This window comes from Lynx canadensis, chromosome X, assembly GCF_007474595.2.
Source record: "Lynx canadensis isolate LIC74 chromosome X, mLynCan4.pri.v2, whole genome shotgun sequence".
In the NCBI taxonomy this organism is placed as follows: Eukaryota; Metazoa; Chordata; class Mammalia; order Carnivora; family Felidae; genus Lynx; species Lynx canadensis.
The window spans coordinates 73,382,428-73,454,516 of NC_044321.2; positions in this window are offsets into that span (position 1 = coordinate 73,382,428).

Below are 72,089 nucleotides of genomic sequence, written 5' to 3' on the forward strand. Positions count from 1 at the left end.
AACTAGAATAATTACCTTGAACCTTTTCACCAATGAAACCTATTAATTTGTTGAAAAAAAATATTTTCCCTGTAAAAGAAAATCTATCAAAATATTTTGAATAGTATCTGAAAGCCAAAATGGTATATATAATTTAGAACATGAGAAAGCTAAGCAGAGGTTACTAATGAAATGATTAGTCAATAGTAAGTGTTTCAAAAGGCATTTTGAGATGAATTTTTATAGAAATATTTCTTTATGAAACATTATTGGATACAAAAAACCTACAAAGATTGGAATAAAGATGAAATAATTTTTTAAAAAATAGCTGAATTTCCATCTTAGTCTTGATCAGAACAAAATAATTGTTTTCTGCTATGTAGCTTAATGAATCAGCCATACTAGCTGGATATTATAAGATTGAAGAGTTGACAAAATAGCAGAGATCTCTGCATCCCCAGTAAAGTATCTTTTCCACAAGTAAATTAGGAGCAAGAGAGTAATTTGGGGAAAATTATTATACTAAAAGGACAGTATTTGGAATAAATGAGCATGTATAAAATGGTGGGTCAGTTAAGAGTAACTTGTTAGAACTGATTCTATCCACAGGGACCAATTAAGCAAACAAAAAAATCAACACAACCTAAACAAGAATGAAATCCCACAAATATCATGTTTACCAATATATTCTAAATGAAGACAAAAGTGACACTAATTACCACAAATTGATATCTCAAAACTGCCTCTATAGTTCTCTCTCTTATTTTGAAAAGTGTAATGTGCAGAAGGTTTTTTAAAATTATTTATTTATTTATTTTTTAGAGAGAGAGAGAGAGTGATTGAGAGTGAGCCAGCACGAGTAGGGGAAGGGCAGAGAGAAAGGGAGACACAGAATCCGAAGCACACTGTAGGCTTTGAGCTGTCAGCACAGAGCTTGACGTGGGGCTGAACTTGTGAATTATGAGATCATGACCTGAGCTGAAGTCAGGCGCTTAGCCAACTGAGCCACCCAGGTGCCCCAAAGAAGGCGCTTTTTTTTTTTTAAATGAATGGACTCATTATTGTTTTCATTTAAAATATTTTATTTCGGAGAAAGCCACCCTTGAGTTGAGCTCCAGCTCATCCACGAGGTTCTTTGAGTCTGATCCCAAGTGCATCTGCAATTCAAAATGTCACACTTGTCCCCCAAACTAAGCCCTCCATCTCCAGTAATCCCTGAGTCTTCTTTGCATGGACATAAGGGAGTGAGTTGGTCAAATTGTCTTAGAATTATTTCCAGATATCACTCCAAACTGAAGAAAATTTTCCTGCATTGGGTAGAGGAGAAAAAAAATCACGGACCCACCACTGGGAAACCTCTCCCTTTCAAAGCATGACCTACGTTTCCATGAAATTTTTAAGAAAGTTATGATTCAGGGTGGAGACTTCTCAAATCAAAATGGGACAGGTGGGAAAAGTATTTATGGTGAAAATTTTGAAGATGGAAATTTCTATTATAAGCATGATCAAGAAGGTTACTTTTTGTTTTTATTTAAATTCCAATTAGTTAATATATAGAGTAATATTAGTTTCTGTAGTAGAATTTTGTGATTAATCACTTTCAACACTCAGTACTCGTCACAATTTCTCTCCTTAATACCCATCCCCCATATAACCCATTCCTCTACCCACCTCCCTTCCAGCAGCCCTGAGTTTGTTCTCTGTAGTTCAGTCTGTTTTATGGTTTGGATGTCTTTTTTACCCCAATGTTCATCTGTTTCATTTCTTAAATTCCACATATGAGTGAAATCATGCTATTTGTCTGTCTCTTACTGAATAATTTCTCTTAGCATATTACTCAGCCATAAAAAATGATGGAATCTTACCTTTTGTAAGGATTTGGATGTGGATAGATATAGATATAAATATAGATGTAGATATAGATACAGATATAGATATAGATATATAGATATATAGATAAATAGATATATATTCACATATTCTTTATTCCTCAGTTGATGGACTGGTGTGCTCTTTCCATAATTTGACTGTGATAATGCTGCTATAAACATCTGGGTGCATGCATCCCTTTCAATCAGTATTTGTGTATCCTTTGGGTAAATATCTACCCAATATGATCCAATGGCTGGATCATAGTGTTGTTCTATTTTTAACTTTCTGAGGAATTTCCATACTGTTTTCTAGAGTGCCTGTACCAGTTTACATTCCCACCAATAGTGTAAGAGGGTTCCTCTTTGTCTACATATTCACCAACACCTGCTGTTTCCTGTGTTGTGAATTGTAGCCATTTTGACAGGTGTGAGTTGATGTCTTATTGTAGTTTTGATTTGCATTTCCCTGATGATGAGTGATACTTAGCATCTTTTCAGGTGTCTCTTAGCTATCGGTAAGTCTTTGGAAAAATGTCTATTTGTGCATTCTGCCCATTTTCTAACTGTATTATTTGTTTCTTGAGTGTTGGGTTTAATAAGTTATTTATAGATTTAGATACTAATCCTTTATCAGATATGTCATTTTCAAAAACTTCTCACATTCCTTAGCTTGACTTTTAAAGCTTTTTTGATTGTTTCCTTCACTGCACAAAAGCATTTTATCTTGATGAAGTGCCAATAATTTATTTTTGCCTTTGTTTCCCTTGCCACAGGAGACATATCTAGTAAGAAGTTGCTATGGCCAATGTTAAAGAGGCTCCTGCTTGTGTTCTCCTCTACTATTTTGATGGTTTTCTATCTCCAGTTTAAGCCTTTCATCCATTTTGAATTTATTTTTGTGTATGGTGTAAAAAAAGTGGTCCATTTTAATTATTTTGCATGTTGTTGTCCAGTGTTCTCAACACTATTTCTTGAAAAGACTGTTTTTTCCATTGGGTATCCTTTCCTGCTTTGTCAAAGATTTGTTGACCATATAGTTGTGGGTTAATTTCTGGGTTTTTTATTCTGTTGCAATGATCTATGTGTCCGGCTCCAGCTATGCTTTTCTTTTTCAAGATTGCTTTGGAGTGTTAAAAGTCTGCAGGCTTGACTGGGGTAGAGTCTAAGGTGCACTGCGCTGCTCCAGGCAGACAAACAACCCAAAGGCAGACAACATGATAACAATGATCTGAAAAATGCCTAGGATAGATAAGGGGAAATTATTCCCTCTTTCTGGAAGTGCTTCCTTGAGACCAGTAAGCACTGAGTTCCCTCTCCAGGAACAAAGGTGCTAGCTGGTGTTAGTTCTCTCCCCTGCCTCTCAGCATAAACCAACTTCAGTAAACAGCACAGCACCAACACTAGATGCCTAACCTGCTTACACCAAGTACTACTCCCCTGTGCTCTGCTAGTACCAGCAGAAACCTCCACACACACTGTGTTTACTGACCATAGAGTTCTGCAAGGCTGCAGTTCTAGTGGAAGTAGCATCAGGTCTCATTTAACAACTGGCTAAAAGTTGCCACACTCTTGCCAAGTTCCAAATATTGTATTAGTTTAAGGTGTACAGCATAATGATTTGGTAGATCGATAGGTAGACAAATAGACAGAAAAATAAATACCGAAATAAGTTTAGTTAACATCCATCACCACACATAGTTAAAATATTTTTTTAATATATGAAAACTTTTGAGATTTACTCTCTTAGGATCTTTCAAATACAAAATATAGTAAACTGCAGTGTGCATGCTGTACATTACATTCCAAAACGATATCTTATAAGTGGAAGTTTGTACCATTAGACCACCTTCATCCATTTCACCCACCTCACCCTTTTCTCTCAATTTTTCATATGCAAACTTCAGAAATTTAAAATTAATACTTAGTAAAAGTGCAACTTATTAATTTGGAAGGATAAAATAAGAGGAAGTTATATTGTGTCTTCTCAATAAACAATGTTGGAAAAACCGGACAGCTACATAAAGATGAATGAAACTAGACCTCTCTCTTATACATACACAAAAATCAACAAAAAATCTATTAAAATACTTGCATGTAAGATCAGAAACCATAAAACTCTGAGAAGAAATAAAAAAAAGTTCCATGACATCAATCTTGGAAATGATTTTTTTTTTAATTGACACTAAAAACAAAGGCAACAAAAACAAAAATAAATAAGTGGGACTATATCAAACTAAACACCTTTATATGTAGGCAATCTACAGAATCAGACAAAATTTGCAAATATAAGGAGTCAATATCCAAAATATATAAAAAAAATCATATAACTTAATAGAAAAATCCATTCGGAATTAAATATGGGCAGAGGAACTGAAGATACACTTTTCCAAAGAAGAAATAAAAATGGCCAATAGGTACACATAAAAATGCTCAACATTACTAAACATCAGATAAATGCAAATCCAATTCACAATGAGATACCACCTCACATTTGTTAGAATGACTATTATCAAAATAACAAGAATTAGCAAATATTGGAGAGGATGTGGAGAAAAATGAACAATTTTTCACTGTTGGTGGAAATGTAAACTGGTATAGCCACTATGGAAAACTATGGAGGTTTCTCAAAATATTGAAAATAGAATTACTACATGATTCAGCATCTCTACTCTTGGGTACTTAGCTAGAGGAAATAAAACAACTATATTGAAAAAACAACTCTACCACCTTGTTTATTGTAACATTATTTACAATAACCAAGACATGGAAATAACCTGAGTATCCATCAACAGATGAGTGGATAAAGAAAATATTTATATATATATATATATATATATATATGCGTGTGTGTGTATATATATACTTACACTATATATACTCTAATATATATACACTTACACTATATATACTATTATATATATATATTTACACTATATATACTATAATATATATACATATTATGCACATATATTACAATATATACATATAAATATATATTACACATTACAATATATACATATAAATATAAATAAATACATATATATATATTACACAGCCTTAAAAAAGGATGAAATATTGACATTTGTGACAACATACATGGATCTGAAGTGTATTATGCTAAGTAAAACAAGTCAGATTAAGAAAAACAAATACTGTATGATTTTTCTCATATGTGGAAGCTAAAAAAATGAAATGAATAAACAAACACAAAGCAGAATCAGAACTATAAATACAGAGACCAAACTGATGATTGCCATAGAGGAGAAGCCTTGGGTAAGGGTAGGAAAAATGTGTGAAGGAGAGTGGAAGATACAGACTTCCATTATTAAATGATAAGTCAAGGAAATAAAAGGCACAGAATAAATACAGTCAATGTAAATTTTTAAAATATTTTTATTGTTTATTTTTGAGAGAGAGAGAGATTGAAAGACTGAGAGCAAGCAGGGAAGGGTCAGAGAGAGAGGGAGACACAGAATTGGAAGTAGGCTCCAGACTCTGAGCGCTCAGGACAGAGCCTGATGTGGGGCTAAAATTCACAGACCGCAAGATCATGACCTGAGCTGTAGTTGGCCGCCCAAGCGACTGAGCCACCCAGGCGCCCCAATGTAAGTTTAATAGTGTTGTATGGTGACAGATGGTGACTACATTCGGAGTGAGCATAGCATAACATGTAGAGTAGTTGAATCACTATGTTTTACACCTGAAACTAATGTAACATTGTGTCAGATATAACCAAATAAAAAATTTTAAAAGGGAAAATATGACACATATCATACATTATATATATTACATATACTATATATTCCATTGTATGCATTATTCAGTTGTATATTATGTATGATATGTATAACACATAATGTAGAAGGAATATTGTTCAACCACAATAAAGAAAGAAATCTCGCCATTTGCCACAACATAAATGGGCCTTGAGGCCACTATGCTAAGTGAAATAAGTCAAAGATAAATGCTGCATGATCTCACTTAAATATGGAATCTAAAACAAAAACAAAATTTCAAATTCATGGACACAGAGAATAAATTGGTGGTTGCCAGAGGTAAGCAGAGGAATAGGGGTGAAGGTGGTCAAAAAATAGAAACTTCAATTTTTAAGACAGATAAGTTCTGAGGATTTAATATGATGACAGTAAAAAAATTGTATTGTATATTTGAGAGTTTCTAAGAGAATATATCTTGAAAGTTCTCATCACAAAAAAAAAATGTAACTATGTGTGTTGATGGATATTAACTAAATTCATTGTGGTCATTATTTTGAAAAATATACATATATTAAATCATTACACTGCACACTTAAAGCTAATACAAATGTTATATGTCAATTATATCTCAATTTTTTTAAAAAAGTGAATCAGAGAGGAAAACATTTCTTTAGCACCCCTTTCATATGTTCACTAATTTTCATAGTGTTAAGAATAGAGTCTAATAGAGAGGTCCACAGGAAGATGGTGGCGTAGGAGGACGCTGGGCTCACCGCGTGTCCTGCTGATCACTTAGATTCCACCTACACCTGCCTAAATAACCCAGAAAACCGCCAGAGGATTAGCAGAATGGAGTCACCGGACCCAAGTGCAGACGAGAGGCCCACGGAAGAGGGTAGGAAGGGCGGTGAGGCGGTGCGAGCTCCACGGACTGGCGGGAGGGAGCCGGGGCAGAGGGGCGGCTCGCCAGCCAAGCAGAGCCCCCGAGTCCGGCTGGCAAAAGCGGAGGGGCCTGACGGACTGTGTTCCGACAGCAAGCGCGACTTAGCGTCTGGGAGGTCATAAGTTAACAGCTCTGCTCGGAAAGCGGGAAGGCTGGAGGACAAAGAGAGGGTGCTCTGCGGAGCCCCCGGACGACAGAGCTCAGTTTGGCGGGGAACAAAGGCGCTCGCCAGCGCCATCTCCCCCGCCCATCCCCCAACCAAAATCCCGAAGGGAACCGGTTCCTGCCAGGGAAATTGCTCGCTCCGCTCAAACACCCAACTCTGTGCTTCTGGGGAGCCAAACTTCCAGCAGCGGATCTGACTCCCACCTGCTGCCACAGGGCCCCTCCTGAAGTGGATCACCTAAGGAGAAGTGAGCTAAGCCTGCCCCCCCTGCCGCCATGCACCTTGCCTTCCCACCCCAGCTAATATGCCAGATCCCCAGCATCACAAGCCTGGCAGTGTGCAAGTAGCCCAGACGGGCCACGCCACCCCACAGTGAATCCCGCCCCTAGGAGAGGGGAAGAGGAGGCACACACCAGTCTGACTGTGGCCCCAGTGGTGGGCTGGGGGCAGACATCAGGACTGACTGCGGCCCCACCCACCAACTCCAGTTATACACCACAGCACAGGGGAAGTGCCCTGCAGGTCCTCACCACACCAGGGACTATCCAAAATGACCAAGCAGAAGAATTCCCCTCAGAAGAATCTCCAGGAAATAACAACAGCTAATGAGCTGATCAAAAAGGATTTAAATAATATAACAGAAAGTGAATTTAGAATAATAGTCATAAAATTAATCGCTGGGCTGGAAACAGTATTCAGGACAGCAGAGAATCTCTTGCTACAGAGATCAAGGGACTAAGGAACAGTCACGAGGAGCTGAAAAACGCTTTAAAGGAAATGCAAAACAAAATGCAAACCACCACAGCTCGGATGGAAGAGGCAGAGGAGAGAATAGGTGAACTAGAAGATAAAGTTATGGAAAAAGAGGAAGCTGAGAAAAAGAGAGATAAAAAATTCCAGGAGTATGAGGGGAAAATTAGAGAACTAAGTGATACACTAAAAAGAAATAATATACGCATAATTGGTATCCCAGAGGAGGAAGAGAGAGGGAAAGGTGCTGAAGGGGTACTTGAAGAAATAATAGCTGAGAACTTCCCTGAACTGGGGAAGGAAAAAGGCATTGAAATCCAAGAGGCACAGAGAACTCCCTTCAGACGTAACTTGAATCGATCTTCTGCACGACATATCATAGTGAAACTGGCAAAATACAAGGATAAAGAGAAAATTCTGAAAACAGCAAGGGGTAAACGTGCCCTCACATATAAAGGGAGACCTATAAGACTCGTGACTGATCTCTCTTTTGAAACTTGGCAGGCCAGAAAGAATTGGCACGAGATTTTCAGTGTGCTAGACAGAAAAAATATGCAGCCGAGAATCCTTTATCCAGCAAGTCTGTCATTTAGAATAGAAGGAGAGATAAAGGTCTTCCCAAACAAACAAAAACTGAAGGAATTTGTCACCACTAAACCAGCCCTACAAGAGATCCTAAGGGGGACCCTGTGAGACAAAGTACCAGAGACATCACTACAAGCATAAAACATACAGACATCACAATGACTCTAAACCCGTATCTTTCTATAATAACACTGAATGTAAATGGATTAAATGCGCCAACCAAAAGACATAGGGTATCAGAATGGATAAAAAAACAAGACCCATCTATTTGCTGTCTACAAGAGACTCATTTTAGACCTGAGGACACCTTTGGATTGAGAGTGAGGGGATGGAGAACTATTTATCATACTACTGGAAGCCAAAAGAAAGCTGAAGTAGCCATACTTATATCAGTCAAACTAGACTTTAAATTAAAGGCTGTAACAAGAGATGAAGAAGGACATTACATAATAGTTACAGGGTCTATCCATCAGGAAGAGCTAACAATTATAAATGTCTATGTGCCGAATACAGGAGCCCCCAAATATATAAAAGAATTACTCATAAACATAAGCAACCTTATTGATAAGAATGTGGTAATTGCTGGGGACTTTAACACCCCACTTACAGAAATGGATAGATCATCTAGACACACGGTCAATAAAGAAACAAGGGCCCTGAATGAGACATTGGATCAGATGGACTTGACAGATATATTTAGAACTCTGCATCCCAAAGCAACAGAATATACTTTCTTCTCGAGTGCACATGGAACATTCTCCAAGATAGATCATATACTGGGTCACAAAACAGCCCTTCATAAGTTTACAAGAATTGAAATTATACCATGCATACTTTCAGACCACAATGCTATGAAGCTTGAAATCAACCACAGGAAAAAGTCTGGAAAACCTCCAAAAGCATGGAGGTTAAAGAACACCCTACTAACGAATGAGTGGGTCAACCAGGCAATTAGAGAAGAAATCAAAAAATATATGGAAACAAACGAAAATGAAAATACAACAATCCAAATGCTTTGGGACGCAGCGAAGGCAGTCCTGAGAGGAAAATACATTGCCATCCAGGCCTATCTCAAGAAACAAGAAAAATCCCAAATACAAAATCTAACAGCACACCTAAAGGAAATAGAAGCAGAACAGCAAAGGCAGCCTAATCCCAGCAGAAGAAGAGAAATAATAAAGATCAGAGCAGAAATAAACAATATAGAATCTAAAAAAACTGTAGAGCAGATCAACGAAACCAAGAGTTGGTTTCTTGAAAAAATAAACAAAATTGACAAACCTCTAGCCAGGCTTCTCAAAAAGAAAAGGGAGATGACCCAAATAGATAAAATCATGAATGAAAATGGAATTATTACAACCAATCCCTCAGAGATACAAACAATTATCAGGGAATACTATGAAAAATTATATGCCAACAAATTTGACAACCTGGAAGAAATGGACAAATTCCTGAACACCCACACTCTTCCAAAACTCAATCAGGAGGAAAGAGAAAGCTTGAACAGACCCATAACCAGCGAAGAAATTGTATCGGTTATCAAAAATCTCCCAACACGGGGCGCCTGGGTGGCGCAGTCGGTTAAGCGTCCGACTTCAGCCAGGTCACGATCTCGCGGTCCGGGAGTTCGAGCCCCGCGTCAGGCTCTGGGCTGATGGCTCAGAGCCTGGAGCCTGTTTCCAATTCTGTGTCTCCCTCTCTCTCTGCCCCTCCCCCGTTCATGCTCTGTCTCTCTCTGTCCCAAAAAAAAAAAAAAAAAAAATCTCCCAACAAATAAGAGTCCAGGACCAGATGGCTTCCCAGGGGAGTTCTACCAGATGTTTAAAGCAGAGATAATACCTATCCTTCTCAAGCTATTCCAAGAAATAGAAAGGGAAGGAAAACTTCCAGACTCATTCTATGAAGCCAGTATTACTTTGAATCCAAAACCAGACAGAGACCCAGTAAAGAAAGAGAACTGCAGGCCAAAATCCCTGATGAATATGGAGGCAAAAATTCTCAATAAGATACTAGCAAATCGAATTCAACGGCATATAAAAAGCATTATTCACCATGATCAAGTGGGATTCATTCCTGGGATGCAGGGCTGGTTCAACATTCGCAAATCAATCAACGTGATACATCACATTAACAAAAAAAAAGAGAAGAACCATATATGATCCTGTCAATCGATACAGAAAAGGCCTTTGACAAAATCCAGCACCCTTTCTTAATAAAAACCCTTGAGAAAGTCGGGATAGAAGGAACATACTTAAAGATCATAAAAGCCATTTATGAAAAGCCCACAGCTAACATCATCCTCAACGGGGAAAAACTGAGAGCTTTCTCCCTGAGATCAGGAACACGACAGGGATGCCCACTCTCACCGCTGTTGTTTAACATAGTGCTGGAAGTTCTAGCATCAGCATTCAGACAACAAAAGGAAATCAAAGGCATCAAAATTGGCAAAGATGAAGTCAAGCTTTTGCTTTTTGCAGATGACATGATATTATACGTGGAAAATCCGATAGACTCCCCCAAAAGTCTGCTAGAACTGATACATGAATTCAGCAAAGTTGCAGGATACAAAATCAATGTACAGAAATCAGTTGCATTCTTATACACTAACAACGAAGCAACAGAAAGACAAATAAAGAAACTGATCCCATTCACAATTGCACCAAGAAGCATAAAATACCTAGGAATAAATCTAACCAAAGATGTAAAGGATCTGTATGCTGAAAGCTATAGAAAGCTTATGAAGGTAATTGAAGAAGATTTAAAGAAATGGAAAGACATTCCCTGCTCATGGATTGGAAAAATAAATATTGTCAAAATGTCAATACTACCCAAAGCTATCTACACATTCAATGCAATCCCAAGCAAAATTGCACCAGCATTCTTCTCGAAACTAGAACAAGCAATCCTAAAATTCATATGGAACCACAAAAGGCCCCGAATAGCCAAAGGAATTTTGAAGAAGAAGACCAAAGCAGGAGGCATCACAATCCCAGACTTTAGCCTCTACTACAAAGCTGTCATCATCAAGACAGCATGGTATTGGCACAAAAACAGACACACAGACCAATGGAATAGAATAGAAACCCCAGAACTAGACCCACAAACGTATGGCCAACTCATCTTTGACAAAGCAGGAAAGAATATCCAATGGAAAAAAGACAGCCTCTTTAACAAATGGTGCTGGGAGAACTGGACAGCAACATGCAGAAGGTTGAAACTAGACCACTTTCTCACACCATTTACAAAAATAAACTCAAAATGGATAAAGGACCTAAATGTGAGACAGGAAACCATCAGAACCTTAGAGGAGAAAGCAGGAAAAGACCTCTCTGACCTCAGCCGTAGCAATCTCTTACTTGACACATCCCCAAAGGCAAGGGAATTAAAAGCAAAAGTGAATTACTGGGACCTTATGAAAATAAAAAGCTTCTGCACAGCAAAGGAAACAACCAACAAAACTAAAAGGCAACCAACGGAATGGGAAAAGATATTTGCAAATGACATATCGGACAAAGCGCTAGTATCTAAGATCTATAAAGAGCTCACCAAACTCCACACCCGAAAAACAAAGAACCCAGTGAAGAAATGGGCAGAAAACATGAATAGACACTTCTCTAAAGAAGACATCCAGATGGCCAACAGGCACATGAAAAGATGTTCAGCGTCGCTCCTTATCAGGGAAATACAAATCAAAACCACACTCAGGTATCACCTCACGCCAGTCAGAGTGGACAAAATGAACAAATCCGGAGACTATAGATGCTGGAGAGGATGTGGAGAAACGGGAACCCTCTTGCACTGTTGGTGGGAATGCAAATTGGTGCAGCCGCTCTGGAAAGCAGTGTGGAGGTTCCTCAGAAAATTAAAAATAGACCTGCCCTATGACCCAGCAATAGCACTGCTAGGAATTTATCCAAGGGATACAGGAGTACTGATGCATAGGAGCACTTGTACCCCAATGTTCATAGCAGCACTCTCAACAATAGCCAAATGATGGAAAGAGCCTAAATGTCCATCAACTGATGAATGGATAAAGAAATTGTGGTATATATACACAATGGAATACTATGTGGCAATGAGAAAAAATGAAATATGGCCTTTTGTAGCAACGTGGATGGAACTAGAGAGTGTAATGCTAAGTGAAATAAGCCATACAGAGAAAGACAGATACCATATGGTTTCACTCTTATGTGGATCCTGAGAAACTTAACAGGAACCCATGGGGGAGGGGAAGGAAAAAAAAAAAAAGAGGTTAGATTGGGAGAGAGCCAAAGCATAAGAGACTGTTAAAAACTGAGAACAAACTGAGGGTTGATGGGGGGCGGGAGGGAGGGGAGGGTGGGTGATGGCTATTGAGGAGGGCACCTTTTGGGATGAGCACTGGGTGTTGTATGGAAACCAATTTGTCAATAAATTTCATAAAAAAAAAAAAAGAAATAAGCCATACAGAGAAAGACAGATACCATATGGTTTCACTCTTATGTGGATCCTGAGAAACTTAACAGGAACCCATGGGGGAGGGGAAGGAAAAAAAAAAAAAGAGGTTAGAGTGGGAGAGAGCCAAAGCATAAGAGACTATTAAAAACTGAGAACAAACTGAGGGTTGATGGGGGGTGGGAGGGAGGGGAGGGTGGGTGATGGGTATTGAGGAGGGCACCTTTTGGGATGAGCACTGGGTGTTGTATGGAAACCAATTTGTCAATAAATTTCATATATATAAAAAAAAACTAAAAAAAAAATAAAAGCCATTAGTATTGGTTAAGTATGTAAATAAAAAGGCATGAGTGAAATTATTAAAAGCAACTTAATAAGTATATAATTAAAAAAAATTTTTTTTCTAGAGTGGAGGGACTGGTAAAATGTCAACATGAAATACACCCAGATATCTTGATTAAATGTATATAAATAAAAATGTAATTAGTGAACTCATGCATAAACAAAAGTTCCTCTTTACTTCATCCAGAGATTCTTGACTTACAATTAATTATTTTTTGAATATCCCAATTCTGCTCATGCCAGTTGTATTCTTAGAAATTAGGAAGCACGGAGGTAAATTGAACTTTAGTCACTTGGTCTTTGTCTTTTTGGCCCATAATCTAAAGTTTACTTTCTAGAATGGTAGTTCTTGCATACCCTACTCTGAGAATCCAGTGCCAGATATAAGAATGAAATTCTTATAGGGAATATAAATGTTGACACTGTTTGCTGTTTTTGAAACCTGTAGTGTATTAACTTAAAATAATTTTGAGAAACTAAGTGTTGAAATCATGAAATACCATTTTTACTCTGATTTCTTTTCCTGACTCCTTATTTGCTCTTTTATCTGAGCTTCAAATGATGTGGGCAGCTTCTTCAGTCATTTGCAAATGCTTTTTGGTGAATTCCTCTTTATTGTCTTCAGGTTCAAAAGTTTAAGCCACATTTAACTTGGTAATATGTTCACCAATGCATACTATTTCATCAGCACTTTCCAAGGAAAAGGAAATATTTAAATATTCTCTGGTAATCTTGGCAGTGTGACTGACTTACATTTGGAATTAAATTAATTTATGAATCATTTTGGTTAAAGAGTGGTGAACCTGAAAATTATTGGCAATGCAAATGATCTTTGTTATTTTCAACTTGTTTCTGGCTATTACTACAATATACAATAAAATACTTTCTTATTAGAAATTATGAATGATCAGATTCTAATAGTTGAATAATTCAATATGTATATAATTTCCTGTCTTCTTTACTCATTTCTGAACTTTTGGTTATATAACTATACCTTAATGCATTATTTGATCAACATTTATAGGAACTAAAGGCCAAAATTGACACTTGCTCCTGTGTTCAATTCAGGCTGATATTAATGTGAATTCCCTTCATTCTTAAATGTAGCCAGGTCATATTATACAGATCATATTCATAATAAAGTAACATTTAACTTTCTTATTAATAATTAACATTTCATTTAAATTATCTATGGTAACTCTAATTCATATTCAATCATGAAATTCAGTAAGAATGCATTGCGAAGTAACGAAAATTGCTTTACACTCTTCTTCATTCCATTGACAAAAGCCTTCTTTTTTTAATTTTTTTAACATTTATTTATTTTTGAGACAGAGAGAGACAGAGCATGAATGGGGGAGGGTCAGAGAGAGAGAGAGAGAGACGGAATTTGAAACAGGCTCCAGGCTCTGAGCTGTCAGCACAGAGCCCGATATGGGGCTTGAACTCACAGACTGCGAGATCATGACCTGAGCTGAAGTCGGACGCTTAACCGACTGAGCCACCCAGGCGCCCCAACAAAAACCTTCTTAAGAACTATGGCAACCACGATTATTTCTTAAGGACTATATACTACAACACTCACTGTTTTACTTGAGAAGACGATTTTACACTTGTTGGGCTTAGCTTTCTAAGATGGTTTTATTTCATTCCTGAGTATATAAAGTGGAATTTTCTGTTAGTTAAAATATATATAAATGCTTGTAAGTATTAACATGTATGCATATTTGCAAGTGTTATACACAGAAATCTTGAATTATATAATCTTAGTGAAATTTGTATTTCAAAATTACTTTGCCTGGAGTTGTCAATTTAATTTGTATCCCTATAAATATAAACACTTGAAAAGTGATCAGTTTATAAATCTTTTATTGTAGTTACTCTAGTTTGGCCTCATAATGAAGATGATTTTTATACATTAAGTTTCCTCTGAAATTTAGCTGCATGCCTTTGGTAATCCATTATAAAGTATACTTCTCTATTATTAATCCTAACCAGTAATGAGTTATTTCTTTTTTTTTTAATTTTTTTAACATTTTAATTTATTTTTGAGACAGAGAGAGACAGAGCATGAACAGGGGAGGGTCAGAGAGAGGGAGACACAGAATCCGAAACAGGCTCCAGGCTCTGAGCTGTCAGCACAGAGCCCGACGCGGGGCTCGAACTCACGGACCGCGAGATCATGACCTGAGCCGAAGTTGGACGCTTAACCGACTGAGCCACCCAGGAGCCCCAGTAATGAGTTATTTCAAAGTCTATTTGCAGATTAGGAAAATGTATTATAGGTGTGAAATTATGATATTTACTATGCTTAGTGTTTTATAGATTCACAATAAGCATATATTCTCATCAGTTCAAGTTTATAGAAAAGTTGAGGTTAGAAGAAAAAAAAAACATTTTCATAGTCTAATATACCAGAAGGCAGAATTGAGTCCTTTGGTTTAATTAAAGCAATAATTAAGGCACAATAGATTTTCTATGCGACATTATTTGACTGGTCAGCTTAATTATGTAGGAGATTATATATTTTATGGTCACACAGTTTGGTTTTGCTTAAACAATGACATATTCTGTTTTTGAAAGGTTTATTTTCTTGTCTTGAATATTTTGGATTAAGACAACATGAGGCTGAATAATCTTGACTGAAATGTATACTATCCCTCCATTTTGTGTGTGGTTTCTTCTTGATGGCAGTGGAAAGAGCTCAGATTTTGAGTCCAACAAGCATAAGTTTGAATCCTATCTTTTTTTTAATTCATGCATTTATTTATTCAATGTGTATTATTGGAGCCAGGCATTGCCTTATGTATTCCAGAGAGAGTGAAGAGGAATAGAATCATGTCTTGTTTTCTTGGGTTTTGCAATTTATTGAGGTAGAAAAAAGCAATCAATTAAAATATTAAGGACTTAGATTATGTCATTCAAGACACTGTGCTGTTAATATGCATGCCAGATTTTTGGTGGGGGGTGGATTTTCTCAAGATGAGGGTGAAGGCAGTAAGTTTGGGCAAAGAAACGAGATAAAGTGTCAAGAAAGATCTCAGACAGTCCCTCTGAGCACTCTAGAGCTGAAACAACCTTGAAAGTTGTATTGTCTTGAGACAAGGACCCTGTGCCTTTATAAACTTGCATTTACCAGTCACTGGATGTGAAATACTTCCAGAAATGGAGTGTGGTCTTAATGTAAGGGCTCTTTCTCTGTTGGGTAATTCTGGAAAGACTCAGCTTAGAGCCACAAGATATCAATATTTTGAAGCAGCTAGAGGAATAAGTGTCTCAATTTTGAAGGAGAGCTAGGACATTCAGCACAACATCTGTGACCCATTGTGATAGGTGCTTTAGTAGGGGCTGTGCAAGTATACTCTGAGACCACACATTATTTAACCTAGACTGAGGAAAGTCAAGGAATTTTCCCAAAAAAACAATAACCTTTAAAATAAAATCTGTAGAATGAAGAGTTTAGTGAATGGATTTCAGGAGCTATGAATTCATTGGTAATTTCAAATGGAAATGGTGAAGATAAAAGAGAACACTGAGTACTGAGAAGAATAAAGAAAACATATGTTTGGATTTAGAATTAAGAAGAGAACTGCAATATATAAGGACAAACAGATGAATGGGCTAGACCATATCTTCTCTAATATCTTAAGAATTTGTTAAGAATTATGTAACCTTGAGCAAATTCCTTTACCTCACTGTGCCTTGCTTTCCTGATCTATATGATATATAGAAAATATTACTCACTTCAAGGATTATGCTGATGGTTGAATAATGTAACACAATAATCTTAGAAAGTAGTAAGTACTCACCTTTCCATATAGAAATATACAAGGTAGACTTTAGCCTTAAACAAAAGAATGATAACTTAGATATTGTAATTTAGGCATACATCAGAGAGGCCTTATATCAAATGGTCTCTCCCCCAGTGATGATAAGAAGTTTATCTTTGTTCCAAATTAGTGAAAAGACAAGTATAATGAGATAACTTGATTTATTCTGGTGGGAATGGGAGATGGAAATCTGAATGTAGAGGAAAGATAGCATAAAGAGAGATGATAGGATCATTAAAGACATATTTACCATGTTTTACAATTTAACATCTTGTTAGCTTTGGAAATGGATTATTTTTACAGTGTTTATATAGCTGTATAAATAAGAAAGTAATTTTATTTTTGGTTATCAGTTTTGCAGAAATGAAAATTATCATCTTATTCAAGGTACAGTATAGTGATATTGGCCCACTGCTTTTGGGCTGGCGGCAGTATAATCTGGGAGAACCTTCCTAGAGAGTTGTTTGGCAGTATACATAATGATCCAAAAGATGTACTCTTGGCCCATAAATCACATATAGAAATTCATTATCAGGAAATAATCTGTGATAGATACTCATGTTTATGTACAGGAATGTTAATCATGCTACTATTTACAGGAGGAATAAGTGAGGAAAAAGACTAATGCTAAATGGTAGGAAAATAGTTACATAAACTGAAATATGTTCATAAAGAAGACTATTAGCCAAATTTCAATTTCAGGTTTTTGAAAAATATTCTTATATGATAAAAATTTTCATTACACAAAATAAAAAACAATATACTAAACTTGTACAGAATAGCCACAATCTGTAATACATACACATACACATCTACAGATAGGATGGAAAATATTAGCCAAAATTTTAATAATGCTATTTATAGATGTGGAAAAATGAGTGATACTACTGTTTTTCACTATGCTTACCTGTTTGTTTCAAATTTTCTAGAATGTTCCTGTGATAATTATTATTCATAAGAAAAATTTTCTTTCTAAAATATCACTTTTTTTTCACCTAGCATATTGGCAAAATTGTTTCTTAACCAGCCTTCAAGTCAGTTTTCAATGTCTATAGCCAAAGAAAAAAAATTCCTCTGAATATACATACTGATATATCCCACTTCTCTATATTTTCTTTTATGTATTTATTTATTTTTTTTTCCTTTTTTTCTATTTTCTAAGAAATTAAATAATACTTAAGATGGACTTTGGCCTTTCTTGTGAAAGACTTTTTAAATGTCAAACATTAATTTTTACAATAGTAAAATTCTATAAATTTTCCTGTGGACAGTAATCACTAAATTGTACACTTTGTGACTATAGTATCTTTATATTTGGACACAGAATCCTTTTATATTTGCAATAATAAATACAAAACTAGAAACAAAAGAATTGACTGCCTTTCATATATGAGTACACTGCAAATTTTACACTTCATCTTGAAAAGCAGAGATAAGATATAATTGAAACTTATAAATTAGAATATCACATTGGTTTACACTTTGTGAAGGTTAAACTATATTAAAAGGCAATGGAAGAGAAGGGATGGATTAAAATGATATATAATAAACACAATGTTTTAAAGAATTATTTAAATTCATGGATATTTGATTTTTATGACTATTATGGGGAGATGGGTAAATTTAGAGCATATTCTCACATTTTAAGACAATAAGATCCATTGTAATAATTTGCATTTCTAACTTGTTTTATATTTATAAGCAATTGGCTCATTTACCACTATTGTAGTTTAAACTTTATAGGTACTATAATCATGCTTCTTTCCCTTACATGTGTTTCCAGTGATTTTTCTACTACAGTGTTTATTCTAATCTAAACACATATATTGAATTGTATTGAACTCCCAGGTGACAAACACTGAGAGAAATAATGGGCTCTTTGGACAATTGGTAGTTCCATAGAAGTGTGGTTCAATAAACAAGACAGTAACTTACTACTTGAACTCAAGATTTTCCACTAGCAATTAAGTACAAGGCTATATAATAATTATACACAGCAAAAGATAAGAATGAAAAGAACCATGAGAATATAGCTGTTTCTGCAATAAGGAATTTGCTAACACACAATTGAAGAAAGATTTAATCATTTTTTAACAAATGTTAATTATTTTGAGACAGAGAGAGAGAACAATCAGGGGAAGGACAGAGAGATGGAGAGAGAGAGAATCCCAAGAGGGTTCCACACTGCCAGTGTGAACCCGATGTGGGGCTCGAACTCATGAACAGTGAGATCACAGCCAGTGCCAAAACCAAGAGTTAGATGCTTAACCAACTGAGCCACTAAAGTGCCCCAAAACATGTAATCATTTTTGGTGAATGGAATTATGGGACTCTAGCCAAAATATTTTAAGAATAATTATGGGGGCGCCTGGGGGGCTCAGTCAGTTGAGCGTCTGGCTTTGGCTCAGGTCATGATCTCATGGTTTGTGAGTTCGAGCAACGTGACGGGCTCTGTACTGACAGCTCAGAGCCTGTAGCCTGTTTCGGATTCTGTGTCTCCCATTCTCTCTGCTCCTCCCCTGCTCGTGCTCTCTCTCTCTCTCTCAAAAATAAATAAACATTAAAAATTTTTTTAAAAACAATAATTATGATCACTGAACATAAAAGATATATCTATTTCTAAAGTAATTTTGAGTTGAATGGAATATATTCAAGAAATACTCTTTTCATACTATGTGTTCATGGGAATTGCACATAAATATCCAGATCCTTGAGTACATTCTGAGCAATTGAGGCAATTGGTTTAAATGTAAAGGTTTTAAGGTGAGTTTCTTTTTTAGGGGTAGATACATTGAGGGGAGTATATTATACTGGCTGCATTTCTAGACACATAGTATTAAACAGTAGAATTCCAGAATATAAAATATTATATATTTTATAATATATAAAAAGATATATATATCCAAAAGATATATATATATATATATATATATATATATATATATCTTTTTGAATTAGTGTTTTTGTTTTCTTTGAGTAAATACCCAGTATTAGAATCCAGAGGGCATAATGCCAAGTGAAATAACTAAGTCAGAGAAAAACAAATACCACATGATTTCATTCATAGGTGGAAGTTAAGAAACAAAACAAATAAATAAGGAAAAAAGAGTGAAGAAAAGACTCTTGAATATAGAGAACAAACTTGTGGTTGCCAGATGGGAGGTTGGCAGGGGGGAAAGATGGGTGAAGTACTTGAAGGGGATTAGGAGTACACTTATTGTGATAAATGCTGAGTAATGTATGAAATTGTTGAATCACTATATTGTATACATGAAACATATAACACTGTACATTAATTATACTGTAATTTATTTTTATTATTTAATTTATATTTTATTACCCCACACTACTTAATAATTTTAATTATTATTGTTATATATATATTTTTTAAATTAAGTCCAAATTAATTAACATATAGTATAATAATGATTTCAGGAATAGGATTTAGTGATTCATCACTTAGACATAACACCCAGTGCACATCCTAACAAGTGTCCTCCTTAATGCCCATCGTGCATTTATCCCTTCCCCCTCCCAAATCCCCTGGAGCAAATTTCAGTTTGTTCTCTGTATTTAAGAGTCTCTTATGGTTTGCCTCCCTCTCTGTTTTTCATGTGATTTTTGCTTCCCTTCCCTTATGTTCATCTGTTTTGTTTCTTAAATTCCACATATGAGTGAAATTATGTGATATTTGTCTTTCTCTGACTTATTTCACTTGGCATAATACACTCTAGTTCCATCCACATTGCTGCATATAACACGATTTCATTCTTTCTGATCACTGAGTAATATTCCATATATATATATATATACACCTATGTATATATACATATATGCATATATGTATATATATAAACTCTTTCCATACTTGGGCTATTGTAGATAGTGCTGCTATAAACATTGGGGTGCTTGTGCCCCTTCAAATCAACACTCTTGTATCCTTTGGATAAATTCCTAGTAGTGCAATTGCTGGATCATAGGGTAGTCCTATTTTTAAGTTTTTGAGGAACCTCAATACTGTTTTCCAGAGTGGCTGCACCAGTGTGCATTCCCACCAGCAGTGATAAAGGGTCCCTGTTTCTTCACCTTCTTTCCAACATTTGTTGTTGCCTGAGTTGTTAATTTTAGCCATTCTGACAGGTGTGAGGTGGTATCTCAATGTGGTTTTGATTAGTATCTACTGATGATGAGTGATTTTGAGCATCTTTTCATGTGTCTGTTAGTCATCTGAATGTCTTCTTTGGAAAGGTGTCTATTCATGTCTTTTGCCCATTTCTTCACTGGATTATTTGTTTTTCTGGGTGTTGAGTTTCTTTATAGATTTTGTGTACTAACACTGTATCTGATATGTGATTTGCAAATATCTTCTCCCATTCCATCGGTTGCCTTTCCGTTTTGCTGATTGTTTCCTTCACTATGTAGAAGCTTTTTATCTTGGTGAGGTCCTAACAGTTCATTTTTGTTTTTGTTTCCTTGTCTCTAGAGACATGTCAAGTAAGAAGTTGCTGCAGCTCAGATCAAAGAGTTTGTTGCCTGTTTTCTTCTCTAGGATTTTGAAGGCTTCCAGTCTTGTGTTTAGGTCTTTCATCCATTTTGAGTTTATTTTTGTGTATGGTATTAGAAAGTGGTCCAGTTTCATTCTTCTACATGTCACTCTACAGTTTTCCCAAAAACATTTGCTAAAGAACTTAATTTTTCCATTGGATATTCTTTCTTGCTTTGTCAAAGATTAGTTGGTCATATGTTTATGGATCCATTTCTAGGTTCTCTATTGTGTTCCACTGATCTATGTGTGTGTTTCTGTGCAGTAACATACTGTCTTCATGATTACATCTTTGTAATACAGCTAAAGTCTAGAATTGTGATGCTGCCAGCTTTGGTTTTCTTTTTCAAAATTAACTTGGCTATTTGGGGTCTTTTGTGGTTCCATACAAATTTTAGAATTGTTTGTTCTAGCTCTGTGAAGAATGCTGATGCTATTTTGATAAGGATTGCGTCGAATGTGCAGATTGCTTTGGTTAGCATTGACATTGTAACCATATTTGTTCTTCTAATCCATGAGGATAGAATGTTTTTCCATTTCTTTGTGTCTCCTTCAATTTCTTTCATAAGCTTTCTATAAGCTTTCATAAGCTTTCATAAGCTTTCTATAGTTGTCAGTGTTTTACCTCTCTGGTTAGGTTTATTCATAGGTATTTTGACGGTTTTGGTGCAATTGTAAATGGGGTAAATTCCTTGATTTCTCTTTCTACTGCTTCATCATTGGTGTACAGAAATGCAACCAATTTCCATACATTGATTTTATATCCTGTGACATTGCTTAATTCATTTATTAGTTCTAGAGAGTTTTTGGTGTTGTCTTTTGGATTTTCCACATAGAGTATCATGTCATCTTCAAAGAGTGAAAATATGATTTCTTCCTTGCTGATTTGTATGCCTTTTATTTCTTTGTGTTGTCTGATTGCTGAGGCAAGGACTTCCAACACTATGTTGAATAACAGTAGTGAGAGTGGACATGCATGTCATTTTCCTGACATTAGGGGGAAAGTCCTCACTTTTCCCCATTGAGGATGATATTATCTGTGGGTCTTATATATATGTCCTTTATGATCTTGAGATATATTTCTTCTATCCCTAATTTCTTGGTGATTTTTATCAAGAATGAATGCTATATTGTGTCAAATGCTTTTTCTGCATCTATTGAGAGGATCATGTGATTCTTATCCTTTCTTTTATTAATGTGATGTATCACAGTGATTTATTTGTGGATATGGAGTCAGTTCTGCATCCGAGGAATAAAAACCACTTGATTGTGGTGAATAATTGTTTTCTTAAAAAAATTTAATGTTTATTTGAGAGAGAAAGAGAGAGAGAGAGCGCACATTAGTAAGGAGGGGCAGAGAGAGACACACAGAATCCAAAGCAGGCTCCAGGCTTCAAGCTATCAGCACAAAGCCCAATGCAGGGCTTGAACCCATGAAACATGAGATCATGATCTGAGCCAAAGCCAGATGCTTATCTGACTCAGCTACCCAGGCACCCCATGAATAATTATTTTAATGTATTCCATGTTCATCATGACAATTGGTCTGTACTTCTCCTTTTTAGTAGTCTTTGGTTTTGAAATCAAGGTAATGCTGGCCTTATAGAATGAGTTTGGAAGTTATCCTTCCATTTCTATATTTGTGAATATCATCAAAAGAATAGGTTTTAACTCTTCATTAAATGTTTCATAGAATTCCCCTGGAAATCCATCCAGCCCTGAAATCTTGTTGGTTGGGAGATTTGGGATTACTGATTCAATTTCTTTACTGGTTATGAGAGTGTTCAAATTTTCTATTTCTTTCTGTTTCAGTTTTGGTAGTTTATATGTTCCTATTAATGTATCCCTTTCTTCCAGATTGCCCAATTTGTTGACATATAATTGCTCATAATATTACTTTTTTATTATTTGTATTTCCATGGTGTTGGTTGTGTTCTCTCCTCTTTCATTTGTGATTTTATTTTTTTGGTTCCTTTCCCTTTTCTTTTTGATCAATATGGCTAGGTGTTTATCCCTTTTTAAAAAATTCTTTCAAAGAACCAGCTCCTGGTTTTATTGATCTCTTCTACAGTTTTTTTGTCAATATCATTGATTTCTGCTCAAATCTTTATTATTTCCCTTCTCTGCTTATTTCAGGCTTTATTTGCTGTCATTTTTCCAGCTATTTTAGGTGTGAGGTGAGATTGTATTTTTGATACCTTTATTCCTTCTTTAGGAAAGTCTGGATTACTATATACTTCCCTCTTATGACCCCCTTTCCTGCATCCCAGGGGTTTTGAACTGTAATGTTTTCATTATCATTGGCTTCCATGTAGTTTTTAATTTCCTCTTTAATTTTTTGTTTAACCCATTCATTCTTTTGTAAAATGTTCTTTAATCTCCAAGTATTTATGGTCTTTCTTATTTTTTTTCTTGTGGTTGATTTTGAGTTTCTTTGCATTGTGGTCTGAAAATATGGAAGGTAGATCTTGATCTTTTTACATTCGTTGAGGACTGATTTGTGACCCGGTATGTGATCTATTCCTGAAAGTGTTCCATGTGCACTCAATAAGAATGTGTGTTCTGGTCTTTAGGATGAAATGTCCTGAAATAAATCTGTTAAGTCTATCCAGTCCGGTATGTCATTCAAAGCCATTGTTTCCTTATTAATTTTCTGCTTAGATGATCTGTCTATTGTTGTAAGTGGGGTGTTAAAGTCTCCTACAATTATGGCATTATTATAAATGAGTTGCTTTATGCGTGTGATTAATTGATTTATTTATTTGGGTTTTCCAAGTAGGGGGCATAAATATTTACAATTATTGATCTTCTTGTTGGATAGACCCCTTAAGTATGATATAATATATTTTCTCTCTATTTACAGTCTTTATTTTAGAATCTAGTTTGTCTGATATAAGTATGGCTACTCTAGCTTTCTTTTGATGACCATAAGCATGATAGATGGTTCTCCATCCCCTGTCAATCTGCAGGTGTCTTTAAGCACTAAAATGAGTATCTTGTAAGCTGCATATAGATGGGTCTTGTTTTCTTATCCATTCTGACACCCTGTGTCTCAATTTTAGCAATTCATCCATTTACATTTAGAATGAGTAGGGGCGCCTGGGTGGCGCAGTCGGTTGGGCGTCCGACTTCAGCCAGGTCACGATCTCGCGGTCCGTGAGTTCGAGCCCCGCGTCAGGCTCTGGGCTGATGGCTCAGAGCCTGGAGCCTGTTTCCCATTCTGTGTCTCCCTCTCTCTCTGCCCCTCCCCCGTTCATGCTCTGTTTCTCTCTGTCCCAAAAATAAATAAACGTTGAAAAAAAAATAGAATGAGTACTGAATGATATGAATTTTGTGCCATTGTAGGGCCTGTCGAGTGTTTTTTTTTTGTTTGTTTGTTTTTTTTATGTTGTTCTCTTGTCATTTCTATTCTTTGTTGCTTTTGGTCTTTTTTGTGTTGTTTTGTCTTTTCTTCACTCAAAGAGTCCCTCTTAAAATTTATTGAAGGGATGGTTTAGTGGTCATGAACTCCTTTAGTGTTTCTCTGGAAAACTGTTTATCCCTCCTTGTACTTTGAATGACAGCTTTACTGGATAAAGAATTCTTGGCTTCATATTTTTTCAATTGAGCACGTTCAATATATCCTGCAACTCCTTTCTGGCCTGCCAAGTTTCTGTGGATAGGTCTGCTGCAAACCTGACCTGTCTTTCCTTATAGTGTAAGAACTTTTTTTTTCCCCTCACAGCTTCCATAATTCTTTCCTTATCTGTGTATTTTGTGAATTTGTCTATGATATGATTTGGTGATGGTCTTTTTTGTTGTTGTTGAATCTAATGGCAGTTCTCTGTGCTCCTTGGATTTTGATGTCTGTGTCTTTCCCCAGATTAGGAAAGTTTTCCACTATAATTTGCTCACATAAACCTTCTGCCCCTTTCTCTCTCTCTTCGCCTTCTGGGACTCCTATGATTCAGATATTATTTCTTCTTAATAAGCCACTGAGTTCTCTAAGTCTTGAATAGTGATCTTTTTCCTTTGTTTCCCTTATTTTTTCTGCTTCACTATTCTCCATAATTTTATCTTATACATTGCTGATTTGCTGCTCTGTTTCATCCATCCTTGCCATGGTGGCAATCATTTGAGATTATGTCTTGGTTTTAGCATTTTTAATTTGAGCCTGACTGGATTTTGTTTCTTTTACACCACAAAAAGGGATTCTATGGTGTCTTCTATAGTCTTTCAAACCCCAGCTAGTATTCTTATTATTGTGGTTCTAAATTTTAGTTTAGACATCTTACCTATAAATTTGTTGATGAAGTCACTGGCTGTCATTTCTTCCTGTTCTTTCTTTTGGGGTGAATTACTTCATTTTTCCATTTTGGAGGAAGAAAAAATTGAGTAAATAAAGAATAAATATTAAAAAATTAAAACAAAACAAAAAATCAAATATAGGAAGTTAGATCCTAGGTGTGTTTTAGTCTGTTTTTTTAGTAAAGATTGATAGAATAGAGAAACAAGGGAAAGGAAAGAAAAAAAATAAGAAATTTTTTTAAAATTAAGAAGTTATATCATAAAATAGAATAAAATAAAAATAAAGTAAATGAAATAGAATACAAATTATTAAAAGTTAAAAATAACGTAAAAAATAAAAATAAATTTTTCTCTTTCTCTATCCAGGAAAGAAAAAAAATGAAAGAAAGAAAAAAGAAAACAATTCAGGCAAAAACAGGAGTGAAGGAAATGAACAAATAAATGAACCAGCAACCAGAATGATACCCGAATGAAGTTACATCCAGTTTTCCCTAGAATGATACCCAAATTAAGTTACATCCAGTTTTCCCTAGAACTGAGAGTATAAAGCCCTTGATAGTCCATATACTAAGCAGGTGGAATGACTTGTGCTGGTCTTTTGGGCAATGTACTTGGAGGGTGTAGTTGGTGGGGCTTTGTGTAATGGCTCCATTGTCCACTAATTGGCACTACTTACCTTACTGGAGTAGATCATTGTGTGTGGAGAGGTGGAAATGACTTCACCCAGATCCCTAGTCTCTTGATAGGAACTTCGCACTCTCACAGACCTGCAATCAAGCACCCCTCCTTTGTCTCAGGCCTCTGTCCACTCCATGCTTCTACAATGTCCATGTCCAAGCTGTCCACCTGCCAGGAAACACCTCCCTGGAGAGTTTTGTTTCAGATGGGGTTGTGTTTCAAAATCTTACACTTCAGAGACCCCTGCAACTGGATCTGCAGTGATTCTTTGGGGGAGAGTCTCGCTGAGCAATGGCTGAGTGCCACCTTGTCCCAGGAAACATTCATGAAATCACACAGCAGCAGAAGTTTAGAGATTATGGCAAATTACATCACATAGCCAGAGCCAGGTTTCACCACACTCTGGCATCTTTGTCCCAATACCAGCAAACACGGCTGTTCTCTGGGGTCTGTTGGGACCTTTGCTCATGGGGAGGCTGTATGGCCTCTACCAAATGCACTCCATGCAGGGAAACCACGTTTCCCCCTGTGGCACATGGACCCCTCAAACTGTGCTGCCTGCTTCGCAGATTCACCCTACTTCCTCACCAGAACACTGCCAGTCATTGAGCTCTGGACCTTCAGACTCTGCATTCCACTCTTTATATAATCTTGGTGGTATTGAAACCCTCTCCTTTCTTGGTATCAGTGGCTTGGGGGAACAGATTTCTGGTTCAGTCCCCTGTGAGTGTTTTCACTCTTTCTCTCTCTTTCTCTACAGCTACTTTCAGGGGAGAGTGCTGTTCTTGAAAGATCTGAATATGACACACTCTCTCCCTTTCTCTTTCTCTCTGTGTCCTCCCTCTGTGAAAGTGGATCCCTACCCTTTTGTGGCTGTTCTCTCCCCCTGTTCACCTCTCTGCACCATGTACCTGCTGAGTTCTGTGGCTCAAGTTATGCAGATTGTGTTAATCCTTATATCAATTTCCTAGGTATTCAAAACAGTTTGGTGCTGATCTAGCTATGTTTCAGGGAGGAGACAAACTCAGAGTCTCCTTGGTGCTCTGCCATCTTAACTCCTCCTTTGGAATTAAAAAATAAATAAATATAACTAAATAAATGAATAAATAAAATGAAAGTACTATATGAGTAGCAATATGCTCTTTATGTATGTGCATATCCTGGTCAGAAAGCTAGAGAACAGAAAGAACCTGGAACTAATTCTTTTTTTTTTTTTAATTTTTTAATCTTTATTTATTTTTGAGAGAGAGAGAGGTAGAGTGTAAGTGGGGGAGGAGCAGAGAGAGAGGGAGACGCAGAATCTGAAACAGGCTCCAGGCTCCAAGCTGCTAGCACAAAGCCTGACGTGGGGCTCGAACTCATGAAACATGAGATCATGACCTGAGCCAAAGTTGGACCCTTAACTGATTGAGCCACCCAGGCGCCCCATAGAACTAATTATTTATTAGAGAAGATGTATAATAATGCAGAATATGAGCCATACACTTGCAGAGTTTATAGAAAAATAAGATTCTCAATAAAAGTCAGAGTGCATCTTATAAAATCTAATTCCAAAGACATTTATTTAAGAAATGTTTTACCTCAAACAAGTCCATTTTGCTTTTATGCCCGTAAATCTCATTGTCCCTGACTGCAGTAGGAGGAAATAGGTTGTCAGAAACTCTCAGGAATTTATCTGCTAGAGGTTTATAGTACAGTGTGAAGAAATGCAGGAGTTCATACAAGGGAGACTATCTTCCTTCTTAACATCTTGTTCCAGTGGTTTTGATATTATGAATAAGGGCTGTGAAGTCTAGATAAGGATGATTTGTCTACACTCATAAAGAACTGTGTAACACTTTGATAATTGGTGATGATGATGATGATGATTGTGATGATGACGATGACAATGATGATGGCAAGGATAATATTTGTGTGCTTTACCATTAACAACATAATTTTCATTCACATTTCACATTTTATCCTCACAATATAAAAAAAAGGTAATTATGTCAAATAAACTAAACCCACATAAACAAAGAATTGGTCTTACCCAGAATGGGTCAATGATTTCCTTAAGGTCACAAAATAATTGAAACTTTGACTCTTAAACTTAAATCCAATGTTTTTCCATTGAGATGAAGATGAAAGCAGGAAAATTTTGAATAGAAATGTTTAGTATAATGATATCAGCTAGACTATAGAGGTTAAAAGAGTATTTCACATATGGTTGGCAATGAGTTGAATCTATTTCTTTTTTTTTAAATTTCTTAAATGTTTATTTTTGAAAGAGAGAGAGCACTAAAGGGAGGGAGGAAGGAGACACAGAATCTAAATTAGGATCCAGTCTCTGAGCTGAAAGCACAGAGCCTGAGGCAGGGCTTGAACTCACAAGCCATGAAATCATGACCTGAGCCTAGGTCAGCCATTCAACCAACTGAGCCACCCAGGCGCCCCTTAGTTGAAAATATTTCTGAAGTTACATTAAAGTACACCTCAACAAATAGAGTGAAATATCCTTGGCATGTGACTTTATTTCTTTGAACTTAAGCTTATCTATCTCTGAAATGAACAAAATAATATCTATTTTTGTAGTGTGATTTTGAAGATAAAATGAGACAAAATTTGTGAAAGTGCCTTGAAATAGTCAATAAAAATTGGTTCCATTTTCTTTCTTACTTGTAGAGAAGTGATGCTAGAAAACTCAGGTACAGATTGGCCCTATATTGAGCTCAGAGAATCATTCAACTTTGGATGGGTTTATCAGACATTCAGATATGAGGTTTATCACACCCCAAATGAGATAGGAATGCTAAAAACAGGAAGCACTAATATAAATGTGGTGCTAGGGGACTATTGCTTTGAGCTCTGCTTCTTTTATATGCCCTCCTGCACGTGGGGGCAGGAAACAATTAGAAGCAGTATGCTTAAACTGAGAAAGGAAGTTAAAACACTTCAAATGCAGATAGATCCTGATCCATGCAGGATCTTGATTCAGGGTCCTTATGAACTTTCTCCTAGTTTTGTCACAGTCAACAAGGGTTCCTATGAGTCAGTTGGTTAAGTATCTGTCTCTGGATCTCAGCTCAGGTCATGATCTCACAGTTCCTGAGATGGAGATGTGTGTTAGACTCTGCTGAGAGCATGGAGCCTGCCTGAGATCCTTTCTCCCTCTCTCTCTGCCCTTCCCCCACTTGCCCTCTCTCACTCTCAAAATAACTAAACTTAAAAAAAAGCAACAACCCAACAAAAATATGAAAACAATAAAAACAAATTGTTAACAAATAAATGTCCAGGAGCACTCAACAATATATAATACAATAATTTCATAGTGAACACTTTGGAAGTTAAAATAATTTTTTTCTGCCCATCCATGTTTGGTGTTCCTCTGTATTTGATAATGAAAGTTAAACTTAATGAGTTACATTGCTATATGTCAAACATTTCTTTCAGAGTAAGCTCCTGAAAGACAAAGACAATATATAACATAGTTGCTTTATATACAATAGCATACAAATAAGCATTTACTAAAATATTTATGTGCATTGATTTTTTAACATGGCTGTAAACCTTAAAACCTTTATCATAGTACTATATTTGGCTATGAATTTCATATACAGATATTTAATACTTATTGGTTATATGTCTGCTATGCAGAGACTGTTTTCTAAGAAATTAGTAACTTTATTCTTTTCTATTTATGCTATATGTTTAATTTTGGAGTTCACAGAGAAGGTGCAAAGGCCAGCATCATTATGACAAAATTAGAGTCAGGAGTTTGGAGGTCTATTTTTACAAATCCATTTATAAAATGTAATCTTTGGTGTCATATACCATCATAATATGGTTTTGCACAAAGCCTTCACCAGCTTATCTCTCTTTAAAACAGAAATATCACAAACCATAGGCAGATTTACAAAACCATGAAGAATTATTTTGTACATATTGTGTTAAAACAATGTGTGAAAATAATAATAAAGTATCACAAAGAAAACCATCCAGTATATTTCATTTTGGTGTCCATATTTGACACCCCGGTGACTTCTGGTTGCTTTAGTTTTCTATACCTTTGTCAAAAAGTAGCTGTTTATGTAGGCTTCAAATACAGAATAAAAATGAGATTTATTATTTACTAGAAAGGAAGGAGTCTATATAACATGTACGTTTGTGTTTGAGGTAAAGTATGCAATTAAGAGTAGAAGAAAATAAATGACTGAACATTCAATATCAAATGATCAGTAATTTAAAGTTAACTTATTTGATATAGATATAATTTAAAATAATAGGATAAAGCTTCATTATTTTGCAGGAATTCACTTTTCACGTATTTATTTGGTGTTTCCAATAAGACTGCCACACTTTGCTAAAGTTTTAGCCAGTGGATAAAGCTAAATATCAAGTGGTAAGTTATGGGACTTAGAAGAAAGAGGGGAAATACTGCCCAGGAATTTTCTGTGCTTTGAACTAAGTTAAGTTGTTGAGAGAGCCTAGAAGTTGAGCAATAATGGAAATGAATAATTTTTTTATCCTCCAAGTTTACTCTTACAGTTCCTATGGAAGAGGATGTCTTATTGTCAATAATGTATTTTAACAATGATGCTTCCCTTTTGCTCTTATCACTGGTAGGTTTATACTAAGTATTCAGCATTATAGGCAATTTGGAACTAATTAAGATCAGTCAATGAAAACCAAATAAACTACATTTTGGTGAAGATTTCACATTACAACAAACATATAAATACTGGAATTATCCTTTCCTAAAATTCCCATGCAAGGAGATAAAAAGAATCCCTCTTGAATTCAAATATAGAGATAGGCTTTTATGTTTGCCTTATTGTAGATCACATACATGACCCAGTTTCTGGGTTGCAAAATTGTTCAATTAAAAAAAAAAACAACAGAATTGCATAAGCTCTTTATATATTTTGGATGTTAACCCATTATCAAATATATCATTTGAAAATATATTCTCCCGGGGCGCCTGGGTGGCGCAGTCAGTTAAGCGTCCGACTTCAGCCAGGTCACGATCTCGCGGTCCGTGAGTTCGAGCCCCGCATCGGGCTCTGGGCTGATGGCTCAGAGCCTGGAGCCTGTTTCCGATTCTGTGTCTCCCTCTCTCTCTGCCCCTCCCCCGTTCATGCTCTGTCTCTCTCTGTCCCAAAAATAAATAAACGTTGAAAAAAAAAAAAAAAAAAAAGAAAATATATTCTCCCATTCAGTAAATTGTCTTTTTGTTTTGTTGATGTTTTTTTTGTTTGTTTGGTTGGTTTTTTTATTGTTTTTGTTTTGTTTTGTTTTGTTTTGCTGTGCAAAAGCTTTTAATTTTGGTATAGTCCCAATAGTTTAATTTTGTTTTTCTACCCCTTTCCAAAGGAGACATATCTAGAAAAATATTTCAATCTCTGATGGCAACTCAACAACAACAAAAACAAATAATCCAATTAAAAATGGACAGAAGACATGAACATTTTTTTATTCAAAAGAGACATACAGATAGGCAGCAGACACATGAAAAGATGCTCAACATCTCTACTCATCAGGGAAGTCCTAATCAAAACCACAATGAGATATAACCTCACACCCATCACTAATCACACCCTCACACCCAGGGCTAAAATAAAAAAAAAAAAAAAAAAACAAGAAATAAGAGTTTAAACATAAATATTAAAAAGTTTTTAAGCTTTAATGTTAATATGGTGGCTTTGAAAGTCTAGTACAGATATTTGCATATTTCATTAAGAAAGGTCTTTTTTTCAGGGCACCTGTGTGGCTCAGTTGGTTGGGTGTCCAACTTCGGCTCAGGTCATGATCTCGTGGTTTGTGAGTTTGAGCCCTGCATTGAGCTCTGTGCTGACAGCTCAAAGCCTGGAGCCTGCTTCAGATTCTGTCTCTCTTTCTGCCCATCCCCCGCTCACACTCTGTCTTTGTCTCTCTCAAAAATAAATAAACATTAAAAAAATTTAAAAAAAGAAAGGTCTTTTTTTTTTCTCTAGCAATATTATCTTCATGGATCTAGCATACAGCTTCAGGAGAGACTTACATGGAATATTAAAGGAACAAATCAATATTTCTTATCCAAGAGGGGCAGCCAATTCACCCTACTAATTAAAACATTTAACTAAAATAACCAAGAGAGTTTTAAGGATAATATCCTCAGTATTTCACCAACATATTTATCTAAAATGCTTGATTTGAAATACTTCATTGATAGCTCCATGTGTTCATACTCATGTCTTTTATTTTTTATAAATGTCTTGATTGTTGAATGAATTACTTCTCAAAGCAATATAATAATTGTAAATAACTTTTTATCCAATATATGGCATTTTGAAAAAGTGATTAACAATAACAAAGCAAATTGGAAGGAAAATGGCAGTGGAGTAGGAGTAAGACCCCAGGCTCACTTAGGGCCATGAATACATATAGATAACTGTCAAATCACCCTAAATACTACAGATATTTAAGTGAAGACTGACAGAGCAAACTCCACAACAAAAGTGAGACAAGAGGTCACATCAAAGAATGTAGGAAGTGTGGAGATGTGGTTTAGGGAGAAAGGTATCATGGGTTTAGTTGAGGGGAGGAGGCCATGGTTGCAGAGAAAGGCAAGAGAAAGAAGAGCACACAGGGGAATGCACAAGGAGAATGTTTCCCCATATCCATTGGCTAGGAAGGTAAGAAGGCTAAATTTTAGGAGTTCTTGCAAGCAGCAAGGCCTAAAGCCTAGAACTTTATAGATAGGGGGCTTGGGTCTGAAAGCCCAGAGGGCACTGCACTGCTCTTGGAAAGAAGGCAAGCAAACAACCCAAGGTCATGCATCCTAGAAACAGTGTTCTGAAGAGCACCTGAGGCACATAGTCAGGAGATTACTTGCTCCTCTTGGAGTGCATCCCTGAGAGGCAGCATTCATGGAGACAGTTCTCTGGCAACAAAGGTACTAGCTGGTGCCATTTCCCTCCCCCTACCACTCAGCATAGACACAGATCCACTATCGGGAAGCAGCACAATTCTGGCATTGGCTGCCTAAATTGCTTACACTAAGCCCCATGACCCAGCACCCTGATGGGACTGCACTTTTCAGTCAAGCTGGCCTCAGTGCCAGTACAACACGTCCCTCATCCAGAAGAACAGCAAAAACACTTACCCACAGCACATCCCACAACCAGAGAGTTTTTCAGTGCTTCAGTTCTGGTGGAGGTGGTGACAAGTCTGGTTTGACAAGCAGACCACTGCACACCTATTTGAAACTCACCACATTTAGGCCATGGATCAAACACTGCCCACACCAGGGAAGAAGAGCCTCTGAAGTTGACTGGCCTGAAGGACAGAGCAGCCAGAACACAACAGCAGAGTGAACACAGCATACACTGGAGGCACTCCCTGAAGCACCAGGACCTGGGAACTACAAGACCTCTTTTTCATAAAACCATTACCTTCACGAGCAAGGGATATAACTGGCTTTGCTAACACAGAGAAAAAGGCAGAGACTTAAACAAAATGTGTAGATGGAGGAATTTATCGCAAATTACAGAATAAGATAAGGTTACAGCCAGAGATCTAAGCAAAACAGATATAAGAAACATGTCTGATGGAGAATTTAAACCAATGATTGTAAGCATACTCACTGGGGTTAAGAAAACAATGTGAGACATCAATGAAACACTTATACAGAGATAAAAGAGTAAAAAATGATTTAATCAGAGATTAACACTGTAACAAACAATATTAGAAACACACTTGATGCAATGAACAGTGGGCTGGAAGAAGCATAGAAACAAATTAATGACCAAGAAGATAAAGTAATGGAAAGCAATGAACCTTGAACACAATAAAGAGACAATTATGTAAAATGAGAATAGACTTAGGAAAATCAGTGGCTCCGCCAAATGTAATAACATTCTTATCATAGAAAAAGGGGAGAAAATGTGGTAGAAAATTTATTTCAAGAAATAATAGTTGAAAATTTTCCTAGTCTGGGGATGGAAAAAGACATCCATATCCAGGAGTAAGAGAACTCCCATCAAAATCAACAAAAGCAGGCCTACCCCAAGATATATTGTAATTAAATTTGCAAAATATAAGAGTGAAGAAATCTTAAAAGGAACAAGTCAGAAGAAGAAATTAACTTACAAGGGGAAACCCATAAGTCTAGCAGGAGACTTTTCTTTTTTTAAATTTTTTTTTCAACGTTTATTTATTTTTGGGACAGAGAGAGACAGAGCATGAACGGGGGAGGAGCAGAGAGAGAGGGAGACACAGAATCGGAAACAGGCTCCAGGCTCTGAGCCATCAGCCCAGAGCCTGACGCGGGGCTCGAACTCCCGGACCGCGAGATCGTGACCTGGCTGAAGTCGGACGCTTAACTGACTGCGCCACCCAGGCGCCCCAGCAGGAGACTTTTCAACATAAACTTTGCAAGCCAGAAGGGTGTGTCATGATATATTCGAAGTACTGAATGGGGGAAATCTGCGGAAAATAATTCTCCATCAAGCAAGACTATCATTCAGAACAGAAGATGAGATAGAGGGTCCAGACAAACAAAAACTAAAGGAGTTTGTGATCACTAAACCAGCCCTGTGAGAAATATTACAGGGCACTCTGAGTGGAAAGTAGAAACCAAAAATGAGAACATAAAGGCAGGAATAACACAAAAGCAGTAAAAATTAATGTTTCTGTAAAAAAAATCAGTCAAGGAACTCAGGCACATGAAAGGATATAAAATATAATAATATATACCTAAAACGTTGGAAGGAGAGGAGAAAAGAAACATAAACACCATCAACTTAATATAGACCACTACCTGTAGAAGAGGTTATATAAAACCTAATGGTAACCATATATCAAAACCACTAGTAAACTTCCAAAAAATAAAAATAAAGAAATCCAAAATATCAGTAAGAATATCAGCAAAACATGAAAGAAAGAAAGACAAGAAAGGTCAGAGAAAATCTCCAGAAAAAAAATACCCACAAAACAAGTAATAACATGTCAATAAATACATGTCTGTCAACAATTACTTTGAATATACATGCACTAAAGGCCTCAAAGAAACAAACAAACAAAATAGCGGGTCAGAATGGATAAAAAACCAAGACCCATGTACATGCTACTTACAAGAGATTCAGTTTAGACCTGACAACACCGGTAGACTGAAAGTGATGGGATTAAGAAACATTTATCACTAATATGGATGTTAAAAGAGAGCAAGGGTAGAAACTAGATTTTAAAACAAAGATTGTAATAAGAGAAAGAGAAGGGCATTATATAGTAATGAATGAAATAATTCAACAAGAAAAAAATTGTAAATATTTATACACCCCAAGTGGGAGAACCCAAATATATAAAATAATTAATAACAAATGTGAAAGAACTAATTATTAATAATGAATCATAGTAGGGGACTTTAACACCCCACTTAAATCGTTGGAGAGATTATCTAAACAGTAAGTCAACAAGAAAACAATGGCTCTGAATGACACACTGGAGCAGATAGATTTAACTGACAGATTCAGTACATTCCATCCTAAAACATCAGAATACACATTCCTATCAAGTGTACACAGGGCATTCTTCAGAAGAGATCAATATTAGACCACAAAACAAGCCTCAACAAATTCAAGAAGATTGAAGTCATACCATGCATGCATGTTTTCTGACCACAACACTATGAAACTGGAAGTCAACCACAAGAAAATCTGGAAGTACACAAATATGTGCAGGTTAAATAAAATGCTAAAAAGCAATGAATGGGTCAACCATGAAAAAAATAAGAAATTTTAAAAAAATACTTGAAAACTTAATGTTGCAAAAACTTTGAGATGCAGCAAAAGCAGTTTTAAGAATGAAGTATATAGTAATAGAGGGCTATCTCAAGAAGCAAGAAAAATCTCAAACAATTTAAACTTAACTAAATATGCCAGGGAAAGAACAAACAAACCAAAAAAGCTTAATGCCAGCAGAAGGAAGGAAATAATAAAGATTACAGCAGAAGTAAATGATACAGAAACTAAAAGAACAATACAAGAAATCAATGAAACCAGGACCTGGGTCTTTGAAAAAATCAATAACATTGATCAACCTCTAGCCAGACTTATCAAAAAGAGAAAGCACCCAAATAAATAAAATCACAAATGACACAGAAAAATAACAAACAGTACCACACAAATACAAATGATTATAAGAGAACACTATGAAAATCTATATGCCAAGAAATTGGACAACCTACAATGTATGACTAAATGCTTAGAAACACATAAACTACCAAAACTGAAACAGGAAGAAGAAAAACAAAAACAAAAACCTGAGTAGACTGATCACCAGCAAAGAAATTGCACCAGTAATAATAATGAAACAAAAACAAAAACAAACAAACAAAAAAACAACAACAAATAAAAGTCCCGGACCAGATGGTTTCATAGGCGAATTCTACCAAACATTTAAAGACTTAATACCTACTCTTCTCAAACTATTCCAAAAAATAGAAAAGTAAGGAAAACATTCAAATCCATTCTATGAGGCTAGCATTAACCTGATAATGACACTACAAAAAAAGAGAACTACAGGCCGATATCCCTGGTGTAATTAGATGCAAAAATCTTCAACAAAATACTAGCAAACCAATACATTAAAAAAATCATTCAACATGAGTAACTGGGATTTATTCATAAGTTCCAAGTATCGTTCCATATTTTCAAATCAACCAATGTAATACATCACAGTCACAAAAGAAAGAATTAAGAGCCATGTAATTATTTGAATATATGCAGAAAAATCATTTGAAAAGGATGACATCCATTCATGATAAAATATCTTAACGAAGTAGGTTTAGACAGAAGATACCTAATATAATAAAGGACATATATGAAAATCCCAGAGCTAATATCATCTTCAATGGGGAAAAACTGAAAGATTTTCCTCTGTGGTCACGGGAAAGACAGGGATGTCCTCTATCACCAAGTTTATTCAATATAGTACTAGAAGTCCTAAACACAGCAAACAGACAACAAACAGAAATGAAAAGCATCAAAATTGGTAAAGAAGAAAAAATCTTTTAAATTTTTTAACAATTGTTCATTTTTGAGAGACAGAGAGAAAGTGTGTGTGAGTGGGGGGAGGGACAAAGAGAAAGGGAGACACAGAATCTGAAGCAGGCTCCAGGCTCCAAACTGTCAGCACAGAGCCCGACGCAGGGCTTTAATCCACTGACTGTGAGATCATGACCTGAGCTGAAGTTGGATGTTCAACTCACTGAGCCACCCTGGTGCCCCAAGAAGAAAAAATTTCACTATTTGAAGATGATAATAATACTCTACAGGAGACCTGTAACACTCCACCAAAAAAATAATTAGAACTGACACACAAAGTCAGTAAAGTCACAGATAACAAAATCAACATACAGAAATCTGTTGTGCTTCTACACAACAATAATCAAGCAGCAGAGAGAGAAATTAAGGAATCAGTCCCATTTACAACTGGACAAAAAAACAATAAGATACATACGAATGAAGCTAACCCAAGAGGTGAAAAATCTATACTCTGAAAACTATAAATACTGATGAAAGAAATTGAAGAGGACAGAAAGAAATGGAAAGACATTCCATGTTCATGGATTAGAAGAACAGATATTGTTAACATGTCTTTACTACCCAAAGCAATCTGCAGATTTCACTCAATCCCTATGAAAGTACCAACAGAATTTTTTACAGAGCTTGAAAAAAATAATCCCAAAATTTGTATGGAAACACAAAACACCCCAAATAGCCAAAGCAATCTTGATAAAGGAAAGCTAGGGGCGCCTGGGTGGCTCAGTCCGTTGAGCATCCGACTGCAGCTCGGGTCATGATCTCACAGTCTGTGAGTTCAAGCCCCGCGTCGGGCTCTGTGCTGACAGCTCAGAGCCTGGGGCCTGTTTCAGATTCTGTGTCTCCCTCTCTCTCTGACCCTCCCCCATTCATGCTCTGTCTCTCTTTGTCTCAAAAATAAATAAACGTTTAAAAAATTAAAAAAAAGAAAAGCTAAGCTGGAGGCATCACAGTTATGAAATTCAAATAATATTAGAAACGTTTAGTGATCAAAACCAGTATGATACTTGCAGAAAAATAGACACATAAATCAATGGAACAGAAAACCCATAAAAAAGCACACAATTATATGGTAAATTAATGTTTGACAAAGTAGGAAAGAATATCCAATGGGAAAAGAAAGTCTCTTCAAGAAATGGGTGTGAAAATTGCAGCAACATGCAAAACAGTGAAACTGGACCACTTTCTTACACCATACACAAAAATAAATTCAATATGTATTAAAGATCTTAATATGAGACATAAGAACATAAAAACCATAGAGGAGAACACAGGTACTAACCTCTTTGACATTGGCCATAGCAACTTCTTTCTATATATGTCTCCTGAGGCAAGGGAAACAGAAGCAAAAATAAGCTATTGGGACTTAATCAAAATAAAACAAATGAAACACCAAAACTAAAAGGCAACCTACTGAATGGGAGAAGATATTTGCAACTGAAATATCTGATAAAGGCTTAGTATCCCAAAATATCTAAAGAACGTATAAAACTCAACACCCAAAAAATGAATAATTCAATTAATAAATGGTCAGAAGACATGCATAGACATTTTTTCAATGAAGACATATGGATGGCTAACATACATGAAAAGATGTTCCACATCATTGATTATCAGGGAAATTCAAATCAGAAGTGCAATGAGATAATACCTCACACCTGTCAGAATGGTAAAATCAACACAGAAAACCACAGATGTTGGTGAGAATGTGGAGAAAGGGAAACCCTCTTGTACTGTTGGTGGAAATGCAAACTGGTTTAGCCACTCTGGAAAACAAGATGGAGTTTTTTCAAAAAGGTATTAATAAACCTACACTCCTGCAATTGCACTTCCTGATGTTTCCCAAAATAATACAAAAATACTAATTCAAAGGGATACATGCACCATGATATTTATGGCAGCATTATATACTTTCATACATTGTTGAGAATGCACAATGGTACAGACGCTTTAGAAGAAATTTCATGTTTTTATTTTTCTTTTCTTTCTTTTTTATAACTAAAAGTATTCTTACCATATGACCCAGAAATTCCACTTCTTAGTACCTTCTTAAAGGAAATAAAATTATGTTGATAGAAAAACCTGCACATAAAAGTTTATAGTAGAAAGAAAAAAAAGAAAAAAAGAAAAGAACCAAACTTGTGAACAACCAAGATAGTCTTTGGTACATAAATAAACTATTCAGACAATGGTATATCCAGACAATACAATATTTTCCAGTGCTGAAAAGAAATAAGTTCTCAAGGCATGAGAAGACATGGAGAAAATGTAAATGCATATCACTAAATGAAAGAAGCCAATTTGAAAAGGCTACACACTGTGTTATTCCTACTTTGTAACATTCTTGAATATTCAAAACCATGGAGATAGTGAAAAGATCTGTGTTTGACAAGAGTTGGAGTGGGAAGAATTGGATAGCTTAAACATGCATTTTTTTAGGGAAGTTAAACTGCAAACAATACTGATGGATATATATCATTATACATTCTTCCAAACCCGTAAAATGTATAAAACCGAGAGTGAACTGTAATGTAAGCTATAGACTTTGGGTGATTATGATGGGTCAATTTCATCAGTTGCAACAAATGTACCACTTTGGTTGGGGGTGTTGATAATGGAGGGGTGTGCAAGTGCAGGGGCACAGGGTAAATGGGATATTTCTTTACCTTTCTTCAATGTTTCTGTGAATCTAAAACTCCTCCTGGAAAAGGCCTTTTTTTAAAAATACAGTAATTTGTCAATAGTGTCCAGACACAAATTAACAAGAAATTACGGTCACTTTTAGTAATTATGTATTAGTAATAATACTGGTAATTTTGAAAGTAAGATAAATCCAATAAATAATATTGTCACAAAAATTAAGATTTTAAATACAATAGTAATATGTATATAAAAATCAATGAAAGGAAATAAGATAATTTATTTTAAACCAGAATTACTCAAATGATTGTAACATCAATTATATTAAAATCAGATTTCAAAATATTTTTAAACATTAACTTTGAAATGCTGAGTAATAAACATATTATCCCCAAGTCTTTATCTTGTCTTTCTTGAATTAAATATACCCCAAGTTAATCAATTAAAAAAAAGGTTTATCAGAAATGTTTTATAGATGTATTTCTCTAAATGAAACAATAATATAAAATTAAAATATTACTGGTTTGAAATCCATGATAAAAGAACAGATCTAGGTGACAGTTATCAATATTTGCTAAACTCACTAGGTGAAAAGCTGATGGGGAACTTTACAGTAAGTGAATGAAGCTAATGACACCTTAAAATCACAGATCAATTTTAACACTACCAAAATAGAGACCTTGAGAAATTAGGTGTTTTTCAATGGAAATACACAACTCCACTCATGAAGTACTCATGTTATAAACCTTAACTTGTATCTGATCTATTCTCTAGATTTAACTAATATCTTAAAAAAAATAAGCTCTGAGAAACCTGTTAAATTACAATAAAAATATCCTGAAAGAAGGAAAATATTATGGCAAGTGACTAGACTTTTCAACGTATAGATTTCAAAGGAAAAAAAATACACGAGATGAGAAAGCGACAGATTAAAGAAGACACAAGAGTTACATCAATTAACTATAATTCATAGCCTTTATTTAGATTATAATTTGAATAAATTCTGCATATTAAGAAAAAACTAAGAAAATTGAATAGTGAATAGTTGATAGTAAAGATTATTGTTACTTTTGAGTGAGATAATAATATGATATGCTTTAAAAATGACTCACCTTTTTGAGTTATGTACTGAAATGTTTACAAATGAAATGATGCAATATCTGCCATCTTCTTCAAAATGCTTTGTTGTATGAGGAATAGGGAAATCAGTGAAGATATTTATGAGACAAGGTTGTCCATTAAGTGATAACTGTTGAAGACTGATATAGATACATGGAAGTCCCTTTCACTATTCTTTCTACGTTGCAATATGTTTGAAATTTTTCATAATGAGTGGTTAAAGAACAAAAGATGACTTTTTCATGGTATCCGATCCTTCATAATTTATTTTGAAATTATTTTTTTGAAGAATGAGAGTTAATTTTTTATTATTATTTTAAGAGAGAGAGAGTAGGAATGGGGGAGGGGGGCAGAGGGATAGAGAGAGAGACAGTATCTCAAGCAGATTCCACTCTCAGGATGGAGCCAGACATGGGACTCCATCCCACAACCCTGGAACAATGACGTGAGGTGAAATCAAGAGTCAGATGCTCAACTGAGCCAACTGGCTGCCCAAAGTGTTTTATATTTTAAAGGACTTTACTTGACTAAATTTAAAATTAGCTGCATAATTTTTATCCCTCAGTTTGTGACTGTACACCTTTGGGTCTACAAAATTCAAGTTTTGGGGGCGCCTGGGTGGCGCAGTCGGTTGGGCGTCCGACTTCGGCCAGGTCACGATCTCGCGGTCCGTGAGTTCGAGCCCCGCGTCAGGCTCTGGGCTGATGGCTCAGAGCCTGGAGCCTGTTTCCGATTCTGTGTCTCCCTCTCTCTCTGCCCCTCCCCCGTTCATGCTCTGTCTCTCTGTGTCCCCAAAAAATAAATAAACGTTGAAAAAAAAATTTAAAAAAAAAATTCAAGTTTTGGAATCACTAGTGTGGCTATATTCTACTATAACCTATTGCAACAAGAAGCCATAAAAAAATCTGGATGGATTTGTATACATAATTAACACATGAATTACATGTGCATTCATTAATAATTAAAAAATTAATTTTAAAGTGATTTTAAGCAATAGCAATTTTGCAAAATAGTACCAAGGCACCATGTACACCTTACCCAGCTTCCCATAAATAACCATAATAAAATTATGGAAAAGAGAACATTAACATTGGTAACACATTAAAAAATAAATTATGGATCTTAGTCAAACTCTCTCAGCTTCTACGTTAATGTTATTTTGTTTAAACAAAATTTTGATTTTCAAAAATAAAATAAAATAAAATAAAATAAAATAAAATTTTCATGTTCTTTCTTGCATTACCATACTGATAATGCATGATATATTTAGTGTTTGTTTTGTTTTTCCTTTTGTAGACTGAAAACTAAAAGATACTGAAAGTGAATATGAAAATAAATTTTTTCACATGTTTACTATTTATTCCAATCTCACGTACATAAAGTGCAAGAGCAATTTTTTAATATATTTTTATTTTAATTATTTTTATTGTGGTCAAATATATATAAATTACCATTTAACTATCAGTAACTATACAGTTTAGTTCATTAAGTACATTTATAGTGCTGTGGAAATATCATCACCATCCAACCCCAGAATATGTTTATCATCCCAAACTAAATTTCTATACTGATTAAATAATAATTCCCCTTTATAACCTTCCCCAGGTCCTAGTAACTACTATTCTACTTTCTGTCTGTAATGAATCTGACTATTCTAGGTGCCTCACAGAAATGGAATCACACAGTATTTTTGCTGTTGTTGTTATTGATTTATTCCATTTAGTATGACTTTAATAATTTAATTTTTTAATGGGAAATTTATTGTCAAATTGGTTTACATACAACACCCAGTGCTCATCCCAACAGGTCCCCTCCTCAATGCCCATCACCCACTTTCCCGTTTCCACCCCCAGACAACCCTCAGTTTATTCTCAGTTTTTAAGCATCTCTTATGGTTTATCTCCCTACCTCTCTAACTTTTTTTCCCCTTCCCTCCCCCATGGTCTTCTGTTAGGTTTCTCAGGATCCACATAAGAGTGAAAACATATGGTATCTTTCTTTGTATGACTTATTTCACTTAGGATAACACTCTCCAGTTCCATCCATGTTGCTACAAAGGGCCATATTTCGTTCTTTCTCATTGCCATGTAGTACTCCATTGTGTATATAAACCACAATTTCTTTATCCATTCATCAGTTGATGGACATTTAGGCTCTTTCCATAATTTGGCTATTGTTGAGAGTGCTGCTATAAACATTGGGGTACAAGTGCCCCTATGCATCAGCACTCCTGTATCCCTTGGGTAAATTCCTAGCAGTGCTATTGCTGGGTCATAAGGTAGATCTATTTTTAATTTTTTGATGAACATCCACACGGTTTTCCAGAGTGGCTACAACAGTTTGCATTCCCACCAACAGTGCAAGAGAGTTCCCATTTCTCCACATCCTCTCCAGCATCTAGTCTCCTAATTTATTCATTTTGGCCACTCTGACTGGCGTGAGGTGATATCTGAGTGTGGTTTTGATTTGTATTTCCCTGATGAGGAGCGACGTTGAGCATCTTTTCATGTGCCTGTTGGCCATGTCGATGTCTTCTTTAGAGAAGTGTCTATTCATGTTTTCTGCCCATTTCTTCACTGGATTATTTGTCTTTCAGGTGTGGAGTTTGGTGAGCTCTTTATAGATTTTGGATACTAGCCCTTTGTCTGATATGTCATTTGCAAATATCTTTCCCATTCCGTCAGTTGCCTTTTAGTTTTGCTCATTGTTTCCTTTGCAGTGCAGAAGCTTTTTATCTTCGTGAGGTCCCAATAGTTCATTTTTGCTTTTAATTCACTTGCCTTTGGAGATGTGTCCAGTAAGAAATTGCTGCCGCTGGGTAAGAGAGATTTTTTCCTGCTTTCTCCTCTATGGTTTTGATGGTTTCCTGTCTCACATTCAGGTCCTTCATCCATTTTGAGTTTATTTTTGTGAATGATGTAAGAAAGTGGTCTAGTTTCATTCTTCTGCATGTTGCTGTCCACTTCTCCCAGCACCATTTGTTAAAAAGACTGTCTTTTTTTCCATTGGATATTCTTTCCTGCTTTGTCAAAAAGATTAGTTGGCCATACTTTTGTGGGTCCAATTATAGAGTCTCTATTCTATTCCATTGGTCTATGTGTCTGTTTTTGTGCCAATACCATGCTGTCTTGATGATTACAGCTTTGTAGTACAGGTTAAAGTCTGGGACTGTGATGCCTCCCGCTTTGGTCTTCTTCTTCAATATTACTTTGGCTATTCGGGGTCTTTTGTGGTTCCATATAAATTTTAAGATTGCTTGTTCTGGCTTTGAGAAGAATGCTGGTGCAATTTTGATTGGGATTGCATTGAATGTGTAAATTGCTATGAAGAGTATTGACATTTTAACAATATTTATTCTTCCAGTCCATGAGCATGGATGTATTCCTCATTTCTAATTATTTTTAACTCTTTGATCTCTATGGTAAGAGTTTCACTGATGTGTGTTCTATTCTTTTCTTAATCCTGGTGAGTACTCTTATGATTGTTGCTTTAAATTCTCCATCAAGCATATTACTTATGTTTGTTTCACTTTGATTTCTGGCTGTGGCCTTATCTTATCCTTTCATTTAGGATAAATTGCTTATTTTTGAATTTTGTCTAAGTCTCTATCTTCTCTGTGTTAGAGAAGCCAATTATGGGGGCACCTGCGTGGCTCAGTCTTTTAAGCGTCTGACTCTAGACTTTGGCTCATGTCATGATCTTATGGTTTGTGGGTTTGAGCCCTGCATCAGTCTCTGCCCTGCTCGGGATTCTCTCTCTCCCTCTTTCTCTGCCCCTACCCTTCTCTCTCTCTTTCCCTAAAATTAAATAATAAATAAATAAACTTTTTTAAAAGAGGAAAAATCCAATTATACTTCCTGCTCCTGAAAGCAATGGCTTTATGAAGAAGTGGTCATGTATTGCCCAGGTCCCGGCACTTCAAAGAGTGTCTCTGGTTTGTGCTGTGTGTGCTCTGCTCTTGTGTTTTGGCTCCTTTATCCTTTCAGCCAGTCATATGTAGGGGCTCTACTTGCCTCTTGGGCACTGTTTGTTCCTTGACCAGAATGTAGGTTTGCCCTGGTCTACTTGTGAAATGAGACCCAATACTATGTCCACTAGATATGAGGCCCTGCAAAAATCTCTGGTTGGGAGACATTGTGTGGGTGGCTGTTTGTTCTGCCATTTGGGGGGAGGAGCCTTCCACACAGGGACTGAGGCAAGCTTAACTGAGGACAGTTGCACTGGAGTGCAAGGCAGTGGGGCTTAGTGTAAGCAAGTTAGCCAGTGTGGACCCTGCACTGCTTCCCACAGCTTGCTCTGTTTTTATGCTGAAGGACAGAGGAGGGGAATGGTGCCAGCCAATTCTTTTGTCCCTCTCCATGAACTCTACCACTCAAGCACTTGCTCCAAGAAGAGTGAATAATCTCTCCACTGAGTGCCTCAGATGTTCTTCAGATCATTATTTCCATGCCATCTTGTCCTGGATTGTTTGCATTCTATCTCCAGAAGTAGGTCAGTGCCTTCAGGCCTCTATCCAAGCCAAGCCTGCTAATTTTTTTTTTAATTCGAGTTACTTAACATACTGTGAGTATTGGCTTCACAGTAGCGAAGTGAGCAGAATTTAGTATACATTACTTATATATAACAGTGCTCATCCCAACAAGTGCCCTCCTCAATGCCCCTAATCCACTTAGTCAACCCTCTATCCACCTCCCCTCCAGCAATCCTCAGTTTGTCCTCTGTATTTAAGAGTCTTGTGATTTACGTCACTCTCTGTTTTTATCTTTTATTTACTTCCCTTCCCTTATGTTCATCTGTTTGTTTCTTAAATTCCACATATGAGTGAAATAATATGATATTTTTCTTTCTCGGACTTCTTTATTTCACTTAGCATAATACCCTCTAGTTCAACCCACGTTGTTGCAAACGGCAAGATTTCATTCTTTTTGATTGCTGAGTAATATTCCGTTATACACACACACACACACACACACACACACACACACACACCACCTCACCTCTCCTTTATCTATTCATCAGTCGACGGGCATTTGGGCTCTTTCCATATTTCCATAATTTGGCTGTTTTTCATAGTGCTGCTATAAACACTGGAGTTCATGTGCCCCTTCAAGTCAGTAGTTTTGTATCCTTTGGATAAATGCCTACTAGTGCAATTGTAGGGTAGTTCTATTTTTAAAATTTGAAGAACCTCCATACTGTTTCCCAGAGTGGCTGAACTAGCTTGCATTCCCAGCAACAGTGCAAGAGGGTTACCCTTTCTCTGAATCCTTGCCAACATCTGTTGTTTCCTGAATTGTCAATTTTAGCCATTCTGACAGGTGTGAGGTGGTATCTCATCATGGTTTTGATTTGTATTTCCCTGATGATGAATGATGTTGAACAGTTTTTCATGTGTCTGATAGCCATCTGGATTTCTACCTTGGAAAAGCATCTATTAGTGTCTTCTGCTCATTTCTTCAACCTCTTTGACCTCTCTGCCCATTTCTTCAACTTCTTGGACCTCAGCCACAGCAACCTCATATAAGACGTGTCTCTGGAGGCAAGGGAAATCAAAGCAAAAATAAGGAGTTTGGACCTCATCAAGATAAAAAGCTTCTGCACAGCAAAAGAAACAATAAGCAAAACTAAAAGGCAACTGGGTGTCTGGGTGGCTCAGTCGTTTAAGCATCTGACTTAAGCTCAGGTCATGATCTCATGGTTCCTGGGTTTGAGCCTTATGTTGGTCTCTGTGCTGACAGTTCAGAGCCTGGAGCCTGCATCAGATTCTGTGTCTCCCTCTCTATCTCTGCCCTCTCCCACTTGCTCTCACTCTCTCTCTCAAAAGTAAGAAACATTTAAAAAATTAAAAAAAAAAACCCTAAAACTAAAAGGCAACTGATGAAATGGGAGAAGATATTTACAAATGACAGATAAAGGGTTAGTATCTAAAATCTGTAAAGAACTTATCAAACTCAACACCCAAAAAGCCTGCTGACGTTTAAAGCTCCAGGCTTTAAGCCACACTGGTTGCAAGAACTCAAAATCTGGTCTCATTTTTGTTTCCCCAAGCCAATGGCTTTGGGATAATGTTCTCCTTGTGCATCCCCTTGTGTGTTCTACTCTCTTTTCCTTTTCTTTGTGACCATGGTTTTTTTTTTTTTCCCTCTGCAGCATCAAAGATCCATTTCTCCCCTCAACTACAACTCCATATGTCCTACCTTCTTTAAGGTGGCCTCTTCTTTCCCTTTAGCTTTTGAGATTTCTCTGTCAGTCTTCAGGGTGATTTCTGAGGTATTTAGAATGTTTTGATCATTATCTAGTTGTGTTCATGAGAAAAGATGGACTAGAATCCTTCTATTCCACCACCATCTTCCTAGGGTCCCCAAAATTTCCTTTTTATCCATTCATCTATTGATGGACACTTAGGTGGCTTCTAATAATTTGGCTATTGTAAATAATCCTGCAATAAACATAGGGTGCACATATCTTTTTGAATTAGTGTTTTTGTATTCTTTGATTTGTATTGGAATTAGTAAATCATATGCTAATTTGATTTTTAATTTTTGGAGTAATATCCATGTTGTTTTCCACAGTGTTTGCATCCCACTAACAGTACATGAAAGTGCCTACTTTTCCACATCTTGCCAATACTTGTTTCTTGTGATTTTGATTTTAATCATCCTGGTAAGTGTGAGGTAACATCTTTTTATGATTTTGATTTGCATTTATCTGATGTTCAGTGATATTGAGCATCTTTTCATGTATTTGGTGACCATCTGTACATCTTCTCTGGGAAAAAAATGTTCATGTCTTCTGATATTTTAAATGATTTGTAGTTTTTGGTGTTGAGTTTTCACACACCTTATATAGTTTAGATTTTAACTCTTCATCAGAATGTGTCACTTGCAAGTATATTCTCCCATTTAGTAGGTTGTATTTTAGTTTTGTTATTTGTTTCCTTTGCTCTGCAGAAGCTTTTATTTTTATGTAGCCCCAAAAGTTTATTTTTGCTTTTGTTTCCCTTGGCTCAGGAGACAGATCAAGGAAAATTATGCTATGTAATGTCCAAGATATTACTGCCTATGCTCTCTTCTAGGATTTTATGGTTTAGGTTTCACATTTACATATTTAATCCATTCTAATATATGGTGTAAGAAAATATTTCAGTTTCAGGGCATCTGGGTGGCTCAGTTGGTTAGGCCTCTGACTTTGGCTCAGGTCATAATTTCATGGTTCATGGGTTTGAGCCCCACGTCGGCTCTGTGCTGACAGCCCAAAGCCTGGAGCCTGCTTCAGATTCTACATCTCCCTCTCTCTCTGCCCTCCCCCACTCATGCTCATAGGAGAAGAGCCAAGATGGCAGAACAGCATGGAAGTTTTTTGTGTGTCTCACATCCATGAAATACAGCCAGACCAACACTAAACCATCCTATACATCTAGAAAACTGACTAGAGGATTAACACAACAATGTTCACAACCTGAACCATAGAATTCAGCAGGTACACAGCACAGAGAAGTGAACTTGGGGAGCTAGAGGTGCAGGAAGGGAAGTGCTTTTGCGAGCAGAGAGAGGACAGAGATGGTGGGGGGAAGAATACTGGAAAAGCACCCTTCCCCAAAAGCAGCTGGAGAGAAAGTGCAAAATTGGAAACAGCTGCAGGGTCTAAACTAAAAAGGGAGAAAGGAGAAAGGAGAAAGGAGAGGGTTTAAATTCCAAGAAGACTGTAAACAAAGGGAGTGCGGTCTGCAACTCCACAGCTCCATACCTGGCAGTGCTCTGGTGGGAAGGGCAAATCCCCAGGAACACAGTGAGGTCCGGGAGGATCTTGGGCCACACGGGAAAAAGCAGTTCCACTGCTGGAAGGACATTTGGTAGAGACTGTTAAAGCCACCTGGTCCCAGCAGACCCCAGAGGTTGCCACATTTGCTGGTGCTGGGGCAAGGTCATTAAGGGTGAAGCCTGGTGCCAGATGTGTGTTGTGATTTTCCATAATCTCTGAAACGCTACTGCTACACTATCTCGTGAACTTTTTCTGGGGCAGGCTGGCACCTGGCCGTAGTCTCAGGGCACCAGTAGCAGCAGGGTCCAGAAAGCATTCCTGGGTGCAGCCGGCATTTGTCCATTGCTCAGTGAGACCCTCCTGCAGAGGGGCAGAACAGGTCTAAGGGGCTGGGGAAAGCAGCCACATGTGAGACGAAACTCAGGAGAGAGGTACTGCCCTACCTGGGGCCTGGTCACAGAGAGTGAAAAAGCAGGGAGTGGACGACAGCTGAAGACAGAAGACGGGTGCACGATTGCTGATCTGGGAGAACAAACTGGGTAGCTGGGTGGCGCCATTTTCACCACTCCCGCGCATGCGCATATGCACCTACCAGCACCACAACACTCCACCTCCGTAAGCTAGCAGCGCCATCTAGTGGAAAGCGGAGCTGTTACGCTGAGCCCTGCCCAACTGGGCCAACCTCGCTCTTCAAGGACACAAGTCTCATGGCCAGCTTAGTTTATGGAGTATAAAGCGTTACATAGACTGACCTCTAGGGGAAAACAAAGTAATTTAAGTTCTACTTCAATCTGTTAGGAGGTCCATCTATTCAATTTTGTTTCTTTTATTTTTTTCTCTTTACCATTTTTCTTGAATACAGAAAGAGAAAAAATTAATTTTTTTATATTTTTTTAATGTTTATTTTTGACAGAAACAGAGACAGAATGCGAGTGGGTTAGGGGCAGAGAGAGAGGGAGACACAGAAGCAGAAGCAGGCTCCAGGCTCTGAGCTGTCAGTACATAGCCTGATGCGGGGCTCTAACTCACAAGCTGTGAGATCGTGACCTGAACCGAAGTCGGACGCTTAACCGACTGAGCCACCCAGGCGCCCCGAAAAAATTAATGTTTATTAAAAATATTTTTCTTTAATTTTTATTACTATAATTCTTACTTTTGTGTATTTTTTCAAATTCTATTTTACTTCCATCATTTTATTTTAGTCTACTTCAGTGTATTCACCTTGTCAATGTTTCAAACAATAGCCTTTTTTTTCTTTTTTTCCCCTTTTCATTTCTTTTCTTTTTCTTGAATGCAGAAAAAGAGAAACTTCATTTTTACATCCAATTTCTATTAAAAATATTTTTTTTTATTTTTTACTATACTTTTTGCTTTTACGTAATTTTTTGAAATTCTACTTTACTTCCATATTTTTATTTTAGTCTACTACAGTGTATTCATTTTTCCAAATTTTCAAACAATTTCTTTCTTCCTTTTTTTCTTTTTCCTTTTCTGTATTTTTTTTACTTTTTCATTTCTCTTCTTTTTCTTGAATATAGAAAAAGAAAAAAGACTATTTTTATTTTTAATTTTTAATGAAAATACTTTAATTTTTTCTACTATATTCTTTACTTCTGTGTATATTTTTTTCAAATTCTATTTTACCTCCATGATCTCATTTGAGTCAACTTCTGTGTATTCATTTTTTCAAATTCTCAAAAGATTTCCTTTTTTTCTCCCCCCTTTTTTTCCCCTCTAATCTGTCAAAACATTTTCAACACCCAGACAAAAACACACCTAGGATCGAGAATCATTTATTCAATTTTTGTGTGTGGGTGTCTGTTTAAATTTTTAATTTTAATATTTTTTAATTTTAATATTTTTTAATTTTAATTTTTCTACCTCATTAATTCCTTTTCTCTCTTAAAATGACTCCAAAAGAAAGAGCATGAAGAAACGACAGCCAGGGATTTAACCAACTCAGACACAAGCAAGATGTCTGAATGAGAATTTAGAATCACCATAATAAGAATACTGGCTGGAGTCAAAAATAGATTAGAATCCCTTTCTGAAGATATAGAAGAAGTAAAAAATAGGCAGAATGAAATAAAAAATTCTATAACTAAGCTGCAATCATGGATGATGCAGCGGCTGCAAGGATGGATGAGGCAGAACAGAGAATCAACGATATAGAGGACAAACTTATAGAGAGTAATGAAGCAGAAAAAAGAGGTAGATTAAGGCAAAAGAGCATGATTTAAGAATTAGAGAAATCTGTGACTTATTTAAAAAGAACATCAGGGGCGCCTGGGTGGCTCAGTCGGTTAAGCGTCCGACTTCAGCCAGGTCACGATCTCGCGGTCCGTGAGTTCGAGCCCCGCATCGGGCTCTGGGCTGATGGCTCAGAGCCTGGAGCCTGTTTCCGATTCTGTGTCTCCCTCTCTCTGCCCCTCCCCCGTTCATGCTCTGTCTCTCTCTGTCCCAAAAATAAATAAACGTTGAAAAAAAATTAAAAAAATAAAAATAAAAAGAACATCAGAATCATAGGGGTCCCAGAAGAGGAAGAGAGAGAAAAAGGGATAGAAGGGTTATGTGAGCAAATCGTAGGGGAAAACTTTCCTAACCTGGAGAAGACACAGACATCAAAATCCTGGAAGCACAGAGGACCTGCATGAGATTCAACAAAAACTGACCATCAACAAGGCATATCATACTCAATTTCACAAAATACTCAGGCAAGAAGAGAATCATGAAAGCAGCAAGGGAAAAAAAGTCGCTAACCTACAAGGGAAGACAGATCAGGTTTGCAGCAGACCAATCCACAGAAACTTGGCAGTCCAGAAAGGAGTGGCAGGATATATTCAGTGTGCCAAATCAAAAAAATATGTAGCCAAGAATTATTTATCCAGAAAGGCTGTCATTCAAAATAGGAGAGATAAAAAGTTTCCCAGACAAACAAAAATTAAAGGAGTTTGTGACTACTAAACCAGCCTGCAAGAAATCTTAAGGGGGACTCTCTGAGGGGGGGAAAGATGAATATATATATATATATATATATACACATATATATGTATATGTATATATGTGTGTATATATATATATATTTGATATATATATATATATATATATACATATTTGATTGGATTCAATGCTCCAATCAAAAGACAAAGGGTAACAGAATGGATAAGAAAACAAGATCCATCTATATGCTGTTTACAAGAGACCCATTTTGGGCCTAAAGTCACCTTCAGACTGAAAATAAGGGGATGGAGAACCATCTAACATTCTAATGGTCAACAAAGAAAGCCGAAGTAGGGATACTAATATCAGACAATCTAGACATTAAAATAAAGACTGTATCAAGAGATGCAGAAGGGCATTATATCATAATCAAGTGGTCTATCCACCAAGAAGACCTAACAATTATAAACATTTATGTGCCAAATGTCACAGCATCCAAATGTATAAATCAATTAAATACAAACATAAAGGTATTCATCGATAGTAATAACATAACAGTAGGAGACTTCAACACCCCACTCAGAGCAATGTACAGATCAGCTAATCAAAAAATCAACAAGGAAACAATGGTTTTGAATGAAACACTGGACCAGATGGACTTAACATATGCATTCAGAACATTTCATCCTAAAGCAGCAGAATATACATTCTCCAGTGCACATGGAAAGTTCTCAAGAATAGAATACATACTGGGACACAAATCAGGCCTCAGAAAGTACAAAAAGATTGAGATCATACTGTGCATATTTTCAGACCACAATGCTATGAAACTCGAAATCAACCACAAGAAAAATTTGGAAAGGAAACAAATACTTGGAGACTGAAGAGCATCCTACTAAAGAATGAATGGGCTAACCAAGCAGTTAAGGAGGAAATTAAAAATATATGGAAGCCAATGAAAATTATAACACCACAACCCAAAACTTCTTGGATGCATGAAAGATGGTCATAAGAGGAAAGCATATAGCAATCCAGGCCTTCCTAAAGAAGGAAGAAAGATCTCAGATACAGAATCTAGCCTTACACCTTAAGGAGCTGGAAAAAGAACAGCAAATAAAACCAAAACCAGCAGAAGACAGGAAATAATAAAGATTAGAGCAGAAATTAATATTATCGAAACCAAAAAAAAAAAAAACAGTAGAAAAGATCAATGAAACCAGAAGCTGGTTCTTTGAAAGAATTAACAAAATTGATAAACCACTTTCCAATTTGATCAAGAAGAAAAATGAAAGGACCCAAATAAATAAAATCAAGAATGAAAGAGGAGAGATCACAACCAACACAGCATAAGTAAAAACAATAATAAGAGAACATTATGAGCAATTTTATGCCAATAATATGGGAAATCTGGAAGAAATGGACAAATTCCTAGAAACACATACACTACCAAAACTGAAACAGGAAGAAATAGAAAATTTGAACAGACTCATAACCAGTAAGGAAATCGAATTAGTAATCAAAATTCTGCCAAAAATGAAGAGTCCAGGGCCAGATGGCTCTCCAGGGGAATTCTACCAAAATTTAAGGGAGATTTAACACCTATTCTCTGGAAGCTGTTCCAAAAAATTGAAATGGAAGGAAAACTTCCAAACACTTTCTATGAAGTCAGCATTACCTTGATTCCAAAACCAGACAGAGACCCCACTAAAAAGGAGAACTAGAGACCAATTTCCCTGATTAACATGGATGCAAAAAACCTCAACAAGATATTAGCCAACCAGATCCAACAATACATTAAAAAAATTACTCACCGGGGCGCCTGGGTGGCGCAGTCGGTTAAGCGTCCGACTTCAGCCAGGTCACGATCTCGCGGCCCGTGAGTTCGAGCCCCGCGTCGGGCTCTGGGCTGATGGCTCAGAGCCTGGAGCCTGTTTCCGATTCTGTGTCTCCCTCTCTCTCTGCCCCTCCCCTGTTCATGCTCTGTCTCTCTCTGTCCCAAAAATAAATAAAAAACGTTGAAAAAAAAATTAAAAAAAAAATTACTCACCACGACCAAGTGGGATTTATACCTGGGATGCAGGGCTGATTCAATATCCACAAAACAATTAACGTGATTCATCACATCAGTAAAAGAAAGGACAAGAACCATATGATACATTCAATAGATGCAGAGAAAGCATTTGACAAATACAGCATCCTTTCTTGATAAAATCCCTCAAGAAAGTAGGGATAGAAGAAGCACACCTTGAGATCATAAAAACCATATATGAACAACCCAACACTAATATCAACCTCAATGGGGAAAAACTGAGAGCTTTCCCCCTAAGGGCAGAAGAAGACAGGGATGTCCACTCTCACCACTGTTATTCAACACAGTATTGGAAATCTTAGCCTCTGCAATCAGACAACACAGAGAAATGAAAAGTATTCAAATCAGCCAGGAGGAGGTCAAACTTTCACTCTTTGCAGATGACATGATATTCCATATGGAAAACCCAAAAGATTCCACCAAAAAACTGCTAGAACTGATTTATGAACTCAGCAAGGTTTCAGGATATAAAATCAATGCTCAGAAATCAGTTGCATTCCTATACACCAACAATGAAGCGACAGAAAGAGAAATCAAGGAATCGATCCCATTTACAGTTGCACAAAAAACATAAAATACCTAGGAATAAATGTAACCAAAGAGGTGAAAAATCTATATGCTGAAACTATAGAAATCTTATGACAGAAATGGAAGAAGACACCAAGAATGGAAAAATATTCCATGCTCCTGGATAGGAAGAACAAATATTGTTAAAATGTCTATGCTACCCAAAGAAATCTACATATTCAATGCAATCCCTATCAAAATAACACCAGCATTCTTCACAGAGGTAGAACAAATAATCCTAAAATTTGTATGGAACCAGAAAAGATGCAGAATAGCCAAAGCGATCTTGAAAAAGAAAACCAAAGCAGGAGACAATCCCAGACTTCCAGGTATATACTACAAAGCTGTAATCATCAAGACAATATGGTACTGGCACAAGAAAAGACACTGCTAAGTGAAATAAGCCATACAGAGAAAGACAGATACCATGTGTTTTCACTCTTATAAGGATCCTGAGAAACTTAACAGGAACCCATGGAGGAGGGGAAGGAAAAAAAAGAGAGAGAGGTTAGAATGGGAGAGAGCCAAAGCATAAGAGACTCTTAAAAACTGAGAACAAACTGAGGGCTGATAGGGAGTGGGAGGGTGGGGAGGGTGGGTGATTGGTATTGAAGAGGGAATCTTTTGGGATGAGCACTGCATGTTGTATGGAAACCAATTTGACAATACATTTCATATTAAAAAAACAGATCAATGGAACAGAAAAGAGAACTCAGAAATGGTCCCACAAACGTATGGCCAACTAATCTTTGACAAAGCAGGAAAGAATATTCAATGGAATAAAGACAGTCTCTTCAGCAAGCGGCGCTGGGAAAACTGGACAGCGACATGCAGAAGAATGAGCCTGGACCACTTTCTTACACCATACATAAAAATAAATTCAAAATGGATGAAAGACCTCGATGTAAGACAGGAAGCCATCAAAATTCTCGAAGAGGAAGCAGGCAAAAATCTCTTTGATCTTGCCCACAGCAATTTCTATCTCAACATGTCTCTGGAGGCAAGGGAAACAAAAGCATAAATGAACTACTGGGACCTCATCAAAATAAAAAGCTTCTGCACATGAAGGAAACAATCAGCAGAACTAAAAGGCAACCGACAGAATGGGAGAAGATATTTGCAAATGACATATCAGATAAAGGGTTAGTATCCAAAATCTATAAATAACTTATCAAACTCAACACCCAAAAAACAAATAATCCAGTGAAGAAATGGGCAAAAGACATGAATAGGCACTTCTCCAAAGAGGACATCCAGATGGTCAACCAACACATGAAAAAATGCTCCATATTTCCCTCCATCATCAGGGAAATACAAATCAAAACCACAATGAGATGCTACCTTACACCTGACAGAATGGCTAACACTAACAACTCAGGCAACAACAGATGTTGGCGAGGATGTGGAGAAAGAGGATCTCTTTTGCATTGTTGGTGCGAATGCAAGCTGGTGCCGCCCCTCTGGAAAACAGTATGAAGGTTCCTCAAAAAAACTAAAAATAGAACTACCCTACAACCCAGCAATTCCACTACTAGGCATTTATCCACGGGATACAGGTGTGCTGTTTCGAAGGGACACATGCACCCCATGTTTATAGCAGCACTGTCAACAATAGCCAAAACAAGGAAGAGCCCAAATGTCCATCAATGGATGAATGGATAAAGAAGATGTGGTATACACACACACACACACACACACAATGGAGTATTACTCAGCAATCAAAAAAGAATGAAATCTTGCCATTTGCAACTACGTGGATGGTACTGGAGGTTATTATGCTAAGTGAAATTAGTCAGAGAAAGACAAAAATCATATGACTTCACTCACATGAGGACTTTAAGAAACAAAACAGATGAACATAAGGGAAGGGAAACAAAAATGATATAAAAACAGGGAGTGGGACAAAGCAGAAGAGACTCATAAATACGGAGAACAAACTGAGGGTTGCTGGAGGGGTCGTGGGAGGGGTGATGGACTAATTGGGTAAGGGCCACTAAGGAATCTACTCCTGAAATCATTGTTACACTATATGCTAACTAATTTGGATGCAAATTTAAAAAAATAAAAAATAAAGTTAAAAAACAAATAAATATATAAACATAAAAAATTTAAAAAAGAAGAAAATATTTCAGTTTCATTCTTTTGCATGTAGCTGTAATGGTTTTTTTTTAAACACTATTTGTTGAAGTGTCTGTCTTTTTCTCATTACATAGTCTTCCCTTTTTTGTTTAATATTAATTGAACATATAACTGTTGATTAATTTCAGGGCTTTCTACTATGTTCCATTGATCTATGGGTCTGTTTTTGTGACAGTAATTTACTGTTTTTGATTATACAGATTTGTAGTATTCCTTGAAATCTGAGATTGTAATACCTGAAGTTTTTTTTCTTTTTTAAGATTGCATTGCCTATTTTGAGTCTTCTGTGGCTCCATACAAATATTAGGATTATTTGTTCTAGTTTTGTGAAAATAGGATTGGTATTTTAGTTGGCTGGTATTCAGATGTAGACTCCATTAAATCTGTAGATTGTTTTAGGTAGTATACACATTTTAACAATAGTTGCTCTCCAAATCCATAACCATGGGATGTCTTTCAATTGGTTTGTATCATCTTCAATTTTTTAAATTGATGTTTCATAGTTTTCAGATTACAGGACTTCACTTCCTTTTTAAAGTTTCTTTCTAGGTATTTTGTAATTTCTATCAGTTCTAGGAGTTTTTTGGTAAAATATTTGGGTTTTATATATACAGTATCATATTATTTATAAATACCAAATTATTTGTAAATGTTTTACTTCTTCATTATGAATGTGGATGCCCTTAATTCCTTTTTCTTGTCTGGTTGCTGTGGCTAGAGCTTCCAGTACTATATTGAATAAAAGTTGTGAGAGTGGACAACCTTATCCTGTTTCTGATCTAAGGGGAAAAGCTCTCATTTTTTCACCATTCCGTATGATGTTGTGTTTTATTTTATATGTGAACTTTATTATGTTGAGATATGTTTCCTTTAAATTTACTTTTTTGTGAAGTTTCATCATGAATGAATGTTGCACTTTTTCAAATGCTAATCTGGGTCTTGAAAGATCATATGATGTTTATCCTTTCTTTTATTGATGTGATGTATCACCTTGATTCTTTGCAAATATTGAACCAAACTTACATTCCAATAATAAATCCCATTTGTTCCTGATGAATTATTTTACTTAATATATTGGACTTGTTTTGCTAATATTTTATTGAGGATATTTGCATCTATGGCCATCATAGATATTGTCCTGTACTTACTTTTTTTTTAAAACTTTCTTCATCTGGTTTTGTTATTGGGATGTTGGCCTCATAGAATGAATTTGGAGCCTTCCCTTCCTCTTGTATTTTTGTGAATAGTCTGATAAGAATAGGTATTAAGTCTTTAAGTGTTTGGTAGAATTCACCTGCAAAGCCATCTGGTTCTGGACTTTTGTTTGTTGAGAGATTTTTAGATTACTGATATAGTTTCATTGCTGGCAATTGGTCTGTTCCAATTTTCTATTTGATTTTGTCATTCTCATGTTCTTTCATTTAGGGCATATTCCAATACCTCCTCATTTTGTCTAATGCTGTGTCTGTTTTTATGTGTTAGGAAAGTCAGCTATGTCTTCCTGCTCTTGAAAATAGTGGCTTCATAAAGGAAAGGTCTTGTGTTGCCTTGCAATCCAATGTCCCCTGTTTACTAGAAATTAGTTTTTCAGTGGTGACTCCTTTGTGTGTTGTGTGTGTCTTACTATTGTGACTGTTCCAAGTATGCCTTTAGTCCAGTTGTCTGCCATGTCTCTCTTTGCCACTTTGGGCAGGATTTGTTGCCTGTGTTGTTAGAGGTATGGTGTATGGCTGCTTTGGGGTCGAGTTGATTCAGACAAAGAATTTGACTGAGTTGTGATAATACTGAACTGCAGGGTTCTCTCCCTGTGTTGTCCCCTGAGAAGCTTTTGTTGGTAGGTGGGACCTACAGTTAGACCTGATGTCTGCCCCAGCCAACTGATGGGGCAAGTCTAAGACTGGTGTTGGTGGTTATCTTCCTTTTTCCCCAGGGAAGAACTCTCTTTGGAGTGTTTGCTCGTACCCTGGCAGTCTCGTGGCACTACTTTGTATGGCCTGCCAAAAACATATGGAAGGGAACATGCCCACAGGAGAATGTGGGGGGAGGGAAGGACATGCAGTGCCAGTAATGTCAGTGCTTATCCTCTGTGGAAGGGCACTTGCAGCCGTGAAGAAATGTCCTGCCAGGATGGAGGGTACACGTCTACAGAATATCACTAGGGAAGAGCATACCATTAACAAGGTAGGTTGAATATATTGGTTCCTGTAGGTGTCTGTATATCTAGGCTGGTGGATTGGGAAGACAAATTATTCCTGACAGCTTTTTTGCTCTTTGAGAAGTTTCCCAATGATCCCTGCACCTCCAGCACATGCTATGAAATTAGTAAATAAATCTCTTTCCTGTATATCTCAAGCATTTTTCAAACTACTGCTTCTGTGCTTTATCTCAGTGGGGCTGCTTTGTGCTTTCTCTTTAAAGGTAGGAACTTAGTTTCCTAGTACCCTCTGGTTTTCCGATAGCTAAGCCCACTGACTTTTTAAAACTCCAGTTTTTAATCCCTGCTGATTGTAAGAACTCACATATTTAGTTCCCTCTGGTTTTCAAAGGCAAATATTATGGGGATTTATCTTCCCAATGCAGGTCCCCAATGTCTGGGGTGCCTGATATGAGATCTTCTCCTCTCCCTTCTCCAGGCCTGAGGCAACCCTCCCTCCTGCAGACAGTCCGATGTGTCAATTTGCTCCTGACTATGTCTCAGTCTTTCCCACCCTTTTTGATGTGGCCTCTTTTCTGTATTTAGATTTTGAGTCTGTTTTTCCAGTCCTTATATCATTTTCTGGTTTATTTACTCTCATGTGGGTGTTATCTAGGTTTAACCATCGGTCAAGGTGAGCCTAGGATACTCCTACTCCAAAATCTCCCCAGATATTAGATTTTGTTTCTTAATTTTTTATTGGGCTACTTTGTTATTAGTGTATAGAAATGCTACAGAATTCTGGCTATTATTTTTTTATCCTGCAACTTTACTGTTTCAACTTTACTGCAACTTTAGTGTTTCAAAATTTAGTATGATTTTACTTGTGGGTTTTCATGTATATATTTATTATTTTGAGGAATTTTCCCTTTAATCCCACTTTGTTGAGTTTTTGTCATGAATGGTTTTAAGTTTTTTCAAATTCCTTTTCCACATTTCCTGAAATCATTCATATGATTTTTATGCTTCCTTTTCTTAATGTGTGTCCCTGGAATATATACCACTTGATCATGATGAATGATTCTTTAAATGATTGTTTAATATGGTTTGCTGATATTTTGTTGATGATTTTTGGATCTGTGTTTATCAGGGATAATTGGCCTTCTGTATTCTTTATTGTAATGTCTTTGTTTTTGGTATATAGTAATTTTGGCTTCATTGAATGTATTTAGGTGTTTTTTTTTTCTTTTCTTTTTTAAAAATATTTTTAATGTTTATTTATTTTTGAGAGAGGGAGAAAGACACAGATCTGGGGAGAGGCAGAGAGAGACAGAGACACAGAATCTGAAGCAGGCTCCAGACTATCAGCTGTTAGCACAGAGCCCGATGCGAGGCTTGAACCCACAAACTGTGAGCTCATGACCCGAGCTGAAGTCAGATGCTCAATCAACTGAGCCACCCAGGTGCCCCAGGAGTTTTCTTTTCTATTCTTTGAACGCATTGAGGAGAATAGGTATTAATTCTTCATTAAATGTTTGGTAGACTTCACCTGTGAATCCATCTGGTCATGGATTTCTGCTTGTTGGTAGTTTTTCATAACCAACTCAATTTTTTTAGTAGTAGTAAGTCTGTCCAGATTTTGTATTTTTTACTGATTCAGTTTTGGCAAATTTTATGTTTATAAGAATACATCAATTTTTTTCTAAGTTGTCTACTTTGTGTATAATTTCTCCTAACAGTATCTTAGGGGACATTAAACTTCTGTGATGTCAGTGGTTACTTATCTTTCACTTTGGGTTTTAATTTCTTTGTTTTCTCATGATGAATGTGGCAAAAATTTATCAATTTTGTTTGTGTTTTCAAAGAAACAGCTCTCAGCTTTATTGACATTTTCTCTTGCTTTTACACCTCTATATTATGTATTTCTCCTCCAGTCTTTATCACTTTCTTCCTTTTATTAAATCTGGTCTTTGTTCTTATTTTTCTAAATCACTGAGGTATAAGGTTAGAATTTTTATTTTATATTTTTTTCTTGTGTCTTGAGGTAAGCCTGCATTGGTTACACATCCTTCTTAAAACTGTGTTTGCTGTGTCCCAAATATTTTGAAACAGTCTGCTTTATTTTTATTTGTTTCCATATATTAAAAAAGATTGTCTTTCATTTCTTCACTGATAAATTAGTTGTTTAGTAGCATGCTATTTAGCCTCCATGTGTTTGTGACTTTTTCCAGTTTTTTTTTTTTTTTTGTAATTGATTTCTAGTTTTATAGCATTGTGGTTGGGAAAGTTGCATGATATTATTTCAATCTTCTTAGATTTGTTGAGACTTGTTTTATTGCCTACCATGAACTATCATGGAAAATGTACTATGAGCACTTGAAGAGAATGTGTACTGTGTTGATTTTGAATTGAATGTTATGTATATAAGTCCTTCTAATGTGTCATTCAAAGACATTATGTCTTTATTGATTCTCTTCCTGGACGATCTCTCCATTGATGTAATTGTGGTGTTAGAGTCCTCTACTATTTTTATATTATTGTCAATATCCCCTTTATGTCAGTTAATAGTTGCTTCATATATTTAGTTGTACCAATATTAAGTGCATAGAAAAATACATTTGTAATATGCTCCTGTGGGATTTATTACTTTTTCATTATGTAATACTCTTCTTTGTCTCTTGTTACAGTCTTTTACAGTGTGTTTTGTTTGAGCTAAGTATTACTACTCTGGCCTCTTTTTTTTCCCCATTTACAAGGAATATCATTTTCCATCCTTTCACCTTTACCTTTTATGTGTTTTTAGCTCTGAAGCGAGTCTCTTCTGGGTAGCATCCAGTTGGTTCTTGGTTTTTATTTATTTCCAAACCCTACATCTTTTGGTTAGAGTATTTAAACTATTTACATTTAAAGCATTTATTAATAAAAGTTTTGCTTCAAGATAGCAACTTGAGAAGAACCATATTTATTCATAATGGTTTTGGTTCAAGATAGCAACTTGAAAAGAATGTGAACTCAACTTTTCCATGGAACACATTAAATTACCCCTATTAATATAATACTTCCTCTTGGAAAAAAAAATGAAGGAAAACTGACAAGCTTCTGAACAACAAAAGACAGAATGTTAAGAGAGCTAGAGACATTATAACAAATGAAACCCCATACCTGATGCTGTGAATGACAGTGGGGATGGATAGTACTAAAGAACTGGAAAAAAAAAAAAAAAAACAACACCTCTGTCTTTGGGCACAGAAAAAAAATCACAGACTAAAAGAACAGCTAACATATAAAAGAAACAGCATTAGAGCTCCACCAAGAGGCAGAAAAGCTGTGGGAACACTATCAAAGTCAAAGTGGCTACAGAATGACATGGTTTATATTCCCAATGTACCTTGAAAGCCTAGACTGGAGTAGGTTTGAACACAATAATAGGTGGGCCCAGTCTTCACAGTGAGCTTGTGAATTCAACAAGTCCAAGGTTTGCATGCCCAGATGAGCCCAAGTTATGCTGAGACACAGAAAATAAGATGCATTTTATTTTATTTTGTAATTGAAATTTTTATTTTCACTTATTTTATTTTTTATTTTTATATTTTTTCAATTTTTTAATGTTTATTCACTTTTGAGAAACAAAGAGAGACAGAGTGTGAGTGGGGGAGGGGTAGAGAGAAAGGGGGACACAGAATTCAAAGCAAGATCCAGGCTCTGAGCTGTCAGCACATGCATGACATGGGGCTCGAACTCACGAATCACGAGATCATAACCTGAGCCAAAGTTGGACGCTTAACCTACTGAGCCACCAGGTGCCCCTATTGTTTATTTTTAAAATTTGTCTTGTTTTAACTTCTGGTCTATTTAGTTTTCTCTTCTCTTTTTTCTCTATTCCTGTTTCTTCTCATTTTTTTCTTTTCTTTTTTCTTTCTCTTTTCTCTTTTTCCTGTGTTTGTATTATTCTATTCTATTATTTTATTTTTAAGTTTTTAAAATAAAGTTTACTTATTTTTGAGAAAGACAGAGACAGTGTGAGTGGGGAGGTGCAGAGAGAGAGAGGGAGAGAGAGAGAAAATCCAAGGCAGACTCCACACTGTCAGTACAGAGCTTGATGTGAGACTTGAACTCACGAAACCATGAGATCATGACCTGAGCCAAAACCAAGAGTTGGGCACTTAACCAGCTGAGCAACCCAGGTGCCCCTATTTTTAATTTTATTATTACCAAACAAACACATTCCACATAGGGGACACCATTCACAAGAGCATTCATTCAAGTTAAGGAGAACTAAACATTATGCCCAATCCATAGAAATAGACACAGAAAGTAATCTAAAATGGGGAAACAGATAAATAAACTCTAAAAGAAAGAACAGTAAAATACTTCCCAAAAAGAACTAAATGAAACAGAGATAAGCAATGTGCCTGATACAGAATTTAAAATAATGATCATGACTTCACTTATATGAGGACTTTAAGAGACAAAACAGATGAACATAAGGGAAGGGAAACAAAAATAATATAAAAACAGGGAGGGTAACAAAACATGAGACTGTTAAATATGGAGAACAAAGAGAGGGTTATTGAAGGGGTTGAGGGAGGAGGGATGGGCTAAATAGATAAGGGGCATTAAGGAATCTACTCCTGAAATCATTGTTGCACTATATGCTAACTAATTTTGATGTAAATTTAAAAAAATAAAATTAAAAAAATAAAATAAAATAATGATCATAAAGATGCTCACTGGTATGGAGAATAGAGTGGAAGAATGCAGTAAGAACTTCAATAAAGAGATAGAAAATATTAAAAAGAGACAAGTGTTAAGGAATACAATAACTGAATTTTTAAAAAATGGTAGAGGGAATGGATAGTGTATTGGAGAATTCAGAAGGACATTTCAGTATTCTAGAAGACAGGGTAACATAAAGCGCACAAGCTAACAGGAAAAAGAAAAAAGAAAAAAAATATATATATATATTAAAAATATATAATATTTAAAAAATATATAACCATTTAATTATAATAAATAAATAATTATATTGATTTATTATTATCAATCACTAATAACCCATATAAATATTAATTATTGTTAATTATAATTATAATAAATAAATATAATATATAATATATATTTTTTTAAATAAAGATAGATTAACAGATCTCTTGGGCAGACCAAGCAAACAAACATTCACACTATAGGGGTTTGAGAAGAAACAAGAAGAGAAAGGTGTACAACATATATTAAAGAAATAATAACTTAAAACTTCCCTAACTTTGGGAAGGAAATAGACATCCAACTACAAGAAAAATAGTGTCCCAGACAAGATGAACCCAAGGAGGCCCAAACCATTGTATATAATAATTAAAAGGTCAAAAATGAAAGATAAAGAGAGAATCTTAGAATCGTCAAGAAAGAAACAAAAGGTAACATACAAAGGGAAGCCTATAAGGCTCTCAACTGATTTTACAGCTGAAACTCCGTAGGCCATTACGGAGTGACATGATATATTCAAAGTGATGAAACAAAGTAAAAAACAAATGCAACCAAGAATACTGTAGTTAACAAGGTTATAATTCAAACTTGAAGGAGAGATAAAGAATTTTTCAGACAAACAAAAGACAAAGAAGTTCATCTCCACCAAACCAGTCTTACAATAAAAGTTAAATGGATTTTATTAAGTGGGAAAGGAATGGAAATAATTAGACATAAGAAAATTATAAATAAAATTACAAGTGAAAAGAAAATATAACAACATACACATAAAATGTGGAGAAGGAAGTAAAATAAGAAGGGAAGGAGAAAATAGTAATAGAAAAATAATTTCTGTTCTTTTAAGAATGTGTATGAATTAAGTGATGATCAAATTAGTATAGAATGCTATTTTCTTGGATGTTATATATGAATCTCATGCAACCACAAGTCCAATACCTATGATGCATAAACAAAGAATAAAGAAAAAGGAAGCCAGGGATGCCAGGGTGGCTCAATCTGTTTAGCATCTGACTCTTGATTCAGCTAAGATCATAATCTCATGATTTTGTGAGTTCAAGCCTGGCATGGGCTCTGTGCTGACAGGGTGGAGGCTGATTGAGATTCTTCCTCTTTCTCTTCCCCTCCCCAATTCACATTCTCGCTGTATCTCTCAAAATAAATAAGTTCACTTTAAAAAATTAAAAAGAAAAAAAAGAAGCCAAGCATAACACTATAGAAATTCATTGATTTCAAAGAAAGAGAGCACAAGAATAAGAAAGGAACAAGTAACTAAAAACACAAACAGAAAAACAAATAAACACTGGCAATAAATACATACCTATCAAAAATTAGTTTAAAAGAAAATGAACTACTCTCATATAAAAGCATAGTGTGGTGGAATGGATAAAAAGACAAGACCTATCTCTGTGCTGTCTATAAGAGAATTCCTTCTAACCTAAAGACACATATAGACAGAAGAGAAGGGATGAGAAAACATTCACCATGCAGATGGAAGTGAAAAAACAAAGCCAGGTAACAATACTTATGTCAGAAAAAATAGACTTTAAATAAAGACTGTAACAAGAGACAAAGAGTATCGTGTAATGATACAGGGATAAATACAACAAAAGGATATAACAAGTACAAATATCTACACACCCAACACTGGAACAGCTAAATATATAAAGTAAATATAAAATACTTAAAGAGAGGAAATTATGGTAATACAATAATAGGAGGGGATTTTATACTCCACTTATATTGATGGATAGATCACCCAGACAATGATCAGTAAGAAAACAATGTCTTTCCTTAATTTGGCTATTGTTGATAATGCTGCTATAAACATCAGGGTGCATGTATCCCTTCAAGTCAGTATTTTTTTTTTGTATCTTTTGGGTAAATGCCTAGTAGTTCAATTGCTGGATCATAGGGTAGTTCTATTTTTAACTTTTTGAGGAACCTCCATACTGTTTTCTACCATGGCTGCACCAGTTTGTATTCCTACCAACAGTGTAAAAGCGTTACCCTTTCCCTGCATCCTTGCAAACACTGTTTCCTGTGTACTTAATTTTAGCCATTCTGACTGGTGTGTAGTGATATCTCATTGTCATTTTGATTTGAATTTCCCTGAGGATGAGTGATATTGGGCATCTTTTCATGTGTCTCTTGGTCATCTGTATGTCTTCTTTGAAAAAAATGTCTGTACATGCCTGCTGCCCATTTTTAAATTGATTATTTGATTTTTTGGTGTTGAGTTTTATAAGTTCTTTATAGATTTTGGATACTAGCCATTTATTATATATATCATTTGCAAATATCTTCTCACATTCCGTAGGTTGTCTTTTAGTTTTGTTTAATTTCTTTGCTGTGCAGAAGATTTTTATCTTGATAAAATCCCTATAGTTTATTTTTGCTTTTTTTCCCCTTGCCTCAGGAGACATCTAGTAAGAAGTTGCTGCATAAATAGCCCAAATCTCCATCGATTGACAAATGGATAAAGAAGATGTATATAATATTACTCAGACATAAAAATGAATGAAATCTTGCCATTTGCACCAACATGGATGGAGCTAGAGTGTATTACACTAAGTGAAATAAGTCAATCAGAGGAAGACAAACACTATATGATTTCACTCATATGTGAAATTTAAGAAATGAAATGGGTAAACACAGGGGAAGGAAGAACAAAAAAGAGATGGAAGCAAACCATAAGAGACTCTTAATTATAGAGAATAAACTGAGGGTTGCTGGAGGGGAGGTACGTGGATAATGGGCTAAATGTGTGGTTATTAAGGAGGAGGGCACTTGTGATGAGCACTGGGTGTTATATGTAACTGATGAATCACTAAATTCTACTCCTGAAATCAATATTATACTATATGGTAACTACCTAGAATTTAAATAAAAAATTGAAAAAAAAAACAAGACAACATACTGAATGGGAGAAGATAATTTCAAATGAGGTACCTTATGAGTAGTTAATATCCAAATATATATAAAGAATTTATATAAGACATCACCAAAAACAAACATTGCAATTTAAAAATGGATACATAACCTAACTAAACACTTTCCCAAAGAAGGCATATATATGGACAACTGACATGTGAAAAGATATTCAACATCACCAATCATAGAAATGCAAATCAAAACCAAAATGATATTACCTTATAGCAATTAGAATAGCTAAAACATCTATAAATATGTATATATATATATATATATATATATACCATAATACCATATATGATATGTGTGTGTGTACATTCACTAGAATATTACACAGCCATCAAATAGAATGACATTGTGCCATTTGAAGCAACATGGATGGACCTAAAGGGTATTATGCTAAGTGATATAGGTCAGATTGATAAAGACAAATACCATATGATTCAACACATAAGTGAAATCTAAACAAACAAAAGAACAAACAAACAAAATTAAAATCAGACCTATAAATACAGGGAACAAACTCATAGTTGCCAGAGCAGAGGTGGTAGACAGTTGTGCCAAAGAACTAAAGAGGAGAGGGAGATACAGGCTTTCATCTATGGAATAAATATGTCCAAGGAATAAAAGGCACAGCATAAAGAATACAGTCAATAATATTGTAATATTGATCTAAAAGGACAGATGGTAGCTACACTTTTAATGAACACAGCATAATATATAAATTTGTGAAAATGCTAAATTGTATACCTAAAACTTATGTAACTTTGTATGTCAACTATACTCAGAAAATAGTCATTAATAGGTATTTACTTATTGTCTTTATTAAATTGTTTTCTTTTGATTGTTTTTGCATTTTTTCTTTTTCCTTTTTCTTATCTTGCTCTCTTTTATTGTGTTTATTACTTTCTTTAGTATTATCTCTGACTTTCTTTCTCTTTAAGTTCTGTGCATCTATTATATGCTCTGAGTTTATGGTTACCATGAGGTTCATATATATATCCTAAGGATATAGCAGTCTATATTAAGTTGATGGTCACTTAAGTTTGAACATATTCTAAAAGAACTTTTTTTACTTCCCACTATGATTTATTTATATGCTTTACGTTTTTATTCATAATTTTGTCACTTCTAATTATGACCTTTTCTACTTAAATAAGTCATTTAACATTTATAATAAGGCTGATTTAGTGGTTTTGAACTCCTTTAACTTTGAGAAAGTCTATTGCTTTTTCAATTCTGCATGATAACCTTGTCAGGTAGAGTGTTCTTGGTTGTAGGTATTTTCCTTCTAGCACTTTGAATATATCATGACATTCCCTCTGGCCTGCAAAGTTTCTTCTGAAAAATCAGTTGCCAACCTTATGGGGCACTCTCTTTTGCTGCTTTTAAAATTCTATCTTTGTCTTTAATCTTTGGCATTTGAACTATTTTGTGTTGTGATGTGGACCTCTATCATATTGTCTTGTTTGGACCTTTCTGTGCTGCCTGAACCTGGATATCTGTTTTTTTGTGTTTTTTTGTTTGTTTGTTTGTTTTATTTTATTCCTTTGGGTTAGGAAAGTTTTCAGCTATTATTTATTTAAATAAATGTTTTGCCCCTTTCTCCCTTTTTCTCCTTCTGAGACCATTGTAATGTGAATACTTGTTTGCTTCGTGTTGTCCAAGAAATCCCTTAATGTATACTCATTTTTAAATTTTTAATTAATTTAATCAATTAATTGCTAATCTATTGTTGACTTCCTCTAGTATATTTTTCATTTCGGTTATTGTATTATTAAACTTTGATTCTTCTTTTTAATGTTTTCTACCTTTCTTTTTGATGTTCTCATTGAGTTCATCCATTCTTCTCTCTAGTCCATTAAGCACCTTTACAATCATTAAAGTATTTATTAGTCAATTTTGCTTATTTTTTCCCTGACATTTTCTCTTGTCCTTTTGTTTGAAGCATATCCCCTTGTCTCCTCATTTTGCTTGACTTTATCTTTTTATTTCTGCAAATTAGGTTAAATGAGTATTTCTCCTATACTTGAAGGAATGTTCTTGTGTATGGTAGTCCTCTGTGTAGACTGTGTGCCTGGTGACCGCGGCAGGCTAGTTAGGACTGTGGCTGGCATGGGCTAGGAGTCCTAGGGATATCTGTACCTGGGTTGACCTGGTGAGATGGCCAGAGTTGAAGTGGTTATGGGCTGTGGTGGTCCTAGGGCTCTCCACCCAGAGGGTGCCCTGGCAGGTCCACAGAAACTGAAGAAGGTGCAAGTAGGGTGACATGGGGTTCTCAGAACAGAATGCATTTTTACGAGGCATGCGGAGCCAAGGAAAGTGTGAGTAAAGGGTCCAAGGGTGCTTCACCCAAGGAGAGCCCTGTTGAGACACTTGAAGCTAAGGGGTGTGGGCTGGGGGTTCCTGTGGTGGTCTGCACAGGGAGTGCACTAGCAGTACAACTTACATGCAAAGGGGCATGGGCCAGGGTTGTCCAAAGGCTCTCCATGAAGAGGGCACCATAGCAGCACAGCTAAACCTGAAATAAGTGAAAGCTGGGGGTCCCAGGGCACTCTGAGCAGGGGTGATTCAGCATGTCAGCTAGAAACAAGGCAGAGCATGGGGTAGGGATTCCCATGGTGTTCCAAACATAGGCACCCTGCTCAGGTGGCGGGAGAAGAGGTGGGCAAAGGCTGGTGTTCCCAGTGTATTCCACAAAGTGAGCATGCTGGTGGGAAGGAAGGGGCAAAAGCAGGTGTGAAACAGTAAGTTTCAGAGCATTGTTCACTGGCAATGACCTAGGAAGTTGTCTGGAGTGGAATCACTGTGGGCTTGCGGTGTTCTGGGATGCTTTGCACCTGTGACAACCTGGCTTTCCCACCCACTCTATCAAGGTGGAGGGTAAATGTAAATCATGGTGCTCACCAGCCCCTCTGGCCCAGAGAGATTTCCAACAGCTGCCCTGCCACTTGGTCGAGTTCTAGGGCTAGTTCCTTTGTATTCTGACTGCCCTTTTAAACAGGTTTATTTTTCATGTGCTCCAGGGCAGACAAATCTGCTCATGGTTCATCAGTACTAACCCTTCCCACTGCAGATAGCTATGTTAAAGGTAAGGGTTCCCTTTGTTTCTGTCTCTTCAACTCTTTTGCCATTCTCTATGTGATCTTTTATTGTGAAGAAGATGCTTAGTCATTCCTCAGTTATTTTTCAGGAGGAAATTCATTATAAATAGGTGTAGATTTTGTGTGCTTGTAAAAAAGGTGAGTTCCTAGACTGCCATCTTCGACTGGAAGCCTGGTAGAGTCACTTTGGAAGACAGTTTTATGATTTCTGATGAAAGTAAACGTCCCCTTACCATATGATCCAGCATTCATGCTCATTGGTATTTACTCAAAAATTTGAAAGCTTATGTCACACAAAATCCTGCACAGCAATGCTTATAGTAGCTTATTTATAACTGCTAAAACTTGGAGGTAACCAAGGTATCTTTTAGTATGTCAATAGATAAGTAAACTGTGGTACACCTACATAATGGAATATTATTAAGTGCTTAAAGAATGAGCTCTTAAGGCATTAAAAACATTGATGAAACTCAAATGAATATTACTAAATGAAAGTAGTCAATCTGAAAATGCTACATAGTATATTATTCCAACTATATGACATTCTGTAAAAGGAAACTCTATGGAGACAGTAACAAGATCAGTGTTTGTCAGAGGTTAGGGGGATGGAGGAATGAATAGGTGAAGCATGGAGGAGTTTTTACAGCAGTGAAAATACCCTGTATGATACCATAACTATGTATACATTCCAATATAAATTTGTCCAAACTCTTAGAATATACAATACCAATAGTGAACCCTAATGTGAACTATGGACTTTGGGTGTTTATGGTGTATCAAATGGTTCAGCACTTGTAACACAAGTATCACTCACGTTGGCGATGTTGAAAATGGGAGGATGTGTGAAGGCAGGGAGTACATGGAAACTGTATTTTTCCCTTAAATTTTGCTGTGAACCTAAAACTCTAAAAACAAATAAAGTATTAATTTAAAAAGGCAAATCATGGGATGTGATAAAATATTTGCAACTCATATATCTGATGAGATGTTAATATCCATATGTAGATAATTCCTAAAACTCAATATAGAAAAAAAAAAAACAAATAACCCATTTTAAAAATGGACAAATCGGTGGACTATAGTATACAAATGGCCAAAAGGTAATTAAAATATATGTGATATCACTAATCATTAAGACAATGCAAATTATAATGAAATAACACATCACACACATTAGAGTGGCTGCTACCCAGAAAAGTAAAAACACAAAACAACACATTTTGGCAAGAATGCAGAAAAATTGGGAAACTTGTGCCTTGTTAGAGGAAACGTAAAATGGTGCGACTGCTGTAGAAAAAAGATAGTTTCTCAAAAATTAAAAATAGAATTAGCATATATTTCCAAAATTCCATGTCTGGGTACATATCCAAAAGAAATGAAAGTAGAATCTCAAAAATGTATTTGTATACCCATGTTCATTAGCAGCATTATTCACAATAGCTAAAATATGTCCATTGATGAATGAATAGAGAAACAAATAGTGCTATATACATATATTAGAATATTATTCAGCTTTGCAAAGAAATGAAATTCTCACACATATTCAACATTGATGAAACTTAAATACACACGCTAGGTGAAATAAGCCACACACAAGAAGACAAATACCACATGATTCCACGTGTATGAGTTATTTAAATGAGCAAAATCATAGAGACTGAGAATAGAATGAAGGTTGCCAGAGTCTGGAGGGTTAGGGGAATCATGGATTATTTTGTAATTGGTGTAGATTTTAAGTGTTGCAAGATGAAATGTCTTCTTGGAATTGATAGTGGTGTTATGGTTGCACAACAATATGAATACACTTATGTCACTGAATCCTAAACCTAAAAATTGTAAAGATTGTACATTTTGTGTTAGATACATTTTAGCACAATAAAAACGTTTTTAAAAAAGAATTTAAATGAAGGCATCAACAGATTTAAAAAAAGACAGAGGGTGTTCATCACTAGAGAAATGCTCTTCAAGATTGCCCAGTTTGTTGGAATATAATTTTTCATAATATTCTATTATAATTGTTCATATTTCTGGGGTGTTGGTTATGATCTCTCATCTTTCATTTGTTATTTTATTTATTTGGGTCTTTTTTCTTTTTGATAAAATTCTGGCTAGGGGTTTATCAATTTTATGAATTCTTTTAAAATAGCGGCTCCTAGTTTAATCTGTTCTGTGGTTTTGTTGCTGTTGTTGTTGTTGTTCTTTCTATATCATTTATTCCTGCTCTATTTTTTGAGGGGTGCAGGGGCAGAAGGATAGAGACAGAATCTTAAGCAAGCTCCATATTCAATGCAGAACCAGATGTGGGACTCCATCTCATGACCATGAGATCATGACCTGAGCCCAAATCAAGAGTCCTATGATTAACTAAGCTATGCAAATGCCCCCTTCTCCCTTAATCTTTATTTTCTCCTTTCTTCTGCTGGATTTAGGCTTTATTTTGCTGTTCCTTTTCCAGATCCTTTAGGTGTAAGGTTAGGGTGTGTAATTGAGATTTTTCTTGC